The sequence below is a fragment of the Olea europaea genome, unplaced genomic scaffold (assembly GCF_002742605.1).
Source record: "Olea europaea var. sylvestris unplaced genomic scaffold, O_europaea_v1 scaffold456, whole genome shotgun sequence".
Taxonomy (NCBI): Eukaryota; Viridiplantae; Streptophyta; class Magnoliopsida; order Lamiales; family Oleaceae; genus Olea; species Olea europaea.
Window position 1 is genome coordinate 239928 of NW_019262870.1, and position 72089 is coordinate 312016.

Here is a 72089-nt window from a genome sequence, read left to right on the forward strand (position 1 = left end):
TAATAAAGAAAACTTTATCTTTATTAAAGGAAGTCAAAAGTTGGAAAAGTTGTCAAAAGATGACTTTCCTTTTCAAGATTCTTCATTATGCTGCCATCCACTTTGCTTTTCAAGATTCTTTCCCCCTTTTGAAAGAAATTTCAAGTCCGGACTTCAGTATAAGAAGACCTCAAGAGTTCAGTTCAAAGCAGAGCGAATTCAACAAGAAGAAGTTTTATTCTCTTTGTAATTTGTTCTCTCAAAGTTTTTCATTTTCAAGAATCTTTTGTAATTTTCATTCTTCTTCAATATAATTCTTCTATTTTCATAAATTTCTGTTCTTCTATCTCCATTCTTGTATCCCTAGGCTTAAATGGTGTGTGTGTGTGTGTGTATTAGGTAGGTTTCCTTTTAGCTTTCGTGTTTTTATAAACATAATTCTTTCAATTGAAACCTAGTTTTTTTGGCGGTTCGAGATTCATAAATTAGTTTATATTATGTACATGGTATCAGAGCTTATATTTGAGTGAAATCTGTGAAGAAAAATTGATAAAAACTGCAAAAAAACATAGCACAAATTTCTGTCCAGAAAATTGTTCGTAACTGAAGCTATTTTCTAGTTTTTCGGGCAAATTAAACATTTTTTTAGGAAACGAAGACAATATTAGTGCTCTATAGATCAAGGAGAACCTTCTGGTTCAGCTCGTGACGATGACTGATGGTATATGATAGAGACTCATGGGGTCACGCGCAGAGAGTGTTTTCAGTGCGAGAAGGCTTGTAGATAGGAATTTCAAGGTAACTCTAAAAGGTTGCTTCGTCCTTAGTGAGTTTCTGATCATTTGGTGGTATTAGTTTGATTGTACATATATTGTGCAATATATTCTAGTGGTAATTAGAGGCAGTACATTGGTTGTCATTGATTTTCTTAGAATTTGGTGATTTCTTTTATTCGTAGTTGATTAATTGTTGATTTTATGATGGTGACTAAAAGGATGATTCACTTCAATTCATTAGTGTCAGACTACATGATAAAAATTATTCTTATTGGAGTACTGTAACGTGGAATTCCCTAAAGGGAAAAAGATTGTGGGGTTTTGTTAGTGGAATCGCAATGAAATCTAAGAAAACTGTTGATAATTATATGATTTTAGATACATTGGAGTTAAATAATGAAAAAGTACTTACTTGGATTCATAATTTTACTGAGCAATCCATTGGTACACAGTTGGCGAAGTTTAAAACAGCAAAAGAAGTTTGGGATCACTTTCAGTAGCTATACACTAAGTAACTTTGCAAAGTGATATGAGTTGGAAATTGATACACGGGCCTTAAAGTAGAAGAATATGAGTATTCTTGAGTTATACACTGTTATGAATTCGATTTGAGACGAGATAGCTCTTATAGAATCAACAGGACTAAAAGCATGTGAGGAATATAATACTTTTAGTGAGAAGCATCGACTAATTCAATTTTTTATGGCACTTCGCAATGATTTTGAAGGGTTCAAAGGTTCTATCTTGAATCACACTTAATTTTCTTCAGTTGATTTAATGATTGGTGAACTTATGGCGGAAGAAACAAGTTTGACAACCCTTACAAGATAAGTATCTCTTCCTCTATCTAACAACTCGGTATTTACAGTACCCTATCAACCGTTTACACAAAATTAGAACAAAAGTTTTAGGAGAGTTGCTAGCGATTAGTGTAACTTTTGTAAACAAAAGGGATATTGGAAGTCTCAGTGTCCTAAACCATTAAAGAAGCAGCAATCACAACAACAATAATATTGTCCCAATGCTAGTATAGCTGCCACCATGCCACCTGGTAGCTCGTCTGTATTTGGATTAGCAGAACAGTTTTAGAAGTTCTTAGCCACATAATCACATGCTATGTCATCCTCTACTCACATAGGTTTGTCACCCCCGAGGCCCTCGAGTATTTCTTCCTCATGGATCTTTGACTCAGATGCTTCCAAACACGTGTCATATAATCAAATTTTTTTAATGACTTACACCCTTCTAATTCGTCTATGTCTGTTATGACTGTTTATAGCACTCCATTGCCCTTAACTGGTGTTGTCTCTAGTAACATACATAATTTATTGCTTTTAGACGTCTATTGTACTCTAACTCTTACTTTAAATCTTATTACTATTAGCCGATTATGTGATTCTGGATACTTAGTTCAATTTTCTTTTACTGCTTGTCATATGTAGGATCATCGATCTCATAAACTTATTGGGATAGTGATGAAGTGTATAAGGGATTAGAGTTCATGGCAAAATGGGACCATCACATGGTAAAAGGGGCAAATGATTTCATGATGACTTTGGGTTTGCTCGTTTTTGGAAAATCACTAGTCTAATTTGATTGGAGCCAAGCCAAGGAATAAAGCCAATTTCGGGCAAAATCCATCGTTTAGGCCCTCGTTTAATCGTTTTTGCTATTAATGGTAATTTTTATTTTTGCAATATCTCTTTCCATGAAATTCGGATTTAGATTCCATTTGTTGGAGGATAATCCCGAAGATAAGTATTTTCTATCTTAGTAATTATCTCATATTTTCCATTTTTGGGAAAAAATATCTTTTTTTTATTTTATTTTATTTTCCGAATTTTCCTAGGTTTTTCTACTATTTAATCAGTTGTAAGCCCTTAGAGGCAGTAGTTCTGGAATTCAATAAAATATCCCTTGAGAATTTTCTCAATTTGTGATTGTTCATCTTCCCTATAATATTTTCGCTACGTCAGTTGGTATCAGAGCTGAAATCGTTCCTTCACCATGCCGCCAAGGAGACGTCATGAAGCCCGTGATGCCCCGGTAGAGGAGGTACATAGACGTGATGAAGTCGCACAGCCATGTCAACAAGTGAAATTGTTGACACGGCAGATCGCTGCGCTTATGCCGCAGCAGCCTGTGCCTACAGGCCAACAGCTTGGGAATTCCGAAGATGAGAATCGATTTGCACCACTTGAACAACCATTGGATCTGTCAGTTCACCGGAGAAGGGGTGGTCAGGAGGACAACCGACGTTGGGAATCAGGATTTAAGGTGGATATTCCAGAATTTCATGGTGGGTTGAGTCCAGAGGAATTCTTGGATTGGGTTACTGCAGTGGAGGAGGTCTTGGAGTTTAAAGACGTTTCCGTCGATAAATATGTGCCTCTCGTTGCAACAAGGCTTCGTGGGCGAGCAGCGGCATGGTGGCAACAGACTAAGGTGACAAGATCCAGGCTGGGGAAACCTAAGCTTCCATCGTGGGACAAATTGAAGAAACAATTTCTGCCTTACAATTATGTGCGGACCATGTACCAACAGCTGCAGAATCTGCATCAAGGTGGGAAAATGGTTAGTGAATATACCACGGATTTTTATATGTTGATTACGAGGAACGAGATGATGGAGACGGAGGAGCAATTGGTGTCACGGTACGTGGGTGGTCTTCGTCCCCAAATACAGGATACTCTCAATATGTTTGATCCTGTGACAGTTTCTGAAGCACATCAGAGGGCAATACAGATAGAGAAGCAACAATCCAGAAAAACTACTAATCCTTTCATTGCAGGGAGTTCTTCTAGTAACCCACAACAGCAGGTGGCACGTCCTGGTAATCCTGTCCAATCTGGTCCTCCTAGAACAAATCCTGCCCAACAACCAACACGTCCTGAGGCTGGTATTCGTTGTTTTGGATGTGGAGTTACAGGCCACAGGCAGTCTGAGTGCCCAAAGAATCCGCGCAGGGGACTCTTTGTTGATGAGGGAAATGACGATTATGAAGGTCCGCCTGTATTTGACGGTGAGGGTGGAGAAGAAGCAATAGAAGAGGAAGAGTTTGTGGTTGGTGACGTAGGTCAGGCACTGGTGGTGAGGAGGAGTTTCCTGACTCCTTTGGAGAATAACAGTGATTGGTTGCGTAATAATATCTTTCAATCAACATGTACTGTTGGAGGGAAGGTATGCAAATTTGTTATTGATTCTGGTAGTTGTAAGAATGTGGTGGCTGAAGAGGTCGTTAAGAAGTTGGGTTTGTAGACTGAGAAACATCCCAAACCTTACAAATTAGCCTGGCTGAAAAGAGGCAATGACGTAGAAGTGTCTCAACGTGCTAGGATCAGCTTCTCCATCGGACCTACCTACAAGGATCAGGTCTTATGTGATGTAGTAGAGATGGATGCATGTCATTTACTACTACGGAGGCCGTGGCAGTTTGACTGGCACTCACTGCATGATGGATATACCAACACGTACAGCTTTCTGTTTGGGGGAAAGAAAATTGTGTTACTACCGGATAAGGGTTCAGTACAGACAGTTGGGAACAATGCCAATTTACTGACCAGAAAGAAGTTCGAGATAGAGATGGAGGAGTCTGGAGTAGTGTATGTACTGATTGGAAAGTCGGTTGACAGTGAGCATGAAGTCCCTCTCGCAGTTCAGCCATTGCTAAAGGAGTTTCATGAAGTTTTCCCAGAAGAGCTTCCTGATGGACTACCACCACTGCGGGATATTCAGCATCAGATTGACTTGGTGCCTGGAGCTGCCCTACCTAATCGAGCTCATTACAGAATGAGCCCCACTGAGCATGAAGAGTTGCGCAGGCAAGTTGAGGAGCTTCTGGCAAAAGGACACATCAGGGAGAGTCTTAGTCCTTGTGCTGTTCCTGCTCTTCTCACACCGAAGAAGGATGGCACGTGACGCATGTGCGTGGATAGTAGGGCAATCAATAAGATTACGATGCGTTACCACTTTCCTATTCCCCACCTAGATGACTTGTTGGATCAGCTTACCGGTGCTTGTGTGTTTAGCAAGCTTGATTTAAAGAGTGGGAACCATCAGATTCGGATCAGACAAGGGGATGAGTGGAAGACCGCATTTAAGACGAGGGAAGGATTGTACGAGTGGTTAGTCATGCCCTTCGGCCTCTCAAATGCGCCCAGTACATTTATGCGGGTTATGAATCAGGCTCTTCGCCCATTCATCGGTAAATTTGTTGTGGTCTACTTTGATGATATTTTAATTTATAGTGCTAATGATGATGAACATGTCCGGCACCTTCGGGAAGTTCTTTCAGTTCTTCGCAGGGATAAATTCTATGCTGCAGTGAAGAAGTGTTCCTTTCTCACTGATAGTGTGGTGTTCCTGGGTTATGTGGTGTCGAAGTTGGGGTAAGCAGTTGATACATCTAAAGTAGAGGCGATAAGTCAATGGCCACAGCCCAAAACTGTCACTGAGGTGCGGAATTTTCATGGCCTTGCTTCCTTCTATCGCAGGTTCATACCGCATTTCAGTAGCATCATGGCACCAATTACAGATTGCATAAAGGATGGTAGGTTTCAGTGGACTCACGAGGCAGAGTCATCTTTCTAATTGATTAAGCAAAAGTTGACTACTGCTCCAGTTTTGGTGCTGCCTGACTTTACCCAACCATTTGAGCTGCATTGTGATGCTTCGAAAGTGGGTATTGGCGGTGTGCTGAGTCAGAACAACCGCCCTGTTGCATATTTCAGTGAGAAGCTTTCTGGCTCGAAATCTCGGTATAGTACTTATGATGTGGAGTTCTATGCAATAGTCCAGGCCGTTCGACATTGGCGTCACTATTTGTTCCATAAGGAGTTCATTTTGTATGCGGATCATGATGCCCTTAAACACCTTGGTACTCAGGATAAGGTTTCTGCTCGACATGCCTCTTGGATTGCTTATCTACATCAATTTACTTTTGTGATCAAGCACAAGGTAAGTGCCCTTAACAAAATTACGGATGCGTTGAGTAGGCGCCAAACGCTCCTTACAGAAATGCGAGTGGAGGTTCCAGGTTTTGACAGGGTGTGTGACTTATATGCTACTGACCCATACTTTTCCCATGTTGTCCAGAAGTTGCAGGAGGGTGTGCAGTCGGAGTTTACATGGGTTGATGGTTTTCTTTTTCATGGCAATCAGTTGTGTGTTCCAGAGGGTAGCTTGAGGTTGAAGATCATTCAAGAGTTGCATAATGAGGGCCATGTGGGTCGTGACCGAACATTGCAGCTTGTTGCTGCTTCTTACTTTTGGCCATCATTGCGCAAGGATGTCAGCAAGTTTGTAGAGCGTTGTCGGGTTTGTCACTTGGCCAAGGGCAAGGCGACCAATGCGGGCTTGTATATGCCCCTAGCTATCCCAACCCAGCCTTGGACAGATGTGAGCATGGATTTCATTGTGGGACTTCCCAGGACCCAGCGTGATTTTGATTCAATCTTCGTAGTGGTTGATCGATTTTCAAAAATGGTACATTTCATCCCCTGCAAGAAGACTACAGATGCTGTCAATGTAGCCTTACTGTATTTTCGTGAAGTTTATCGCCTTCATGGACTGCCTACATCTATTGTGTCCGATTGGGATACTCGTTTCCTCAGCCACTTTTGGCGCAGCCTATGGCGCTCTGTGAATACATGGCTGGACTTCAGCAGTGCATATCACCCTCAAACAGATGGTCAAACAGAGGTTGTTAACCATTCCTTAGGTGGTTTACTACGTTGTTTGGTTGGTGATCACATTAAGTCTTGGGATCAAAAGTTGTGTCAAGTAGAATTTGCTCACAATCATGCTGTTAACCGAAGTACAGGTTTTAGTCCGTTCCAGGTGGTGTATGGCCTTGTTCCTCGTGGTCCTCTTGATCTAGTTCCAGTTTCTACTTCTGTTAAAATGCATGGTAAGGCCGAAGACTTTATTCAACAACTGTACCAGGTTCACTCACAGACTCATGATCAGCTGCAGGCTGCTGTCGCTGAGTATAAGCATGCTGCGGATCTCAAGCGCCGACATGTTGAGTTTGAGGTAGGTGACTTTGTTTGGGCTGTGTTAACAAAGGATCGTGTTCCTGCTCATGAATACAACAAGCTTACCGTGAAGAAGATTGGTCCATTGGAGGTCATTGAGAAAATCAATCCAAATGCTTACCGTTTAAAGCTGCCCAGCCATATTCGTACCTCCGACGTGTTCAATATCAAGCATTTGGTGCCATTTCATGGTGATAATTCTGGTGATGATGATGAAGCTCCTTTCCCGTCAAATTCGAGGGCGAATTTTTCCCACCCTGGAGAGAATGATAAAGTGCATAAGGGATTAGAGTTCATGGCAAAATGGGACCATCACATGGCAAAAAGGGCAAATGATTTCATGATGACTTTGGGTTTGCTCGTTTTTGGAAAATCACTAGTCTAATTTGACTGGAGCCGAGCCAAGGAATAAAACTCAGGGCCTTTGGCCCTGATGCAAGGCCAATTTCGGGCAAAATCCATCGTTTAGGCCCTCGTTTAATCATTTTTGCTATTCATGGTAATTTTTATTTTTGCAAAATCTCTTTCCATGAAATTCGGATTTAGATTCCGTTTGTTGGAGGATGATCCCGAAGATAAGTATTTTCCATCTTAGTAATTATCTCATATTTTCCATTTTTGGGAAAAAATATCTTTTTATTTTATTTTATTTTATTTTTCGGATTTTCCTAGGTTTTTCTACTATTTAATCAGTTGTAAGCCCTTAGAGGCAGTAGTTCTGGAATTCAATAAAATCTTCCTTGAGAATTTTCTCAATTTGTGATTGTTCATCTTCCCTATAATATTTTCGCTACGTCAGATAGGCCGTAGATAAGGAGAGTTATATATTCTGGACAATCTAAACCACCACATATTGCATCATCTAGTATTGACTTGTTATCTTTTTCTTTAAATTCCTTTTTTTTCTAGTTTTTATTTGTGGTATTCTCGCATTGGACATGTTTCTGTTAGTTGTTTGAAATTTTTAATTTTTAATGGTCAATTGAGAGATTTACAAACTCATGATATTTTTTATTGAAGTGGTTGTAAATTAGCAAAATTTTCTGCTTTATCTTTTCATCAAAGTATTTATCGTTCTATTATACTATTTGATCTTCATTTTCTGTATGGAGGCCTATTCCTATTGCTACGAAATGAGGGTCTAGATATAATGTGTCTTTCATTGATAATTATAGTCGTTATTGTTAATTTTATCTTATGAAATGACGTCCTGACTTTCTCTCTATTTATCGTTCTTTTAGAGCACAACATTATGTTGTAATTAAATACTTTCGATGTGATTTGAGTGGAGAACATACTTCTAAAGATTTATCTGAATTGCTTGCTCTTGATGGCACCATTCATCAAATCTCGTTCACTAGCACTCCACAATAAAATGGTTTTGTTGAATGGAAATATAGACACATTGTAAAAATTGCTCATTTTCCTTCTCTTGTTTGCCAAATTCCCTAGTGAATTTTGGGAGTAAGCAATTCCCATTGTTGTTTCTAATTAATAAGATTCCATCTTCTCATACTTCAGGTTTCTCACCCTTTGAAATGTTGTTTGGGTATCTTCCTGATTACTCCTCATTAAGAGTCTTTGGTTATACTTGCTTTGTTATTCGTCTTGACGTAGAACACAGTAAATTCACATCTCGCTCTGCTATATGTGTTTTCTTAGGTTATGAGCAGAGCCAAAAGGATTATCGTTGTTCTGATCCCATTAATAAAAAAAATTATATGTTTTTCGTCATGTTGTGTTTCTTAAGCATATCCTATTCGTTTCTATTTTTGATAATACTCATAACTTGACTAAAACTGACCTCATTTGTATAGATCCATGCTCCGATGATATTGATAGACCATCTTCCCGTACCCCATGTACTGTTGATTTTTCATGTCCTACATATACATGCACTGACTCATGATATCTCGCATTCTTCTATGACCTCTCAAGCACCGCTTGAGAATGTTGATCCAACTCCTGCTCCCCCTCCTTGATATCCTCAATGTACTCATAAATCCACTCAATCACCTAATTTTGCTTATTCTTGTTATTCGAAATCCTTTTGCTATTTTCTTACCTCTATTTATGAGCTATCTGAACTTCTTCCTATAAAGAAGCTATCTAGATCCTCTTTGGCAATAGACTATGACTGATAAACTCTCCATTCTACATAAAATAGACACTTAGGACTTGGTTGCTTTACCTTCAGGTAAACATGTTATTGGTTCTCGTTCGGTTTATAAGATTAAAACCAAATCTAACAATTTAGTTAAGCATTATAACACTAGATTGGTTGCTAAGGGTTTTAATCAGTAGCTTGGTCTAGATTACGAGGAGACTTTTGCTCATCTTGCCAAGATGACCACTGTTCGTACACTTAATACAGTTCCATCGTTCATCAATGGAGTTGCTTTCAATTGAATGCCAAAAATACCTCTTTGAAGGACATCTTTAAGAGAAGGTTTATATGGTTTACCCTCCTGGTCTTTCTCATACTCCAAAATATGTTTGTAAGCATGAAAAAGGCACTTTATAGCCTCAAACAAGCTTCGCGTGCCTGGTTTGAAAAAAATTTCACCGTTGTTAACTCTCTTGGCTTGACATCCAATCATCATGAGTCCGTACTATCCTTTAAGTACACTTCAGCTGGTCGCATTTTACTTCTTTTGTATGTTGATGATATAGTTATTACTGGTAATGATGTTAATGAAATTTTTGATTTGAAATTAGAATTGGCTCTTTGTTTTAAAATGAATGACTTAGGTGTATTATCTTATTTTCTATGGGATCTAAGTTGCTTTTTTCCTAAAGGTTATCTTCTCTATCAATCCATGTAAAGTATGGATGTTATTGAGTGTGCTCGTCTAACTGATACTAAAAGTACTAATACTCCTTTTAAATCCAATGCTCATTATTCACTCTTTGGCGATGTACCCTTGATTGATCCCACTTTGTATTACACCATTGTTGAATGTCTGGTTTATCCCACCATCACACGTCTTGATGTTGCTTATGCTATTCACATTGTTAGTCAGTTTGTTTAGGCTCCTACTACAATTCACTAGGTAGTTGTTGATCTCATTTTGTGCTATCTTTGTAGTACTTGCTTTTAGAGTCTTCTGCTTCCCTCAACCTTCCATTTGGTGCTCTATGCTTCTCTGAAACTAATTCGGCCAGTAACCCCACTAATCAAAAGTCCACTACTGGCTTTTGTATATTTTTGGATGATTTCCTTATCTCTTGGAAGAGTAAGAAACATATTGTTATTTCTCGTTTCTCTATTAAGATAAAGTATCATGCCATGGAATCCACCACCACTGGGATTGTATGGTTACACTAGTTACCTGTAGACATGGCTGTTCCTTCTTTATCTCTAATCTCTATGTATTGTAACAATAAAAGTGCTGTTTGGAGCTCTCTTCAACCCCACTGCTACCATAAAAATCATCAAATTGTCACGTACCAACTATCCAATTTGGAAGGCCATCGTGCTTCCCTATCTTTTGGGACAAAAAGTCTTTGGCTACATTGACGATACTATCAAATCAACCAACGCTTCATATGAAACCTAGGAAATACAGGATAACCTCAGACTTAATTGTCTCAATTCATTACTCTCAGATGAAGTTTTAGCACAGATGGCTCACTATACTTCCTACCATGATATTTGGACTACTTTTAACTCAGCATTTGCTTTCCAATCCCGTGCTAAGGCAGTAAAAGTACACTCGCAACTAGCCACAGATCAACAAGGCAACCAAACTGCAAATGACTATTTCATGCGTATTAAAAAGCTTACAGATGACTTGGCAATTGCTGGCCAAGCTATGAAGTATGATGCTATCATAACCTATTTACTTGCTAGTTTGGGTTCGGAGTATGACACACTTGTAGCCACAATCTCCCAAAAAATGACAACATCACTTTGGAAGAGGCGTATTCCATGTTACTCACTAGTGAAGCTCGTATCTAACACAACAATCAGTTAATTCTAAATGCCCTCGCTAATGTTGCTACTTGACAACAAAATTTTTATGGCAATCGAGGTTAAGGAAATCTTTCCAATCCTCGAGGCAGGGGACGTGTTCAACGCCCCACCATTCATGGATCATGTAGAGGTAATTTCAATCCTGTATACCATTCGAATAATAATTTTAACAACACTTAGTGTTGCCAACTTTGTGAAAACCCAAGCTACACTGCATCCCTCTGCTTCAAACGGTATGATCTCAATTTTCTTCCTCCACTACCTCGACAAAACCCTCAAGCTAATTTTGCTTCAAACCAACTACCCCAACAATCAATTGATCAAGAATGGCATGCTAACACTAAAGCTACTCATCACCTGACCAACAACTTTAACAACCTCAATGTCTATGGAAATGAGTATGTAGGGAATGATCAAATTCAAGTTGGTGATGGCACGGGTTTGAATATAAAACATACTCTCACTTCTTCCTTTTTCACCCCTTCAAAATCTTTTGTCTTAAACCAAATACTAGTTGTCCCTAGAATAAAAAAGAATTTATTATTTGTTCAAAATTTTGCTGAAGATAATAATGTTTATTTCGAATTTCACCCTTCTTTTTTCTGATCAAGGATTACTCGGGGAGCATCCTGCAAAGAAATCATCTCAAAGATGGTCTATATTGTCTTTCTCAGCCTTTTCAATCAATCATTCCTTAGTTTTTGTTGGTGTTCGAGTTTCCATTTCCGATTGGCATTGGCATTGTCATCTTGGACATGTATCCTACTACAAAACAGTCCATCATGTGATTGCTGCGAATAAACTTTATGTTGGATCAAATAAACAATAGTCTATTTGTCCTGACTCTGAGTTGGCTAAAAGCCACAAATTACCTACTTATGCTTCTAATCATCACATCTCTAAACCTCTTGAACTATTTTATTCTGATGTATGTGGACCTAGCTATGTTTTTTCATGTTCTGGTTCTCGTTATTATGTTTGTTTTCTAGATGATTTTACTAAATTTATTTGGGTGTTTCCACTAAAATAAAAATCTGATGCAGAACAAATCTTCTTACAATTTCAAAAATATGTTGAAAGCCACTTTGAAACCCAAATTAAAGCTATTCAAACTGATTGGGGTGGTGAATATTGATGCCTAAATAATTATTTTAAAAATTGCTGGAATCATCATCGACTAGCATGCCCATAAACACATGAACAAATGGGTTCTGTCGAACGGTGTCATCGTCAAATTGTGGAAATGGGCTTAGGTTTGTTATCTCATTCCAATCTTCCAAAACCATATTACGAAGATGTTTTCTTAATGGCAACATATATTATTAATCGCTTACCCACAAAAATTTTGAACAACCATTCTCCTCATGAAGTGGCATATAATGAAAAAAACCAAATTACAATTTCTTTCGCGTGTTTGGATGTGCATGTTGGCCAAATTTACGAGCATATAACAAACATAAAATTAATTTTAGATCCAAATTTTGTATTTTTATTGGTTATAGTCTCTCATATCAAGGATACAAATGTTATATTTATCCACAAGAAAAATATTTGTTTCGCGGAATGTCATATTTAATGAGTCCTCATTCCCCTATATGTCTACTACACATAAAAATCATGTATCAAAGCCCAATTCAATTTCCTTGCACTTATCTTTAACAACACACATCTCAAATGTGCCAACTAATCTTGTGGGTACTGATATGTGTTCTTCATAGCCATTGCAATTTGAAGGAAATTATGACCACACGGCTATCTCTTCAAACACTTCATCAGGTAATCACGCTGTTCCAGCATCTCATGACATTCAACCATCAGTTATTGTTGAAGAGCAACCTACCAACGATGCCTCTTTACCATCATCTCAATTACATTGCATAATAACATGGTCTCAAACTCACTCTCTCAAACCTAAGTAACCATTTATTGGCATCATTAAATATCCTCTACCCAGGTGCTTACTTGTTGAGACCACCTCTACAACTATAGAGCCTTTATGTTACATAGAGGCTTCCAGAGATGCTAGATGGTGAGAGCACAAGGGACTTGATTCCACTACCATCAAACTTTAACCTTGTGGAAAACAAATGCTTCTATAGAATTAAAAGGAAAGTAGATGGATAGATTCATTGATTTAAAGTGCGCCTCATTGCTAAAGGCTACCATCAACAACAATTTATTGATTTCAATGAAACCTTCTGTCCAGTTGTTATACTAGGTACAATCAAACTAATTTTATCAATTGCAGTCATCATGGTTGGAGCATTCGCCAAATAGACATCCAGAGTGCCTTTTTACATGGTTTGTTGCAGGAAAATGTTTACATGCACCAACCACAAGGTTACATTCATCCTAATTTTCCTACACGTGTGTCGGTTGAAGAAGAGTCTATGCAATCTTCGTCAGGCACCACGGGCTTGGTTCTCTCGCCTAGTGGAAAAATTGCAACAATATGGTTTCCTCGGTTCCAAGGCTAACAGTTCTCTCTACTTACTCCATTGGGATAACCTCCAACTGTTTATCTTGATCCACGTTGATGATATTATCGTTATAGGCTCCAACACGAAGGAAATAGATAATCTTATCTCAATGCTTGATCATGACTTTCTCGTCAATGATCTTGGAAATCCGTCCTATTTTCTTGGCGTAGGGGCACTCCGAGATGACAAATACTTGTTATTGACTCAGAGAAAATATATTGTAGATTTGTTAACAAAGGTAAAATTGCAGCACGTCAAATCTGTCCTAACCCCAATGTCAACATCTTCTCATCTATCCAAATTTGAATAAATTGACTTTGATAATCCTCAATTATATCGGAGCACATTAGGGGCGTTGCACTATTTGGGATTCACTCGTCTAGATATTGCATTTGCTGTGCATCATGTTAGTAAGTTTAGGCATCAACCAAAGGACACTCATTGGCAAGTAGGAAGGTGGATACTCTGCTATTTGAAGCATACAGTTAATTATGGATTTCACTTCAAAAACAATTCAACTCATTCTTTCCATGGTTTCAATGATGTGGATTGGGTTGGTGATAGCGATGGTAGAAGAAGTGTGGAGCATATTGTATTTTTCATGGGCAAAACTTGATCTCATGGAGCTGCAAACAACAACTCACAGTTGCTTGCAATAGTACTAAATTCAAGTATAAGGCTCTCTCAAACATAGCAGCAGAGCTTCAATGGTTAAATCAATCTTATGTGATATTCGAATGCCATTATCTACATGTCCTACACTTTGATTTAACAATATTGGAGCAAATTATCTGTCTTCAAATCTAGTATTTCACGCTCGTACCAAACACATCGAAATTGACTTTCATTTTGTTCGTGATCAAGTCTTACAAAACAAATTGAAAGTTTCATTCTTATCTACTAAAGATCAAATTGCAGATTTATTAACAAAACCACTAGCTTCAGTTCATTTTGTTATACTACGTGACAACCTTCATGCACAGGAGCTATCCCTTCGGTTGAGGGGGCGTATTGGAACAAGTACAAGTGAGATAGAATCAAGCAACATTCCTAACAAATTGTAGTTAAGGATTTGAAAAGATTCTGAGATATCAACTGTAATTTGTTAGAAAAAAAAAATATCACCTATTTGTTTGCTGATTTATCTACATTTTGAATTTTGAATTCTATAGATAGTCTGGTAATCAGTTATTTGCAATGTACTATAAATACCCGTACAATGTAATTAGTGAAAAGCAAGGGAAAAATTATTTTCTTCACTCATATGCTTTGAACTCTACACTATCAAAGTGTGAAATTGTGAATGAGCATTTCTATTGTATTTGTTCAAAATTAACTGAGAATTAATTTGGCTACTTAATGAGCTTATGAAAGGAATGAATTGTTAAAGGCAAAATTGAATAAATTTGTTGAAGGAAGTTTTCCCGTTGCGTATACATAAAGTCCATAATGATAAACAGAGGCTAAAATCTCTATGCCATGCATATGCTTTAGTAGAATTGTTGTCTTTAAGGGTTACAAAGTATGTTTACACCATGATAGTCATAAAATATCATCCTTGCATGGGGTTACAAAGTAGTCGTTGAGGGCTGTTTTCTGGTTTGATTCTTGGCAGCTTTTCATGAAAATACTCAATTTTTCATGTAAGGATGACATTATCTAATTGATGGTGAATTAAAATCCATAAATAGGTGATAGATTTATAAAAAAAAATAATAATAATAATAATAAATAATAATAATAATAAATCAACAATCAAAACCATATTATAGTGCCTTTAAATCCAATTCATTTATATATTCAAACATTCAAAAATGTTCTTCAAGTTTTGGAAGATAAATACAAGAGCTTGCAATTTTCTTCTTCAAAACTTGATCAATCTTATAAACTAGTTACCAAGAGTCTGTTTAAGCACCAATTAAATTCTAGAAAAGACAAATAACGTTTGAGGAAAACGAAGATGCAAGTATGACAGGAGATGAAATATTGATCGCACAAACAAGAACATGATTAACAATAAGAAAGATTGGTATAGGAATTGAGTAATTTTATTATTGACAACTAATTAAGAGAAAAATACAATATTAGTAATATATAAATTGGAAGAAAATTCAAATATATATGGGGACACTTTGGGTTCTTATTGAACAAAACGGGTGGTATTGTTCCTCCATCGATCAAGAATTTTGATATCCAAGCCCTAAAAGTAGAGTTGTAAATGAAATAGAATGACCAAAAGTTAACAAAAATTTCAATTCCCGACAGGGCTTCTAAATAGAATTTTAACTAGAATTCTCCAATAGACTTCGAATAGGATTCCAAAAGCATTCCAAATAGAATTCTTCTTAATGTACACTTTAATTAGAACTCTTAATTATCTTATCAAAGAATTTAGGTCGCACCTAAATTCTAACAATCTCCACATTGACACGAATTTCAGTGCAACGAACGGAACTTCAAAATTTCTCTACCTGGAAAAATAAGTTTGACTGCAACGAAATAGATTGAACTCTTCAACCAGAACCAAACTTTTCCATCTCAAGAAAAATTACTCTACCTCTTCCATGGTATCTACAAATGATACTCAAACCCAAACATAGAATTCCTAGAATTTCCACAAGGAATTCAAGATTTACCAAACATGGTCGAAGCACACTCTATAGCAAAATCAACTCTCAATGCTTTAATTGAAGGCCCATTGCTAGTCTCATTCAAAACCACAAAAAGCACACGCAACCAGATCAGCATCCTCGTATTTATTCTCAATGGGTCCTTCCCTAGCAGCTGAACAAGATGGCATCGCAAATAATGGTGGCAAAGCGAAATTATCCATATCCTCCAAACTTTTTCCTAATAATGTTATTCAATAAAGACCTAAAGCCAACTCCCAAAGGTACTATACCAAACTATATATCCACTACGATACTAAACCTACGCTGATGATTCTTCATCGATTTTGCCCAACCTTATAAAGATGTATAATCGGGACTTCATCCACTCATCAAATACAACACGGACACCCTTCTGGACCTTCAAGACTCCACCTCATCCAGAGAACTCATAACCCTTCGAATCAAGGGTGCTCAGTGAGATGAGACTCTTTTTCAAATCTGGAACATGTTGAACCTGACTGGGTGTTTAAATTGTTCCATCTATCAACTTCAATCTGACCCTACCAATTTCAACTATCCGACAAGATTTGTTGTTTCACATCTTGCGTCACTGCATTTATATCCTTCAATCAAATCCTGATTAGGAGACATATGGAACACACAAACTATTCCAAAACTCATTCCTTGTCAGGCTTAGGTTTCACGTCAGAAATAATCAACACATCTCTGCTATTAAAATAGTCCTCAACTACGTTGGTCTCGTCGGAAATATTTAATTGTCTCCCATGACTCACAGATGAATTTCTCTTATTCTACAACTTCTCCCAATCTCTCTTAATATGTCATTTCCTCTTGCAATATAAACAACTTGATTGCTGAAATTCACCGTCATCTTATTCCTTCGTCGATCACCATGAACCACAAGAGCTTCTTTACCTTTGGATTCAGCTCCAACCAGATGCTTCGTCTTCTCTTTTGAGAACAAGGCATCATACATATCTTCAATGGTGAGTGTGTTACAACTGTACAAATCGTGTCCCTGAACAACGAAAATGAAACAGTCAGTGAGCACAACAGGATTAAGGCCAAGTCCTCATCATATTTTACCTCTAACATTTTCAAATCAGCGACAATCTCCTTGACCATGGCCAAATGGTCTTCTAAAGATCTTCCTTCTGCCATGCGATAAGAATATAACCTCTGCTTTAGATAAAATTTGCTCGTCAAACTTTTGATCATGCACAATTGCTCCAAATTCAATCATAATGCAGCTGCTATCTTCTACTTCAAAATATCTTGAAGAATGTAGTTAGATAGATGAAGATAAATCTGTGAAAGTGCCTTTCGCTGCTTTTTTTTTCTATTGTCCAAGTTGTGGATATCTTGTCAAATTCCAACAATGTATCATCCAAATCCATCTGTGCCGAAATAGATCGCATCTTCACTTGCCACAACGAAAATATTGTATTGTGATCTAAAAGTGTAATTTCATACTTCATGGATGACATCGATAACAGAAACCTCAAACAAAATCTGCAACCAATGGCTCTGATACCACTTGTTGGAAAAAACAGAGAGGTAAGTGTGATCGGTCTGAAGTATTGATCATACGAGCAAGAACAAGATTAACAACAAGAAGAAAGATTGGTTGAGGAACCGAGTAATTTTATTATTGACAACCAATGGAAAGAAAAATACAATATCAGCAATACATAAATTGAACGAAGATTGAAATATATATATAGAGATAATCCAAACCCTAGAAGTAGAGTTGTAAATGAAATAGAACATCCTAAAGTTTCCTTATCTTGATCTATTTAAGTCCAACACAAATTTCAAATTCCAATAGGGCTTCCAAATAGAACTTCAACTAGAATTTGCTAATAGATTTCGAATAGGATTCCAAAAATATTCCAAATAGAATTCTTCTTAATGTACACTTTAATTAGAACTCTCAATTATCTTTATCAAATAATTCGAGTCATACCCAATTTCTAACAATATGAAATGTGAAATGAAAAAGTAAATAAAAATTTTGAATCCAATAAAATGTGTGGTAAAAAAAGTAAAGTTTGACTATCTTTTTAGCAAACAAAAGTTTTACCAAACAACCACTCAATCTGTATTATGATCTAAAAAACATGCTTTGACACAAAATAGCATAAAAAGTTGTCTTAATTTGAGTCCTGAACCAATAAAACCCGTTTTTAGTCCTTAAGATACGGAGTGATGATTTTGACACATTCCAAAGTCTATTGGAACATAATTAATTATGGATTTGGCAGGAGATATGGGTAGTGAAGAAATACACCCACATCATCTTTCTTTTCTGTTCTTTTTTCTATTTTTTTCCTTTTCCCTAATAAGGCTCTACGACTTTTTTTTTTTTTTTAGGCGCCTTAAAGATATGTCCATGAAAAAACTATTTTATTTTATTTATTTGGATCCTATATGGCCTTGAAAACTTTAGAAGCCATATTTTATTGCATTATTTCTTTTCGTTTATATTTATAATAAGAATTTGATAAATAATGTTGGATAGAGTACATACTACATATGAAAGTATAGCCTTCACACATCCAATACATAGTCGTATGACAAGTCAACTACATTATTTTGTTAGACGTTGAATTCAAAGTCTTGATCAAAAAAGAAAAATGAAAAAATTTTGGTCGTTACATCTTTTAACGAGTTTATTATTTCAACAACTAAACTCTTTTGTTATCTAAGTGCAATCTTATTAAATCACACTATCATATATTCGATCAAAATATGCTAGGCATGAATGGGAAAACAAATAAACAAAACCAGAAAAGGAGGAAAAAAAGGGGGGGAAACATGTTCCAAGGACTTAGTAATGGGAATATGGTGGAGGCATGCATTCTCTCTTTTACGGGAGCGTCTTCCGTTGTCCCATACTATAAAAACAATAAGGTAAAGTAATTCAATTTAAAATTGACGCACCTTATACATACTCACGACCTCAAAAAGGTGTCTCTAATTTCGAAAAGAGGGTACCCACACGGATGGATGAATCCAAAGTGCATAAACCCTACTTTCACATAAAGCTAAAATTAGATCACACAAAGAATAACATAAGCTCCATTTTCATTTCCCACATGTGACCTTTTTGTTTACTTTGTTTCTTTGACATGCAATTAGTTTTTTTCTCTTCTTTTTTTTTGTTGAAATTTCATTACATATTCAAGAAATAAGGGAAAGAAAAATGACATTTCAATGTGAGTTATAAAATGATTATTGTTGATTATATTATATATAATGTAGTAGTTACTTGCAATGTGTTCGCTTAAAATATTGTAGTCGAGCATAGTATACTTCACTTGACAAAAAAATGAGCTTAAACGTTATGGTTCTTCGGATGATTTAGTAATAGGGCTTTTTTCTTTCTTTTTTTATCTTAACAAAAAAGTAACTTGTATTGAATTATATAAAAATGCACATGTCTCTATTCTTTAATTTTGTAATTCAATCCTGCATACCATGCAAACCAAAAATGAATAGGTTCCAATTAAACTAAAGATACTAAGTTCAGTTAAAGCAAATCATTCATTTATTTGATGAATTAAATTGTAAGAAAGTGAGAGAAAAATAATAGTTTTTTTTTTATTTTTTTTTAAGAAAAACATAAAGTGGATCTGCACTCTTGTCAATTGTACATAGGGTCCGCAATAATCTTTATCTGTAGGGTAAAATACTCTTCACTTTCCCAACTCTTCATCAATGTCCAGTTCTTTCTTTATATAAGTTCAACTTAATTTAGTGTAGAGAGGCTTATCAATAAAGTTAAGGAGGTGCAGTCCTCTAACCAAAAAAAAGGGGGGAAAATCTGTAAAGAGAGAGGGGAGCGCTTTTAGATTTTTTAGGGGTCCCTTTCGAATGAAAAGTGAGATTTCCCTTTTATAATTGGGTATTTTGACACAAACAACAAAAATATGTATGAGAGAATTAGGCAAGATTGCACTTGCTTTTACAAATAATAATGCCAAAATAAATCATCTAATCAAGGCAAATTATCATTTATTATTACTATTATTTTTTTGTGGAATTACTAAGAACACAAGGGGACAATGACATGTAGGTTTCTTTTGCAAATATTGAAGGAAGTTATCAAAAAATCAAGTTGTTTCAAAATAATCTTAAACCCTTGTTTGAACCTCATTTTGGGGGGAAAAAATACATTTTTGAATAGTGTATTAATGGGAAATGTGTGGTTAAAAAATAAGGAAAAGTTTTGAATTTACATGTAATATTATTTTATTGAAAAATATGTGATTGAAGTTATATCAAAACACTATTTAAAAATACATTTTTTTCCAAAGAATGGGGCTTAAACAATGGCCAAAAGAAAATAAGTCCTAAAATATATGTATTTTAATCGGAACCTTTGGGTTTTATTGGTAAACCCTCTCTTGTGGTGGAGGAAAACCTTGGTTAAAATCAATTTCAAAAGGCAAAAAGAAAGCAAATTACATTTATCTAAACAAATGCAACCAACTGTAGAAACAAGGAAACAAGAGATTGATTCTAAGAAATCTGAATGACTTTAAGATCTAAGACGCGCTAAAAAATCAGCCGCTTGATTTGCTTTGCGATAAATATGTGATATATCAATAGATATAACCTGAACAAACTCTAAAATATCCTTCCAAATAAGTTGAACAGCCCAAGGTATCGTAACATCATGATGAAACCAATGAACCACCATACTAAAATATGTTTCTACGGTAATTCTTTCTATGCTAAGGACATAGCATATTTGAAGGCCTATTTTAAGAGCTGATACCTCCGCTAAAGTATTAGTACCAACCTTAAGAGAATGATAGAACTCAAAAATTACCTTCCAATCTCGAAGCAAACTGCCACAACTAGTCATGCTTGGATTTTTAGCGCTAGCACCATCAATATTTAGTTTATAAAAACCATACTATGGTGGGAACCATCTTACAAGAGATGGAGCTTTGACCCGTATTGACATCATAGGGATGTGTAGCACTTGTGAATGAGATAAAGAAACAATTTATTTGGTTTTAGCATACCATTCAATTCATGTAGCCAACGTTTTACATTAGCACAAACTCTGTTTAAGTTTGCAACCTAATCGTCAAATCGTGTAGAATTTCGGCCAACCAAAGCTCCCAGGAAATAAGAGGTAGGATTAGGAAAGCTACAAGATGTTCTTATGTTGACCCACCAAAATGAGCAACCTAAAATAACATGGTAACCTGCCAAGAGTTAAATGGGTCCACACAAAAACATATTGTAGCTTTCCGAATCCCACTTCTTATTTCTTGGGAGCTTTGGTTGGCCGGGAATTCTGCACGATTTAACGATGAGGTTGCAAACTTAAATAAAGTTTGTGCTAAAGTAAAATGTTGGCTACATGAATTGAATGGTATGCTAAAATCAAAGAAATTGTCTCTTTCTTAATCTTATTCATAGGTGCTACACATCCCTACGGTGCCAATACGAGTCAAAAATTCCTGCCACAATATAGTTTTTATAAACTAAATATTGATGGTGCTAACGCTGGAAATCCAAGCCCGGCTAGTTGTGGTGGTTTGCTTTGAGATTGGTTGGGGAATGTAATTTTTGGGTTCTATCATTCTTTTGGGGTTGGTACTAATACTTTGGCGGAGGTATCAGCTCTTAAGATAGGCCTTCAAATATGTTACGTCATTGGCATGGAGAGGATTGATATAGAAACAAATTCTAGTGTGGTGGTTCATTGGTTTCATCATCATGTTACCATACCTTAAGTTGTTCGGCTTATTTGGAATGATATTTTAGAGTTTGCTCAGGTTATATTTATGGATATATCACATATTTATCACGAAACAAATTAGGTGGCTGATTCTTTAGCGTGTCTTTGATCTCAAAGTCATTCAGATTTCTTAGAATCAATCTCTAGTTTCTCTGTTTCTACAATTGGTTGCATTTATTTAGATAAATGTAATTTGCCTTCTTTTTGCCTTTCGTAATTGATTGTTACCATGGTTATCCTCCACCACAAATGAGGGTTTACCAATAAAACTTGAAGGTTTCCATTAAAAAATAATATATTTAATTAACAATTTTCATATTCAATTGTTTAGGACTTATTTTCTTTTTGTCTTTGTTTTAAGCCCCATTCTTTGAAAAATGTATTATTAAATAGTGTTTTGACATCATTTTAATTGCACATTCTTCAATAAAATAATATTATACGTAAATTCAAAAAAATTTCTTATTTTTTTAAACACATATTTCTCATCAATACACTATTAAAAATATATTTCCTCCCAAAATGGGGCTCAATACAAGTTCTGTGCTTACAATCAAACACACTGTAAAAGGTTTAACGTGATAAAATGTTAACTTGTTTTTTTGGTATGATACCACATTGAATTACCACAATGATTATTTATTTATGTATTATTATTATTATTATTATTTGGTACCATAAACTGTTACTAATTCATAGAAATTATGACCAATGCTGACTTAGCAACCTTGAATTGGGAGCATTAGGCCTACTTTATACAAGGTTTTCTGTATGGATTTTATGACTCTCTCCTATCAAATTTACATTATGGAAGTCCTTGCCTTGCAGTGTCTTATGGAATTGTGTATATTAAAATTAAGTTTTATATATATATATATATATATTATTTTTATTTTTATTTTTTGGTCCTCTACTTTTATTTCATTTCTTTCGTTTTCTCCTCCTCTTTTCTCACCTCACTTTCTTCCTTTTGAAATTAAAGACTGAAAAGAATTACTAATTCATAGAAATTATGACCAATGCTGACTTAGCAACCTTGAATTGGGAGCATTAGGCCTACTTTATACAAGGTTTTCTGTATGGATTTTATGACTCTCTCCTATCAAATTTACATTATGGAAGTCCTTGCCTTGCAGTGTCTTATGGAATTGTGTATATTAAAATTAAGTTTTATATATATATATATATATATTATTTTTATTTTTATTTTTTGGTCCTCTACTTTTATTTCATTTCTTTCGTTTTCTCCTCCTCTTTTCTCACCTCACTTTCTTCCTTTTGAAATTAAAGACTGAAAAGAATAAAATGGAACCTTTAACAGGAAAAAATGTAAAATTATTATTTAAAAGAATTTATTATATTTTTTTCTATATAACATGAAATGATTTTTTTTCTTCTTCTTAAAAAAAAAAAAGAAAAGAAATAGCCGCAGAAATAATTATTACTTGACCTCTTCAAGTACTCAAAGACTAGATTAAATTAAAAGTAATGTTTATCATAATATCATTGAATAATTAGTACTGTTTATTGAATGATTATTAACAAATATAATTTATTAAGGAGAGCATGAACACTTGGAATATTTTTATCGGTGGAATGAACGCTCATCGAAATGATGGCTAGTTTACAAATAAAAAGAAATGACTGTGTGCACAGAGACCCAACCCTCACCATCAATCTCTTTGGGAACTTGGGCCTCTCCAAGCTCCACTGAGACTCTCCTTTCTTACACATAATGATGATGTATCTTATGCTAATCGAATTGAACTTCCATGTTTCAAAAAGATACTATAGTGTAGAGTTAATTGTTCAAATGGTTACTGAACTTATGTCCATGTCTTTGATTGGTCATTGAAGTTTAAAATGTTGAGTTTTGATCACCAAACTTAGATCCATGTGTTCGATTGCTTATTGAAATTTAATATGTTGAGTTTTGGCCACTGAACTTTGAAAAATATTATACATTACTTACTGAATTTTAAAAAATATTGTACGTTACTCACTGAATTTTGAAATATATTGTACATTACTCACTGTAAATTCGATATTTTTCAAAGTTCAACAGTTATGCTAGTGAGTAAAGTACAGCATATTTCAAAATTCAGTGACCAAAACTCGACATTTTAAATTTCAATAAGTAATCTAAAACATGGATCTAAGTTAAGTGGGCAATCGAAGATATTGACCTATGTGCAGTGACCAAAATTCGACATTTTAAACTTTAATGACCAATCAAAAACATGGACCAAAGTTTAGTAACCTTTGGAACAATTACACAATATAGTGTATTGTGTACTACATTACACATTTTAAACTCCTATAGTGTATTGCACTACATTACACAATATATTTAGTACGAATTATTGAATAATACCACGTAATATTGAAAGCAAGAGCGAATATTTTCTTACTGTATTGTGCATATGCACATTTAGTATGTGGAACAAGATAAGGGTCTTCAATAGTAAACAAATTTCAACTTCTTTTTTTCTTTCTTAATCATGTACAATTTTGTTGAGTGGGACATACTTAACATTTCATAAATTCAAATTCCTAAAACTGAAAGTTTTTCATTGACAATGCTCATATAGAAATTTTATTACAGGAAGACATTATATAACGATATAATATTAAGACGAAGTTCAATATATATATATACATATGTTGAAGAAATTGGATAATGATGAGACGGGAACCCAAAAATAAATAAATAAATTCGAAGGATAAATCAACAATTTTTTTTTCCCTTTGAGGTGGGGGAGTGACATTAATTAGAGCTATATCTAGGCCATTCCCATTGATTATTTTTTCAGTATGTGCTAGAAAAAAGTTAGCAATCTCTACTTTGCCCTACCATATTAAAAATTCATACGATGCATTTGGCCAATTTCAGAGGCTCCTGGGAAAAAAAGTGATTATTTTTCTTATATATCAAATCAATATACAGTTTTAAGATCTGTTTTCATGATGCATTTTTCACCCCACACTTTTCTCCCCATATCCCTCTCCACTATTTTCTTTAGTCCATAATTACTGAGAAATAGGGTCAATACTGTAACCAATACAGATATATCTATCCAAGAAAAAACATGAAAGTACTACATTTCATCATTTATGTTTCTTGTTTACCCCAAACTAGCTAAGCATAACGGCGTTCAACTCATGATTAAGACATTCGGCTAAGCTAATGATCAATGATTTGTATATAATCGAGGATCTTGGATCAAATATCAGACCTAAGAGTTAAACTCAATAGAAACATATAAACCACTCTTTTTGGGCACTGAATATACGGAATATGGTTGATCTAACCTTTTTTTTTCTTGTCTATGCTGTTCCAACAAACATGAATACTTAAAATTTGAGTCCCGGATGCTTGGAAATGAAGATCGCGAACTATTATTTCATGATCAATCAAGAAACAAAAATGACATAATTAAGAGGATCATGAAAACGCCTAAATGGAATGTTATAGATTTTCTTTTTTAGTGGGAAAAAAATGGCATTTAGTGTGACACAATGAAAGGAGCAGTGTCAGTTTTTCTTTCTTGTGCCCAACTTTAAAAAGTTGAGAGAATAAGGGAAGAATATAACAAGCTTTTTGCATAGGGTTCCCTGATAAATTGATCTTTTTGTGGGTTCTATTCTCATTCTTAATTTGAAGGCTGGTTTTTGTGGGACAAATCGCCACTGACCTTTCACTCTTCCTCCAACGCTCTCCACCATTCCCTTACACATCCCTTTTCTGTGTTATCTTAGATTCTCTCTTCATAAAGCACTTTAGTACGTCTTGTACATCCTGTCGAGTCCGTTTCGATTATGTTTAGTGAATCGTATTAGATAGTATAAAAAAAAATTAACATAAAATTAAAAATGATACTAATAGATGAATGGTTCTACGATTGATTAAAGAAAATAATATTCTTTGATCTTTTAGTAAACAAAAATGTCATTTATATTAATTATCTTATTCATTTAAAACCATCTCTATCATTCACTTTATTTTATATAGTTGATAGTGCAAATGAATTTTTTTACTAAGAAATTAAAAAATATATATGATTTACCTTAATCCACTATAACCATTCACCTATATTTATTATTCATTTTAATTTCACAATAAATTTTTTCCATGGACTAACACGGTGCACCAAATACAATATTTGCACATTAGATTGGATAAAATTCAAAAAGAAAGACAATATACGTAGTTATTTGAACATTATTTTTTTCAATCATATCTAGTTAAAATGATAAAAAGTCTATCAATCACAAATAATCTTGATATTTTTTTTACCAATGTCAAAGTATGGTAACTACCAAAAACTGAGTCATGATGTTTTCTTCACTTAAAGAGTCTTCGACCCCAAACTACAAAATACAACTCTAGTTGTTTGATACATTGTATAATCTCAAACAAAATGTGGAATGCATAATCAATAACCGACTTGAGCAAAAAAGGAATATAAGAACACGTACCTAAACAATTCCTAGAAGGTTTTTTGTCTAGAAATGTTGGATGTCATAAGTATATTCTTTCGTGAGATACCATATAGGATAAGACGAACAACATAGATTTTGGATCAGATAACAGTCACTTTTGGCGGGAGATTTCGCTATCACGATAGAGACTTACGAGACTGCCATTGCAAATTTTTCTTTTGCACATTAGGGCTCCCATCACTCCAATTCATTCAAAAAAGATGGACAAGACAACATATAAATCCACGTGACTTCCACGTGTCTACTCTGAGTGGTGTCACGTACCATGAAGCAATAAGATGAAATATTACAGTTCATCAAAGTCTAGCAGAATCTAATGAAATATTACTTATCAATCATAGTATTTATTTTAATTAGGTGACGCGGGATTAACCCTCATTTGGTAGCAATTTTTTACCAAAAAAATGGATTTTTAACCGTTATTTCACTATTTCAACCGTCATTTTTTACTTCTTTACTCACATATGGAACCCACTTTTCACTTTAACGGTTAAAATATCAATTTTCATAATCACTATCGAACAAGTCCTAAAATACTATTCTTAAAAATTCAAATGCTATTTCAAACTAAATCAAAAAATTTACAGGTCAATGACATTTTTAGAATCTTGATATTTCTAAATAGGATAATATATCACAACCTCGAAGAAACTGACATGGGCTATTGTCATTTTGTTTTATCAAAGATGTCAATTATAATTTTTATGATAATTCAAAAAAGAGAATACTATTTTCATTTAGTGGAGGGCCTTCTCTAGGAATTGTCTAATATGTGTATAGGAACCCTAGCTTTCATCATTTGACTCATTGAATTTTATACCTTGTTGGCCGGCTATGGCTTCCCCACAAAATTGTTATTTTCTAGTTTCAAATCAATTAAGAATGTATGCATTTAGCTAAGATGGGGACACTATATTAAGTTAGGTTCACTTTATTGAAAAAATTACATTGGATAAATTAGTCCTAGTGATATCTTCTTCATGTGATAAGATTAAAATTTTATTTCTTGGAGAGCATGAATTAGTATATTATAAATTAACGAAAAAGTGCTTTTGTTTTAAAAAAAATAAAAATAAATAAATTCTCACTAATTCTTGTAGTTTATACTTGAAAAAGATATTAGAATAATTTGCTAGAAAATCGATTAGTTCAATTAGAAAACACCGAATGAACTTAATCGGGAAAATACAGACAATAGTCTAATCTATCTCTTTTCTTGGGTTTATTTCGATTTAGGGGGTTGGTCCAATTTCAAGGCGGTAGTATCCCTTTGACAAACAAACAAAAAAACGAAGCAAGTTGGTTACATTTGTCAAACGAACAAATGTATTGTCTTTTATTTTTTATTAACTAATAGTGAATAAACATAATTACTGAATTTAGGAAGATAATCAATCCTTCAGTCCCGGATAATCTTCTTTTTGAAAAATGCGGTAGACAGAAATTTTGACTTTAACAAAAAGACATTTTTAAGAAAATTACACTACAGGTTGATTTTTTTACTAATAAAGCTTAACTTTTTCTTACAATTGTTTGGTTTTTTGTAATTAAATTTAAGTTAAGCCGTATAAGAACGAGTTATAAAAAGTACACGATCTCGAGTTTCTAATATAGCAAAATTATCAAACTTACTAGCCAAAAGTTGAGCTTAAGATTTACATAATTGAACAATAATCTTGTTCATTCTTGATCAATGTAGTCGTTGAAATTGAAATTGAAATTGAGAGGGCTTGAAACTCATGAAACCTTATGAAATAATATAGTATGAGAACTTTTCAAATTTGAAAAATATACTATGATACTTAAACTAGTTATTTTATATCTGGTCCAATCATCATAGCTTTAGAAAATGAGGGAATAGTTGATTATTTGGAGTAGAAGATACCTAACTTTTAGAAGAGAGGGATTATAGTCATTTATTTTTTTATTTATTATTATTATTTTTTTTTTTTAAAGTTGTGGCCTTGAGGATATGATGAGAGAATGGTAAGGTGAATTGTCATGTCTTCATATATATAAATAACCCGTATTTTCCTCAAGTGTAATGAGCGCTTCGTGTGGACATTGTTGAATGTTATTCCGATTATTCTAACTTTTGTATTTGACATCATGTCTTCCCCTACATTCTTAACATAAAAATTCAATTTGTTGTTCGTGACCTTCAAGCTTACACAATTTATGGTGACCAACCATCCATGTTTGAACACAAAACTCAACAATTTGGCCTTAATTTTGACTTTTTTTTTAGGGGAAGGTATTTGTTGGACTTTGAATCGATTATAACCTATCATGCACAAATCACAAAGTCATTATTATTACATTACATCATTTGATCTTTGTCTACAACATAAATCAAAGGTGATTGTCAAGCTATTATAAACTGGTGCAAAAGTTTGAATTCATGACTTCTGGATTTTTCTCAAATTACTATCTTCATATTTTTTAAACCTTAATCATGTTAATAAATAACCAAATCCTTAAATTTTAAATGCACAATTACATTAGGAAATCAATAAATACACATTTATCTCCATAATTTCCTTTTTCTCCATTGTCTAGAACAATCCATTTCACGCATATCAACCTCTATTTGGCTTAATTGATTCACCTAAGACACCACAGTTAGTGGTAAAAAGGAATAAAATAATAAAATGAATAAGAAATTTTTCAATTTTATTACAAGAATTCACATATTTATATCCCGCAAGAGAGTAGTGAATGGTCAGAAGACTCAGAACCAGGTTGGCAAATTCCAACCTCCTTTTTGTATTCATTTGTGTATACATTCAACTAGGGGTGGAATTTATTCGTGGCCACTTAACTTTGTACTTAGTGTAAAACTTGTCATTAAACTTTGATTTATTTCAAATTGGACTTACAAATGTATCATTCAGACCCCTCGTTCAGTTTAATATCCATTTCCTAACTGAAAGGTCTATGTATTTTGGTATGTTAAGTCATCAAGTCAACAGAGTTTTTAGTTAAATCATACCACTTGTCACATAGATACGTAGAATGTTCACTTAAAAATGGATGTCAAAGTTAGTCAATGGTCAAAACAAAATATTTTGTAAATTTCGATAATGAGTCTGAAATAAATTAATATTCAGTGACCAAAATAATGCTAGGTACAAAGTTCATGGGAAATGAAATTACTTCAGCCCTCTTTGATATCATTTAAAATCTAGATTTTAATTTAAATCAAAGTCAATAATTAATTTCTACGGAAGTGACGATGTGGTTGACGAAGTTTCTAGATGGTGCCATGTCACCATTCCCTGTAAAAAAAGTCTTCCATCACTCAAAACACTTTTAGAAAAATCTTCAATTGCACACTATTCTTTGAAAAACATCTTCGATTGTTTATTGTGCTTTCATTTTCATAAATTTAGTAGCCAAAATTCAATTATTTTGAAAATTTAGTAAATAATCAAAGACATTTTTTAAAGTATAATGAACAATTGAAGATATTTTTTAAACTATAGTGAGTAATTAAAGACTATTTTTACATTGTAACAATGATGCGGTGCTACTGTCAGGGGCGGAGTCAGGAAATTTGTTCAGTGCGAACATAATTTAACACACGTCAAACATTGAATTTTGGTCATTAACTTAAAAAAAAAATTAAAAATGACATAGTTTAGAATTAAATGTGTTCCTTGCAAGTTTTCATATTTTGACAAGTGAAGTCCAAATCAACCTATACTTAAAATCAAGCAAAATCATAGGATATTGCTTTTAAAAAAATTGTTTTGGGCCTAAAAATTCAATACAGACATATTCCCGCACTCGTCCTAATATGGCTCCGCCCATGGCTACTGCTACCTAAACGTTCGTCAGCAACGTCACCACTTTTCTTTGGGGTTACAAATGAAATTTAAGTTAGTGAGTAACATTTAATGTTTGAATAAGTTCAGTGGTCAAATCTCGACATTTAATAGAAGATATGAATATAAGTTCAGTGATTAATGAAACAATTAACTCACTTGTTTCCCCTTTGTAACAGTTGAGTCACACAATTTATAAAGAATACACGGAGAATACACATAGTGAGGGTGCGGGTGAGCGTGGGTTGTGGGGTTCTTATCATTAATATCATCTCGTGGATTTCAGCGTTTTTTATTATCAGTTTCAAAAAACTGAGGTACACCCGCGCTTAAAAGTAACAATCCGTTGATTATTTTTAAAAATCCACATTTTCCACTTGCCTAGAGAGAGAAAGTTTCAAACTTTTAGACAGCAAGAAAGCAACCCTCATCATCTTTTGAACCAATCGATTCGATTTTATTTTGTTTTTTTGTTTTTTTAAATTTATGTAAATATACTTGGATTGCAAGTTCTATACTCTTCTTTTTCAAATCTCGAGGCAGGTATTAAGGTATAGATTTATCAAGATTTTGTGTATAAAAATCTTGAAATAGAATGTAATTTCTTTTTCTTCAGAAAGTGAAGGACAAAGGGAGGAGGAAAAGGGTCGAATCCTAGGCAAAATTTTGTTTCAAGGCGTGGGTAAAAGCCCAACAGTATAGTTTTTATCGATGCTGTTCCGTTTTCAAGTTTCTGTAAAGAGAAAAGGGGCAAAATAGGTGATCTTTTGAGGGTCTTGTTTTTTTTATATAACGCTCGCTCAAAAAAGATTCACATGCAAGAGAGGAGAGAAATAAATAAATAAATCATGCAGAATATGAAGAAGAAGATAAATAGTAACAATACTGATGGTAACGGTGATGAGAATAATGGTGAAGTTCCAAAGCAGAAGGAGAGACATATTGTTTCTTGGTCTCAAGAGGTTTATTATTATTTTATTTTTTTATTTTTTTTATTTAGAGACGACTTTCATCTATTTTTCTTTTTAAATTATTATGTTCTTGGTTAATTTGACTGGCAGGAGGATGATATTTTGAGAGAGCAGATTAGGGTTCATGGCACTGAAAAGTAAAATCTTGATTGCTCTGTTTTTGTCTGGTGTAATATTATACTTGTTTATAAATATTTTATTTTATTTTATTTTTGGATTGATGATTTTGATTTTGATTTATTTATTTATTTTGCTATATGTGTGCAGTTGGGCAGTCATAGCTTCCAAATTCAACAATAAAACAACCAGGCAATGTAGAAGAAGGTCAGTTATGTAAATATGATGGATTTTAGGCATTGACCTCTGTTATTTTCTACTAACTCTTTTCATCACTGCATTTAGTTGCTTTTTTTCCCCCTTATTTGTGTGTAATTGCACTGTTATGTAGATGGTTCACTTATTTGAATTCTGATTTCAAGAAAGGAGGTTGGTCACCTGAGGAAGACTTGCTCCTATGTGAGGTATATCATTGAAATCCCATCGATGTTTATATTGTCTCAATGCTTAGCAACCTTTGTACAGCCATTGATAGCATGTTTGATAGGGAGTTTTGGATGGTATTATGAAAGATAATAAGCGAATGTTTTGTTCATTTTATTGTTTAGTCCAATCCAATACTGTTTACCGGAATGCATTGAAGTAGTTTTGAAGATATTGTTTGATTATTGCTCACCTTTTCATTTATCTTTTTGATTTGATTATCTTTATTCGTAGCTTCATAGTTAAAACATTCTTTATAAATATGGCGTTGTCGTATAGGAAAAGAAAATTCACCCTAGTTTTGCTAAGCTGTAAAAGTCTATGAGAATTTAGTGGCCACGTTAATCCGGGGCATGATCTTACCCCTAAAGTATTTGCAGGCTCAGAAGATATTCGGCAACAGATGGACTGAGATTGCAAAGGTGGTTTCAGGCAGGTAATTACACAATCGAGAATTTCCTTACATGCTTTGTTGGATGTTGTGAAGAAATAGTTTTCGTAATGTACATGTACTATATATTTTTTCGTCTTGTACAGAACTGATAATGCTGTGAAGAATCGGTTCACGACTTTGTGTAAAAAGAGAGCAAAGCATGAAGCCTTAGTAAAAGAAAACAAAGCTTCATACATCAACCTAAACAACAAAAGGGTTATTTTTCTAAACAACAAAAGGGTTATTTTTCCAAATGGGCTCAATGCAGAGGAAGCATCTGAAAGTGCGGCACCTCTTAAAAAGATGAGGTATATTAATCTAACATGCCTAAACCTTTTGAAAAATGTTACTGAAATCGGAGTTATAACATTCATTTTTTTATGTACTAGGTCCTACATCTTAAATCCTACTGATAGTTGCCACCAGGGAGAAAAACTAGTTACAAACTATCTATTTAGACATCCTTTTGCAGTACTGGCACAAAACTTCCACGGTAATGAGGGTGAATTGCCGACTCACTTGAATGTCAACCATGTAAATGGGGCATCAATTAATGGACGTGAGTTTGATATTTTTTTCTTCGGAGTATAAACTTTTTATATTGTTGTCAGTTCAGCACTTAAAAGCCATTTAGAGTGAAGTGGATGAGTAAACAGGACATTATTTGTTATGCGATCGGCACAGATTTTCAGTGCACTTGAAGTTTAAATTTTAAAATAATGTATATATCATGCTGGATATCCTTATGCAGCTGGAATTGACAAAATTCAAAGAACCTTTCTTAAGGACGATCCAAAGGTACTTGCATTGATGCAGCAAGCAGAATTGCTCAGCTCACTTGCAATCAAAGTTAATTCGGAGAACGCAGATCACAGTCTCGAAAATGCCTGGAACGTAAGAAGAAATATTTTGCTCTTGTTTTGCAACATGTCAAATCATTTCAATATCAGCCATTTTATCAAATTGATCATGGGAAAACCAGAATAGTGAGTAAAATTTCTTTATTGTACATTTTGAGATTAAAGGATCGGATAGCCAAGATAGTCCAAATTTCATTACCATCTCCAAATAGAAATATTTTGCAAAATAGTCAAAATGCAAAGCTTTACAAGATTTAGAGTGTTAGGACAACTCCTGTTTCCATTTTCAGCCCACCTTTGACACTACTGAAGGAATAAAATTGACAGCATATTTATTTTTAAAATAATATTCCCATCCCCAATGGCAACACAACATTTTCGTAACTCAACATACATTGAAAATTGTTGTATCAGGACGAAGCATTAACTACTTAAACATTATCCAGGTTCTGCAACATTTTCTGAAGCAAAACAAAGATAGTGATCTGCTGGCATATAGAGTTTCTGATACTGATTTGCAGCTAGAGAGTTTCAAAGGGTTGATGGAGGATTTGATTAAAAATGAAGTAAGCAAGCCATCTTGGAGGTAATTAAATTAACTAGGCAGACTGAAGTTAGTGTGAGTTGCTCATTTGGATCTGGAATATCTAATTGACAATTGTACAGGCAACCTGATTTGTATGATGAGTCCCCTGCCAGCTCAGAATATAGTACTGGATCAAGTATGCTATGTCATCCTCCAGGTGAAAATCCCGAAGAATGCCAAGCCGAACAATGTACATTTCATCAGGAAACTGGGCGCGAGTTACAGTCAAACCAGTTGGGTGACCAACCGAGTCTTGCTGACGAAAACAGAATGTGTATTGCAGGCACAAATGAAGGTATAAGATTTACCAGTATTCAGTAGTAAGGCTCATTAGGTGAGAAAGTCTTGATTTGTTATTTTAAGCTAATGCCTTACAAAATTTTCTTTTTTCTAATTTTATTTGCAGAGAAAAGCTTGTTATCAACTGATGAAATGAAAGTTAACAATGGAGTTGTAGGTGAATATTCAAATATAGAATTCAGTTCCCCTCTTCAAGTGACTCCACTATTCAGGTCATTGGCAGCGGCAATTCCCAGCCCGAAATTTTCAGAAAGTGTAAGAAACCTAAGCTTTATGATTATTGCAAAATAATTCACATTACATTAGTTTTAGTATTTGCAACATAATTTTAGAATGCTTCAGTAATAATATAAAGTGAACTGGTAGGAGGTTCCACCTGATTACAGATCAATCAAAAACATCAGAATGTCAAGCCACTAGTTGTCGTGGTGGTGGCAGTGGCATTTCTTAACATCTTTGTGCCTTGATTATATATGATTTTTGAATTTTGATATTGCTTTGGTCCATATCTAATATGAAGTTACATCTGTGTTACTGATAATTTATTCAGAATTGTTCCTAGCTTGTCTTACTCTCTTGTTTTATACTTTGGACTATCAGATCCACCACCACAACACTTGAAACGTTTTACCTGGAAGGCCTAACAACTATGTGGTAGATTTGCATTAACCCACTTGTCTCCCTGTATGTTGTAGAAAAAGGCAAAAGAGTTATTGTTTCTTTCCTTCTCGCCACTCTGAGTAGCACTCTTATGTGTTGTCACTGATCAGTCAAAACCTGAAAAAGTTGCTGGGGAATTCAATAAAAAAAAGTTTTATCAGACTAGCTAACTGAGGAGGCAATGAGAAGGAAACAATGTTGAATACTAAATTTAAATAAATAAACCTGTCCCCTCTATCAGCATTGGCTTTTGTAACTTGAGCTATAACTTACGACCTTGCTCTTGAAAACGATTTGAAATGTCCATATGGGCTATGTTTCACTGGAGAGAAGAGAAGTCCTTACACCATTTATCCATTCTTTTTATTTTTCAGTTTCTTGACTTGATCCCTACTCAGCATTCCCCAGTTACTCAAATTTGTATTGAAACTTTTTTATTTCATTTTTCAGAAAATTCTCAATTAGAAAAACATCAAAGATGCAACTTCGCATGTGTAGTTTTCTTTTTTCCCGAGATAGGTTCTTTGTTTTTGCTAGTAAGTTCCCTTAAGGCTGTTTTTCCAGGATAGAAAAAGAAATCATGAACATCTACAAATCACCATATCAGTGAATTAATTTTGTTAAGTTCTGATTTTTCCTGTATTATGCAAACTTTAATTAATCATTTAGATGTTAAAAGATCCTTAAACTGGCCACTGATGGAAGTTACTTATGCTCGAATGTGTTTTTCAACATCATATCTTTCCTTCAAATATTTATTGCATCTTTGGTATGTAGTATCAAATTGTACTGGACATTATAATAGACAAGATTTTCACTTCTTATTTCTTATTTGATACTATCAAATTCTATTCAAGTCACCTTACTAAACATGTCATTAGATAGAATATTTTATGGATGACTGACACATCTATTTTTTATGCATTGTTCAGGAGAAGCACTTCTTAATGAAAACATTTGGGATGGAGTTACCACTCCCAAGTCCAAGCACCAATCCTTCTCAAGCTCCACCTTGCAAAAGGTCCCTCCTCCATTGTCTTTGACCAGTCTTACTTTTTAATCTTACCTACAATATTCTGCAGAATTCAGAATCACCACTACTTATCAGGAGTTTTCAACATATGTAGAGCTTTTTGATTAATATTTTGGAGTTCTTTGTCCTCGGATTGCAGCCATCTCGACCTGAGTTTTTTTAAAAATAGGCTTACGAAGATCTGCTTTGCAATCTAGGGTGGTGCTAAAGTCCATTCCGGTATTTTTTTTCCTTTTGTGAAGATTGATTACTGCCCTTTTGAGAGTTTTCGACCTAATACTCACATTGGTTCCCGTTTGCATTGTTTGTGTGTCATTTTTTTGTTTGTCTTGTCATGGAACTCGGATATGGCTTTCCATTGTTCCCAAAAGTTTTTTTTGGCTAGATAAGCCGATTGTACAGACACTATACTAAAATCCCTTAGTTATTTGGGGTGTAATTATACAATGGCACCTCGCCAACTATACCCTCTGGAGAGATCGGGGAAAAAAAATGGAGACGGTAAAGGGGGACTAACTAGTTGCATTGGACTCCTATTTACCGCACTTTAGGTGTGCAAAGTACTATGTAATAAGTTTTCATGGTGTTTTAGATCTTGATTTATGTATTTCATAGTTAATGGAATGAAGAATTTATACTTATTGTTGTGCAGATATATATATTTCTTGCTCGGTTTATTGTCTGAGAAAGACACATTTCTGACAATTTCAAGAAATCTGAAAGCAAGAAAAAACCATAAACAGAATTCAAAAGCACCAAAAGTAATGAAGCGTGCAGCCTGAATATAAGAGTTCAACAGAAATTTCTACTTACAGATTACTCGACCTATTTTTGTATCGCCCTTTATATATATATTGTAACTTGAACATTCTTCTCTTCACTTCTCTGTATGTCTCTCTTCTGAGATATGTAAATGGTGGGGAGGGAGGGAGGGAGATGATGGAGGATTTTGTGGGGGGTGAAAGGGTATTTAACATGGTCAGCGGTGGATGTTGGAAGACGAGAGTGATGATGATCAAAGCAAAAAGCTAATGGTAAAAGACGGAGGGAACATTGTGCAAAATAAAGTGCGCTGTCACCCTTCAAGATTTGGTTTTTAAATCTACTGAAATGCCTAGTTTGACCTTCAATCTTGAGGAGAAAGTAGTAATTATATCTCGTCATCTGATAATGCCAATAATGCCATGGCCTACCATTTAGGGACCTCATTATCTTGGACAACTTTAAACTAAGGGTGACGATTATGGCTGTCCCTCCCACTTGTACAATTACAATTAATAAAATTTGCAGATTTCTTCTGTAGATAGAGAAAAGATTCGAACTTTGATTTACTAATATCACAAAACATCCGAGTATAACTAGATTTCAAATTTGATAACAAAAAAATAGACATGAAACGATTATGAGTTGAAAGAGAAATTGTGAGACAGATTCTTTAGAGCTTGATTGGGACTGATTTTGAGAATTGATTTTTTGACCGTTAGGAGAGAAGTGGGGTTCACCTGTGAGAGAAGAAGTCAAATATGACGACTGGAATAGTAAAATAACGATCAAAAAGTCAATTTTTTGAAGGAAAAAATTACTCCCAAACAGGCTGTAAATATAATAAATAGCTAAGAACTTGAGCAAAATCATATAAAACATAAAATTCCACTTGCCAATAACAACTAGAAATTAGATGAATGAAAGGACAAAATTTGTTCAATCGTCCCCTCGTTTCAATCGTCCCCCTGGAGAAATATATGCGCACCTAAAAGATCTGTGTGGAAAAATGTGGACTAATGTCCAAGGTTGATTAACAGCAGTGACCTAGGATGGTGTACACCAGACGAACAATTGCAAACACAAAAGCTAAAATTACGGCAATGACAACGAGATTTATACACAGATCTAGAAGGATGTGATTAGTCTAGCTTCTGAAGAACCAAGAAGGGCAACTGATTTTCAAGCATTAACATGTCACATTTTAATGTAGGTCATCTCCATATACATTCCATGGCTATCGAAGATGGGATCATTTGGAGCATAATCTAGAGTTTGATTGACAGTACGTAGTATTTCCAACATAAAACAACCATCCATAAATGTCATTTTCAAGAATTCTTCATCATCATTTTGCCATACAGAATCCGATTGATTGTATGCCAAGCACAAAGTAAAAGCCAGCCTAAAACATAAAGACGTAAATAGACTAAAATTATATGACTAAGATTATAGTCCTCGAAATCTTTAGTCCCGAAACTGTAAAATAAACAAAATGGTTGAAGAGAACAAAATCTCAATAAGCAAATAATGGTCTCTCATCCATCTTTATATGGAAATCTATCTAGTGTCTATATATCTAACCTGTTACATTCTCAAATTCTGATAATACAACCACAAAGCCATATGATCAATATATTATCAGAGGGAAAATAAAAATACTAGTGCATTGTAATTTCATAAATGCTGGTTTTCCTTACATGGGCTTCTTTTTCCGCGGCATCCTCTGCAATTTTCTCCATTTTAAATATATCTGGTAGGATAATCCCGAGAAAACCATGACAACACTTCCCCATTGCTTATACGACAGAGGGTTGCCACTCAGCAGCGAAGAGACCACTATGCTTACAAATTTCCGTGTTGTGGTTATTGTCGTATTAGTCAGTGAACCAAATCGACTAATGGTTAAAAATATGAAGTTTTGGCCAACTGCACCACACAAACAGTAGAGGAGAATGTCCCATGCTGCCTCTGGGTGCTGCTTGCAGAACTGAATTGCCTCAAATCCACTGGCATTTGGCCAACCGAACATGAATATCATATTGTAAATGGAACCCCATAAATTCATTCCTAGCATTATATTCCAAGCGCTCGTCTTTGGGTACCTGAATAATGAAGACAAATTTTATTGGTAACTTTTCAGAATTGTCGCACAAGCACTTTTCATATTCCAGAAAAGATGGCTTTGATGATGGTTAATAGCAAGAATATAGAATATTTTATACCTGTTATGTTTTTGTGCATGCACCAACCATATATTCAAAGCACATATGACAGTTCATAATATATTGACCCCAGAAAACTGTTAGAAGTTAGAAATAGAAGTCTAAATTTTCTGTAGAAGTTTCTTCCTAAGGAATCTATTGAAGTATCATTTTTTGAGTACGTGTACTGGACCAAATTTAAAGTTGCATTTGAAGGGACCAAAGAGTTAACTACATTACCTGGCTGTAATTGAATCCTGAGTTGCATTGGTGAATCCATCAAAAGCAAGGTTCAGAAAACAAAGCCCATATCCAAGTGGAGCATTTGGGTGTGCTAGTTTGCTTATTGTCTTCGCACTAGTCTTGAAAAAAAAAAAAAAGAAAAAGAAAAAGAAAAACACGATTAAGGTTTAAGTTTGAAATCAGAAAGTTCATTTAGCACTCAAAATGCAGGTGATTCTTTATGTTCAGAGAAAAGAAAAAGAAACAATAAAAAAAGAAGGTTGACATTTCCTTTTTTAGTGCTTCCAAAAGATATAATTCCATTAGATCTTTTAACAGGTGTAGCTATGGATACTGGATTGTTAAGTAAGGATTCATGTAGTTGGTCCCAATTAACAGGTATAAGACTCAGGGCTCTGCTTGGAACTTGGAGATAAAAATGAAAAGATAGTACATTATAGATAGACATTGAGAAATAATTGCTCATCGTGTTCATCTTTTAGGCTGCACTTGGCTCAGCAAGTGAGACAAACAGGATCATATTTGCTATTCTACTTTCCTTTTTTCTTTTTAATTTAATTGGAAATTTAGGTTCAAAAGAACAACATTTATCTTCTGTTCATTACTTCATCTCTACAGCTCATAAACATTTTACGGTTCCTGACCAAAAGATTTGGTTCTTTATGAATCACAAGGACTGAGATTCTTAGAAGGTGGAGAGATCGTAATTTAGATAGTCACCTTTGAAAGTGCAAACAAGGATACCCCTCCAGCAACAAGTAATGTACAAAGATACTCCGGAAAAGTATATCTAATTCCATAAACTAGTGTACCCATCAGCATAACTGCAGAAATAAAAAGCTAATTAATAAAAACAGTTACGAGGTTTTCAACTGATCCTAAACTAAATTTCATCATGAACCAAAATCCAGCACTTTAAGAAACATGATTACATCGGACTTTCCCCTTCAAAATTATATAGTTATTACCAAAAGTGGTGTGCCTATTTAATCTAGTATGCTATGTAAATTCTCACTCCGCTCTTTTCAATATTTTAATTTGATGAAAAGCAAAGCTATTTTTGTCTGTGGACATAGGTAACAAAGATTATTTATAATTTCATCAACAAAAGTAAACATGAGAGCTTCTAATTGCAATCAGATTTTAAGAGAGAGTAGTAAAATTTTAAATTAGTTCTCTTATAACTGAGGTGCACTGTATATGAGCATATATCATTTAGGAGCTCTTGAGCATACAATTTAGCAACAAGTAGTCAAAATTCACCTGGAATCATTTTTGAGGATTTTGCCAGCACCTGCACATAATAATGATGAGGTTAGTCTATAAAACCCCTTAGAATATAGAAGTTTCTTCGTGTATTATAGTTTTACATTCAAACTACCTTTTGAATGAACTCAAAAAGTTGAGCGAAATACTACTGGCAAATAGGGCTGTAAATGGATCGGATATGGAGCGAATCTGCCCAAATTCGATCCGATCCATTAAGAAAAATTATCCTATCTGATCCAATCCGATAATCCAATGGATATTTAATTGATAAATCCATATCCGATTTGCTATGTTATCAGATATTCGATCCGATAATCAGATCCGAATTTGAAAAAAATATTTTTCCACCATTTTTTTGGGTAATATGATTTTTTTCCAAAAAATGTTTTAACTATCTTGATGGGCTCACCTATTATATTAGAAGGCCCAAATCAATTTTTTTATCCAAGTAATGCTCCTTTAGTTTCTTTTTAAAGGAGACTCCTCTTGAAATATTTTAATAATCTTTCAATGTAGAATACTAACTTTTTAAATGATACTCCTCTTCCAATATTTTAGTGATCTTTCAATGTGAGATATTAGTCAATTGTCAATTCTAAGTATTACTAGTTTATCTTATTATTTTTATTAAAAATCATAGCCTCAACAATATTATAATCACAAATAATACCAATTTAAACAATGTAAATTATTTTTGGACATATTAATTATTAGTTTTTGATGTTATAAAACAAATTACTATAGTTATTTTTATCTTATTTTAATTAATAAAAAAATTAAATCTGTACGAATATTTCAATTAACAATATTATACTATTATCTCATATTATTTATTATTTGAAAATTATTTGTAAAGCATAATATAAGTTTCAAAATGAAAAAAATATGTTTACTAGATTATGATATAATATATAAAATATATTATATCATTATAATAAATCGGATCGGATTGTTATCGGATCGGATTGACCTATATCCATATTCGCTTCATTTAGTTAATGAATTATCGGATTCGGATCTTAATCGAATTATCGGACTGGGACCCTAAATCCATCTCCCATTAATTTCATCGGATTCAGATCAAAATCCAATCCATTGACAGTCCTACTGGCAAATGAGGGATTATCTCTTGGGCATATCTCCCATCAAACCGTATTGAATTACTCTTCACACGGCTTAAGTCTAAATCCTATTAAACTCTAGTTCCTTTTGTACAAAGACCATGTGTCCTACTCATATGACAGCTTCGCAAGCTTCAAAAGCGTGTTTAAAACTCACAAGGAACAATAGAACATATCACAAGAAGCATTTTTTTTTTTTTTTTAACCAAGAAAAACATAGAAGTGAAAATATTATCAATTATAGGTAAAATAGACGGCAAGAGAATCTCAAACATGCCTGAGCAGGGTAACTAATGTACTTCAATGCTTCAATCCCCATAGCCGGGCCAATGGTGTTTGTGATACCGGCACTCCAATAACTCCACCAAGGAGCACCATCACCACCATTAGACCAAATCTTTATCACTGCAGAAGGATAGCATTGTAATCATAAGCATGCATTTTGATACAAAAATGAGTAAAAAATAAGTATTGTGAAATTATATCGGTAGTCGATTTGAGCACCCCATCAAGGACCTGTCCAACGGATTCAAGCGAACCTTGAGCAGCCGACGCACCAGACTCGAGCGAAGCCGGGAGTTCCTTCACAGTGCGCTGGCGACTTCTCGAATGACGTTTGACTCCTTCCTAAGACCCGATTCGAATTCCCTAAGATCCCGCCTGTATGTCTCCAGCACCGACTCGGATTAGGTCACAAAAATCTTGATCAGACCCCCAAAACTCCACCCACCGCCACCATCACCGGATGAATCAAACAAGCTTTTGGGTGGCGGGTCTATGTGAACTGGATCCTGACCGACATCATCCGATCCTTATTCCTCTGCGGTGGGGATTTGGATTTCGGGTCATGGGGGTTTTCGCGTTTTGGTTTTGGAGAATCTGAATCCTTTGACAGAATGGATTTGAAGAAATTCATAGTGCTGATTAAAAATGAATTGAAGGATCGAGCACTAGAGTTTTGGCCACTGTTAGAAAATCAGGTAAGACCCGAGGGTGGTGGTACCGGCGGGCGATAACTAGGTGGCGGGTGGTTTTGATTTTGGGATGAAGGGATTGGGGAAAATGAAGGAGGAGATGGGTTTTTTTTCCCCCTTTTTAATTGTTTTTTTAATATTAAAATTATAGAGTTACAATTTTACCCTTACCTTATGTGGTCAAAATTATTATATTTTTAATTTTTGAAGTCAACTGACAGTTTTTCGGGTGAAACTGACGGAAACCATTAATACGGACTTGAGCTGCATATTTTTGAAAAATTTGGTACTTACAGCGGCACAAACTAAAGGTTTGGGCAAAACCTGCTAATAAACGAAATGTTTGGTACCTCGACTGCAATTTTCCCTTATTAATTAAGGCCCCATTTGGTACCCATTTTCGTAAAAATGAAAATGAAAAATATAACGGTTATAGGCCCCACACAAAAGATAGAAATTCAAATTTGGTGAGTTGATGTGATAAATAACTGTCATATTTTCCATTTTAATGGGGAAAGAATGGGAAACAAATGAGGCTAAATATATTAAGGTTACAGATCTATACAATCTGATTACAAATTAATGATTTAGTTAGTTACATATTATTTTTCGATCACAAATTAGAATTTTTATATGTTACAAATTATTTTTCGATCACAATTCAAAAATTTTATAGCCCACAATTTGTTCATCGGCCACAAATAAAAAATAAACAAGTCATAATTTATTCATTAGTCACAAATTACAAATATTACAAGTTACAAATTATTAAATTATCGATCACAAAATAACAATTTTTTAAATCATGCATTTTTTCTTGATCACAATTTATCTTTTTTATTGGTCATATATTATTTATTGTAACAGATTAACCAATATAATGGTTATTGTCAACTAAATAATTTGTGACCGCCACCAACATTTACGACCATCATTTCACCACTACCTCCAGCAGCAGCAGCACCACGACCTTCCTACAACAATACCACCACCTCAAACAAATCAACCCATCGCAGAAAACACCACCACATTGTCACCCACGACCACCATACGACACAGGCACCACCACCACTGATATCGACACTACCACCGTAACAATCATCACCACACCCACTACCAATGACAAACACAACCAACAAAAACCGTCCACAAAAATAGTCAGCATCGCCACAACCTCACGAAAATCACCATCACCTCAAGATGTTACTGTGGTGCTAATGGTCACAGTCAATTTAATAATGTGTAACCACCACCACCATTTGTGACCATCGCCGCACAACAATGGGCAAGACCACCACCATGTCCACCATCTCAAACAAACTAACACCCACCACCAAAAACCATCTTAACCACCACCATAATCAATAAAATTGAAAAACCACCATGGCACCACCATGAGAATTACCTCATCGCCAGTTAAACCACAACTAACAACGCCACGACCACCCAAATTCACTGCTCAACCACACTATCGCAAAATAGCATCACACCACAAACACCACCAATTGTAGGGGCCTAGATGACTTTGGCTGTCATCACATACACCACCAATGGTATTGGAATGTGTAAACCGCTCGTTGCTCCACCCTCACAGCATTGGGATCTCTCGGTGCCACTCCACCTCTCAGAATCTTGCAGACAACTCCATGGTCGCCACGCAACAGCATTGAGGGATGCCGCTCTCAGATTTAACACCTCCATCGAAATCTATATACCTTGCACATGCTGAAATCTCACGTCGTCCCACCTTGCACTGCTATTAGATTAACGCCGCTCGTCGCTCCACTTGGCACAAATCTAAATCTCATGATGTGTTACCTCCAACAGTTACTCCGGTGTGTGGTGTTTGGTAAAGGGACATAGATAACAAAGAGATACGAATAGATAATGGAAAGTAGGGCTGGGCAAATCTCCCGAACCGAACCGACCGAACCCGAACCCGAACCGAATCGATTCGAACCCGACGGTTCTTGTCAAATTAAATACCCGAACGGGTATCTGAATTGAGAACCGACGGGTACGGTTCGGTTCTCGGTTCTAGACCAAGAACCGAATAAGAACCGAATCTTTCTAATTTTTTTTTTTATATTGAGTAAATCAAATTATTTTAATTTTAATTTTTTCTAAACAAATTAACAAATTAATGATTTCTAAATCCAAATTTTTGGCCCAATAATTTGTTTCATTTCTAATTTTTTAATTTTTGGCCCAATTACCCATTTTATTGTTTCATTTCTTAGCCAAACAAATCAAATCCACTAAATAACCCTAAGCACCTACAATAAAGTGCATAACGTTGTCTCGATTCTCGCACTCACTCTCGCAGCCTATCTAATATTTTAAAACCTATACAATCGTCGGCCGACACTCTGACCTCCGATCGAAGTCGTGACTTTCCCCGACTGAAGTTTTGATCGTAGCGATCATTTGAACAAGATAGTTTACTAATCTCTGACATTCCAAAACTATTGAATGTATCATTAGTCGTATTTATATAACGTTGTTATAAATGTTAAAAAATTTAATTATAGTACAGAACCGAACCGATCCGAACCGAACCGAATGGAACCGAACCCGAACGGTTCCATAATTATATTTGGACCCGACGGTTCCATTTACTAGATACCCGAAAAGTTTGGTTCGGTTCGGTTCTAAAGAGAACCGAACCGAACCGACCCGCGCCCACCCCTAATGGAAAGGGAAAAATGAATAGGGTCAGGGGTGAGAGATTTAGGGTTTGGCCATTTGGAAGTTCAAATCGGGGTATGGTTGGATAGATTAATTTAATTAATATAAAATGTTTAAATTATTGTCTGATTTTATAAAGAAAAATTTTCATATCTGATTTTTGAATTAGGCATTTTAAAACTATGAGTAGATGTAATTTCCACTTATTTTATGTTAAATCTGGTCGCCAAAATTTATCATTTCAATTTGAAAATTCTGCTAAAATTTGTCATAACAATTTGAAGTGGTATCAACGTAAAAGTCTTTTTGCATAGGACCTTCTAGTAAAATATTGTTCGGTAATGAAAGTTAAATATCCCAGTTACCTTCGAACTTTCCCAAATATTTTTAGTTATCACTGAACTTTAAAAGTTTATTTTGAGTTATGATTAAAATTAACATAATTATATTTAACATGTGACTCATTATTTTGAAAGCTAACGAACATAGTGTGATGGATGAAAAATCACATGTGGCAGTGGCATACTTTTCGAAGTTAATTTATGCACATCAAAAAGTCACAGGTAATATGATATTGCATTTTTTCTAATTTAAAAATGCATGTGAAAAATGAAATATCATCCAATCACTCGAGATATGGTGACATGGCATACATTGACGTCGAAAGCATGTTACGTGTAAAAATCTGTTTGTCATTGTTGAAGATTTGAAAAGATTGTAAAGAATAATCTCCACGATATATTTTTTTTTTTTTTGTAATTGCGTGAGCTTTTACTTAAAAGTTGATTCCTTTCAGAATTATTTATAATCTTATAAATAAGGTTTTCTACTTTGTAATAGAAACAGAAGTTTATTCTGTAAAATTTATAATATTTTAACATGATATTAGAGCGAATTTAATTTCCCATTGAGTTAAACTTGCAAGATTCTGCTCTTTGGCACACAATCTTGTTCGGCTGATCCGGTCAAGTTTCTTATTTTGATTATATCTTTATCTAATCAATATCTTTTCCTTTTTTCTTTAAATATATTTTGTTCATATTCCATCCATCCAAGTTTTTTTTGTTCTTGATTTAATTTGAATCTAAATTTTAGATTAATTCAAATTTTGTTAGATATACGCTATTCTTGTTGCTTCCTTTTTTATGAGAGAGTTGGTTTTCGAGGAAATCGAGAATTAGTTTTGAAACTTTATTAGATGTATTGGTGCTAGAATTATTTTGAAGAAAATTATGATATTTCTCCATCGAATTTATTTCTATCATATATGTTATTTTCAATGTTTTAAAAATCGACCCGGAAAAGAAAAAGGGTCAAGGGTCAAATAGTCGAACCAGGGTCCACCTGGGGTCAAACCGGATATCAAAATTAAATAAATAAATACTCCAACAAATTCTAAAATATTATAACAATAACAAAATTTTAAATTGTAGTATTACGTATTAATTCAAAGTAAATGTAAATCAATATTTGTCAATTAGATTTAATGATTTATTGTCCTATAATTTATTTTAAAACATCAAAAACTAACAATTGTTGCGTCTAAAATAATTTTCTTTGTTAAAATTGAAATTATTGGTGCTTTTGGTGCCAAAATTTGTTTAATGGAAAGAAAAAGTGAATAATTATTAAATATATAAATTGCAAAGGATTTTACAACTTATCCTAAGTTGAAGAAAATATTACATGTCTCTTCTCTTTTAAAAACAACACTTGTACTTATCTTACATTGGAAGTTGGGGAAAACATTGCATATCTCTTCTCTTTTAAAAACAACACTTGTATTGGAAGGAAAGTAAAATTGTGCTTGCCAATTCTTGAGCCCATTTATCAAAGTAATTATAATTTTATTATTATTATTATTATTATTATTATTATTATTATTATTATTATTATTATTATTATTATTATTTGTTTGAAAAAAAACCGGTAAAAATCGTGATCGGTTTTCCGATTTCCGGCTAAAATGGCCGATTCGACCAGTTATTTACCGGTTTTTCCATTTTCGGTTCTCAATTTTTTCAGTTAAACCGGCTGGTCCAGTCCGATTTTCCAAACACTGGTTATTTTAGCCTCCTTGTGTACATGCCAGGATTCTTGTTTCATCAGTCTTTCCTTCATCTTTAGTATAGTACTGATACCATCCATTCTAAATATTACTATTAAACATGGTAGATCGTTGGCATGTCTAGTTATTAAAATTGTTTGGCGTTCTTATTTTGGACTTGTTCGTTATACTTCTAGGTGTCTCCTTGAAGTCTTAGTAATGGTTTGATTAGATTAGTGGATGATGATTTTTTCTTACCAACTTTAAAGTTCTATGTTTGGATTCGTTGGCATTCAATCAATTTTGAAGTGTCATTTGATCACTTGAAAGGGAAGATTTGATTGGATCAATTTAATTCACAAATTCAATTTTATTGTTAATGAGCCATATTGGGTTTGAGGAAGGATGTTGAAGATGTGGAAATATTACAAAGAATAAACTTCATGTTATTCTTTTCGATTGTGTGAGAAAATTTTTCTTAATATTTTATTTTGTAATATAACATTATAATTTTTTTTTATTTGATTGGCATGAAAAATATTTTTATGTTCTCTAAAAAAATACTTTTCTTATTTTTAAGAAAACAAAAACCTACATTCCCCAATGAAAATGCACTTTTCTAAAACAAGGAAAATTAGGCATACTTTCAAATACTATAAAAATTCTTTCCTTGAGAAAAATGGCAACCAAATGCTTCAAATGTTGAAATTCAGGTGGAAAATGACCATTTTCATGAAAAGTATTTTTCTTGTTTTAAGGAAAGCAAAAATACATCCCCTCCAAAGAAAATATTTTTCTAAGAAAATTAGGCATAGATTGAAAAGTTGAAAAATATTTTTCATGAAAAAATGGCAATCAAACACTATATTATGTTTGGAATTTGATCTATTCCCACTCTCTCATTTACCCGCCAATAAAAAATGGACAACTAAATTTTTTTTAAGTTGAAAACTAAATCAATCAAACACATCTAGTTAACAATTTTCATATAAATAAGTGTCGTGGAAGCTTGCTCCAAGGATCATTAAATCTACGTTTTTCGGTCTCAATTTTACATTAACTTTCTCTACCAAACAATAAATTCAAACAGCTCCAACCCACAACCAATATATTCACCTCTGTCGCTTCTCAATTCACCCACAAATGACAAGATAATGGTAATGATTTACAAGCCATAAACGCACAAGAAAAATAGTGGAAGAAACACAATTAGATGCAGACCAACACGAAAGAGAAAGTCATTGAAATTATATATATATAGGGTTAGGTTATGATTTAAATGGACAAATAATAAGGTAAAAAGGGCTAAGATTCAAAACCATCCAAAAAGTAATATGTATGGGCCGGGTAGAACCTTTGGACTTAGTTGTTGATAATTATTTCACTCATCGATCGAGACCTATAAAATATATTTCGACATTTAACATTATAGATCTGGATTTATTGGGTATCAAAATCCAACAAATCTCCACCTTGATGCCCAATAAAACTACAAGCAATTAAAACACACAGTTAGTACTTAAATAATCAAAGTAACTAATAAAATTGAGATCATAGACATTACTTCGCGTTTTAGACCCAAAACACATACTTGCTCCATATGCTTACCAGGGCTAAGGTCGAGAACTCCCAAATAGAAGCAAATATTCACAAGAATCAATCAAGAATAAATAAACATGCGATGAGGATATAATATAAGATAACATACAATTCTTTTTCAAACATGTTCACACAGAACAAGAGACTAACACCAAGTTAATCAATCAAACGGCTAACACATATGCAACAAATGCATAAATGACCCTCGAAAAAGATCCACCGCACTTATCCTATCCTATTCAGTGTTGCTCACATCTTAAGAACATATATCTCTTCTCATAACTAATCATGCTCGCTAGATTGATCACTTAACTCATGCCTAACTGGTAAATTACAAAAAATCCTAAGTATTCATAATAATCCTCTATCACCACATTACTTTCCAACCTAAGTGGATAATGAGTTTTCACCTAACAAAAGTGATAGAAGTGCCTCCCTCACACTCCACTTGATCAAAGTCTCTTTACAGATAAATGATTTCAACATTTAATCACATCTCCACTTGTTATTCAAAGGTCACTCTCTATATCCCTGGTACAAAACCACCAACGTTTCCCTAGGCATCCATACTTCACCTTACCAAAAGACACTCAACACACTGCTAATGCATCCCAACCCATTATGCATGAAAACAATTACACTGAATAATAAGATCACTTCAATTCATGCAGTAATGTACAAACAAATTGAAAATGTAACGTATCAACGTAACAAAATTCAACAGTTACACAAATATAGAAAGGATTACACACGATTGCACATGTAGTAACTAGGTTTACTCTCAATAAACATCACTAGGGTCATCACTCGACCACCTATGGCCACATTTACAACACCTCTCATCTTACCCTTCTATTTATCCTTCTTCTTAGGACAGTCCATAATAAAGTGTTCAAACTTACCATAGCTATAACACCGTCTACTATTAGATTTATCCTCGTCCACTTCCCTTCTTTTTACCACCCTCATCATTCGAGTTACTACTCGAATTACTACTGTTTTGAGCTCTATCCAAATTCATTTGCATAAACTTCATTCTACTTGTTCGCTAAAAGTGCAAACCGCAAGTGCACGGGTCGTGTTCAAGTAATAGAGTGGACATTTTGAGTCCGAGACGATCCCTCAAAGAGTGTTTATTCCAATTACATGACAATTGATTCAAATTAATGATAAAGATGCACACAATTAAAATCTTTGAAATTAGAAATGAAGAGAAGATAATTTTAGACCTTCAATTAAAATACACAATTACAACAATGATGAGAATTTGGGTTTTAATCGGGTTGGAATTCATCATTTCACTTGACCGTCACAAAATTAATGTCTCAACAAACAAATTAATAGAAAAAATGTTCACTTACCTTATTAAACTCGATTTTCCTATTTTAGTTAATTACCAATCTCAAGTAAATTAATCCTAATCAATTAGTTTAAACTACTATATTTCTATGTCGATTAAACCAATATTTTGAAAATCAGACCAAACCGATCAATTTAATCAAGAAAATCGTAAGCCAGCCTCAATTTCAGTCCGGTCACCATCAATTAACCGAAAGAGAAAAAACTATTAAATAAATTGATGAACTGGGCTGTTAAACCACAAATCGTAAAAATCAGCAACTATTTTTTGCCAATTATTTAATATGTTTTTTTATTAAAAATTACTCCACTGCTTTTCTTTTGAGCCCAATAATAGTAAACCAAGTTCCCTTACAGTTCCCCCTCAATGTTGCTTTTTATAAAAGAGAATTCTCATGGACTTGATTGTTGATCAACCGATGTGGGATAAGTAACTAAAGCTACAGGACAGCTTTTAAAGGATAATCATGATGCATATTTATTTTGGACATATTAATGATTATTTTTGAAGTTATAAGACTTATTATAAGATAATAAATCTAATTGACAAAAATGAATTTATAAGATAATAGCTCAAAGGGTTACCTAGGGTTAGGAGTATATCTTTATCTTCCACAAGAATGTAAGATTTCTACCATCTTGGTCTAAAATGTGCAAGAATTTATCAATAATCACACAAATTACTTGACATAATCATATAGTGGCCACAATAATGATAATGCACTCAAAACAATGGTAAAAATACAAAAACATAAGCATTAACTCATTAACAAGTAAATATAGAAATTAATATAGTTTGGCCAAACTTCCTCGGTAATCCCAACACCAAAATATTTAGCTCATTGTATTTAAAAGGCACAAAGTGAAAAGATTAAAGAAATACATCAAAAAAGTTGAGAAAATATATTGTGAAATACAAGACAAAGAAATAAATATGTTCCTTGGTCAGATTCTTGAAGTTTGCTTAGTTTTGGTCTTGATTTCTCTAAAATTTCCCTCCTTTTTGTGTAATATTTCGTCTCCTTTTGCTTGGCCCATTTTCTCTCAATGCTAAGTTTTTAAAATATGGAAGAATGAATGGTAAAAAGGGGTGAAAAGGGTGTTTAAAAGGAATAAAAACCGTCCCAACCGAATTACAAGAAGAGTCCCTGAAAAAATTAAAATGTGTGCACGGGTCCTGATTTTCAACTTGAGGCGTGCACACTCCCTTAGCCATTGGTTCCTCCTAGTCGCCTAAAATTGGGTCTTTTCAATCAAGTCAATGCAACTTGAGTCCTTGAACTTTCTGCCTTGTACATTTTAGTTCCCCAAATCATATTTTTGTCCTTTTTCCTTTAGCCTTCTTCTCTTTCCATTTGGAATTTTAGTCTACAAAAGCCACAATTGGAAAATTGTAAATAGAAATTCGCTCAATTTCATCAATAATTAGTCCGTTAAAGTACATAATAAGTGTGTAAACACACACTTATCATTACTCCTTATCATATGTAGCTCACCACTCCCCTTATCTTCTTTTTTAACCTTAATCTCAATTTCCTTACTCTTCAAAGAATCTGTGGCAATCTCGAGGAGTTAAGGTGTCCCTACCATACTTAATTACATTTTTAACACCTCTATATGATCAAGCATAGAATTAAGTAAAATAATGGCTACATTTTAGAGACATTTTCATCACAATTAACAATATTCTGAACAAATTTGTTGAAAATATTCAGATTGTCATCAAGATCCTTTGAATGATCCATTTTAATATTAAAAAATCGTTCAAGTAAGTCAAGTAAGTATAACTTATTAGGAGTAAACTTAAACAAATATAAATCCTCCAACTTCTACTAAAGTTCTTTTCTAGAATTAAGTTTTCCAACTTTTCTTAAAATAGTGTCAAATAAGTGTAAAATATTGAAGTATAAGCAAGTTCATTATATTCTTCTTTTTATGCTTTTGTCAAATTTGCAGGAAATTTGTCATCTACAAAGCTTTTGAAATTTTTTGTTGAACCAAAATCTCCTTCATCTTTTTTGTCAAATTGAAAAATTTCCTTCTCCATTGAAAATCTCAACTTCGAAATGTGAAAATATTTTGAGAAAAAAGAACAACCAAAGTGTACAAAATAGATCACACGAAGCAATCACAAGGCCGCAATATACACTATTCTAAATTATCATGGTTTCGTAAGATTCTTGATTTTAGATCAAGAGAATATTCAAACGAGCCAAATCCAGGTGTTATAACAAAATAATCAATGGGACACGAAGGTATGTAAACAAAGATTCAAATTCTTACGTAATTCAATCTCACACGATGACTAGACGACAATTATAGCACAAAATTAGTTACCAACTTGCAATCAAATTCAACACTTCGAACAAAGCAATCAATTCCTAAATTTCTAGCACAATCGATGTTATCACACACGGTAATCTCAATCCTAATGTCACCCCATACGATTACACGCGAATAAATCAATTGTCAGATCGGACCAATCTGAATTTGTAAATATCAAGAGATGCGAATCTATGACTTTAGGATCGCTACTATTCGTCCTAAAATCTGTAGCAATCGCAGGAATTAAATCAATTACGATTGAATCTCAAACGCGTAAAGAACAAAATCATCCAGACTTCGCTGTATAACTTGAAAAAGAAAACTAGCAAGATCACATTGTCAGCAAAATGTCAACAACAAACTGCTTGAAGAAACCTCCTCGAAATTCTCGTCGATGCACCCTCATACTTCGCTTGGACCTTTTGCGTGTGGGCTTCAAGCGCTGTTGTCATCAATCACATGCCTGACCTTTGGGATCACCTTACTTGCACGTCACGCCGGTTGTCTTCGTTTTACCACCAGGTCATTGGATTGGCTGAAAATTGAGAAAACGACCTCGATTTTTTCACAGTTATCAGACAGTTTTTCAATCTGTCTTTCTTCTTCGTTTCTGTCGCCTTTCTGATTTTTGGTCAGTTTCACACAAGGTCTTTGTTTTTTTCATCAACATTTTCATCTCTATATAAAAATTCCTGAGTAAAATCACAATACATACAAGGTTTTTGTTCTCTTCATCAACATTGGTTTCATACATAGATGTACGACATATATTTGCTATCATATATATTTTATTAATTAATAAAGATTATTATTTTAGATTGGGAGGCAACGTAGTTATAAAATATTATTTCTTAAAAGTCTCTATAAGAAGCAAAAGGTTTCACACAACTCAATTGCATTGCCTCGAGAATGGCTAAAATCACAATGCAAAAACGTCTAACACTTTTCATGGCAATTGTACTTTTGTGCTACATTGTCCACCCAGTGTCCTCTATTTCAAATAATAATGAGTCAAATGATTTGCTTTTGGGTGCAAGAAGTAGGTGGCATGGGGCAGAGCTTGAGAAACAGCCACCAGCCGTGGCTATGAATCGTGAAGAACCACCATTCAAAAAATTCATTAGCACATTTGTAGGTCGTTCGTATGAGATGACGTATAGAAGAATATTGCAGACTAAGAAAATGGATTGCGATCCACTTTGTTGTGCGCCGATATAGTGTAAAGACCTTTCTAGTTGCGCTTGAAAAGTAATTTTCATATGTTGTGGTACGTCAAATTGGATAGAAAATAAATCATGTGTGGTAATATTTAGTTTAGTTTAGCGTAAGTACTTTTACTCCAAGCACTTTCCTTTGTGCTAGAGATAAATTAAATTCGATTGTAATATATATGTGGAAAATGATTTATTTGTAACTTTTTTTCTTTTTGACAAAAGCTTAATAACGCATATTAGATGCTAACTATTCAAGAATGAAAATTGTAATTTCTAAAGTCATAGCGTGTGAATAGTAATTATACCTATACGACACATCTCATAAATTCTTTTTATGTATTATAGTAAAATCGATAGCATTGTGCACTCTGAGAGTTCTGTTTTACTCTATGTCTCATTGTGCATTTAATAAAATATGTCACTCCTCGACAAGTAAGTAGAATTGATGTTTCTTTCAATTTCATTAATTAAGTGAAGGATTAAAGTTAATGATGCTACCGTTTTTATTATTTAAGTGAAGAAATAATGCTATATTTAATTTTAGTACGGTTATGTGAAGGTGATGCACTGATGCTTGCCCGATTTGCAAACTTCATTAGGAAAAATTCATTTCTTTACCCTAAAATTTAAAGATAAATGAAATTCACTTTTATTCTTTATAGTATTTAACATTAACCATCAACAATTAAATAGTATTGTAGTGATAATAGCACCTTCAATTTAATACAAACAATACAAGTTAGCCAAAATCAAGTGAATAGCTAAAGATCAAACTACTGTAACCTTCAAGAACAATACTTACCTTCGCAAAATCACTCTAGATTAAGCCAAGAATCTCACGTAAAAGCCACAAAGGAATAGCCCAAATCGATAGCATAAAGAAGTAGCCGCACGAAGAGGAGACTGTTGTTTTCTCTCAAAAAGGGCAAAAGGACAAACCGTGGGTATGTAATGTATCGTACTAAGAATGGGGCCACAATATACGGGGACAAAAGATAGGTATAGGTCAAGAGCAGTGGGTCGAGTCCATTAACACATCTAATTGCGCATTAGCCATATTCTTGGCTCTTCTTTGATTCTTGTGCTACCAATTACGATTTTGGGCCAATGATAATTAATGTATTCAATCTTGGGCTTATAACAAATCATATGAATATTTCTCGACCCAATTAATCATCATTCCTTGAGATTGTGTTGCGGAAGCTCTCTCTAAAGGATCTTCAAATGGTGGTTTTCCAGGCTCAGTCCAACGTACCTTTCTCTACCAACAACCAATCCAAACGGCTCCAAACCCCAACCAATTGATTCACCTTGGTTGCTATACAATCTTACCCACGTAGGACAAGAAGGGATGATGATTATGGCCACAAAGGCTAGGAGAAGACACCACAAAGGTATACTATGAAAGAACCACCAATTGCACACGTTATACCAGCGTTCTGGACACTTCTGGACACCCTTTTTCTCACACAAAAGGGGGCAGCCGGGATTCTCTTGTTTCTTCTCTCAAAATCACTCAATCATCATCACAAAGAGGCTAGGGTTATATTCATATATATACTCTAGGGTTAGGCTTTAAGTTGTGCCATTAAAGGGGTAAACGGGCCAAGATTCAAGCCATCCATAAGGAATACAATTGGGCCGGGTGTAGCTCATGGACTTGATTGTTGGACTTATTTCATTCATCGGCCTATGCCTATGAAATAATATTAACCCACGTTAACATCATAGCCCGGGATTTATTGGGTATCAAAAATCCAACAAATCTCCACCTTGATGCCCAATAAATCTGCAAGCAATCAAAACACACAGTTAATACTTGCATAATCAAGGTAGCCAATAAAATTGGATCACAGAAATTACCTCGTGTTTCCAACTTGAAACACATACCATACCTGCTCCATGTACTCACTGGGGCTAAGGTCAAAAACACCCAAGTAGAAGCAAATATTTAACAGTAAACAATCAAGAGCAAATACACATGCGATGACGATATACTATAGGATAACACACACAGATCTTTTCAGAAACACGTTCACATAGAACCATAGATTAACACCAAGTCAATCAAACCACGGTCAACCACATATGCAACACATGCATAAATGACCCTAAGAAAAGATCTCACCACACTTATCCTATCCCATTCCGTGTTGCTTACACCTCGAGAACACATATCTCCTCTCATCGCCCACCACGCTCACTAGACAGATCACTCAACTCATGTCTAACTGGTAAGTCACAATAGATCCTAAGTCCACGGGATAATCCTCTATTTCCACATCACTTCTCCCAACCTACGTGGATAATGGGTCTCCACCTAACAGAAGTGATAGAAGTGTCTCTCTTACACTCCACCTGATCAGGGTCTCTTTCCAGATAAAGGATCCTAGACATTTGATCACATCTCCACTCGTGATCCAAATGTCACACTCTATATCCCTCAGTACAAACCACCATGTACCCTTAGGCATCTATACTCCACCTCACCAAAAGATATCCAACTCACTGCTAATGTATCTCAAACTCACTATGGCAAAACAACACCTTTCGGTGACCACAAAGGTTAATCCACTCACCAATGCTCCCAAAAAATTCACAAAGAAAATAGTGAAGGTGGCACTCTCAAAGAGAATCGAAGAAAGAGTCGGTTACTTCACAACACTCACAAAGGAGGCTCACAAAGAGGAAGAATATAACCCTAACATGGCTGCCTCACATAATCTCACAAACCACACAGGCTCACAAAGATAAAGGAGAGAAACGGCTGCCCAACTTTCTTCTCACTACCACACTCTTACACCACTCACAGAGCAAATAGAGTATGCCACAAAACTTAACCCACTATGCATGTAAACATATTACACAAAGTAATAAGTCACTCTAATTCATGCAATTACACATATCAAACATATTGAAAGTGTAAAATCAACATCGCAATAGAATTAAGTGACCACATACATCCAGAAAGGATTACACATAGATACAATGCAAAAACCAGGTTTATTCTCTCAATAAACCTCACTAGGATCACTACTCGACCCTAAAATCATATTCGCCTTGTCTCTATCCTCATCTTTCCTTTTATTATCATTCTTTCACCACAGTTAAAATATATATTATTTTTCGCATTTGTCTTAAACCTATACATGCCAACAATACCAAATAATGACCACAAGCAAAGTACTGACACATAATTCACACAGAACAGTCAAGTAAATTTTCCTAAGGTCACATGCAATTCTATCGGTGTAGAAAAAATTGGTGACAAATTCACATAGAATTTTAAGATAATTAACATGTAATTTCTAGGTCTAACAACAAGCAATGGTTACCCCAAACCTAACGTCATCCCACACGATGACTTTTAATGTGAAAAATAAATAATTAACCTACACATTAATTTTAACTGCAATAATAAAAAGTAAAGAACACGATACCGAGCGGACCACGTCTGAAGGTCCGTAAATATCGAGAGACGCGAATTCATCACTTTAGGACCACCACTATTCGTCCTAAAGTCTCTGGAAACTGTAGCAACCAAAAAATCACGATCGAGTCCCGAACGCCCGAAGAACAACGCTGTCCAGATTCTTCTGCGTACCCTGAAATAGAAAACTTCCAACACGAAAAATGTCAGAAATAATATGAGGAACAAACTGCCTGAAGAGACCGTCTCCAAATTCAGCCTCACGCGCCCTCACGCGCGGCCTCTCTTCTCTACGCGTGGGCTTCACGCGCCTCCACACGCGCCGCCGTCTCCGGACACGCCCGGCCTGCAGGGTTCACCTCCTCCTGCACGTCACGCCAGTGGTCTCCGTTTCCCCAAACTCGTTCTGGATTGGTCAAAAAACACCAAAAACAGAGACTGATTTTTAACAGTTTTCTGTACAGTTTTTCGATCTGATTTCTGCCTCGTTTCTGCCGATTTTTTGGACGATTTCTGGTAGATTTCTCGAGCCAAAACCTTCACCTTGAAGCTCTGATACCAATTGTTGCGGAAGCTCTCTCTAAAGGATCTTCAAATGGTGGTTTTCCAGGCTCAGTCCAACGTACCTTTCTCTACCAACAACCAATCCAAACGGCTCCAAACCCCAACCAATTGATTCACCTTGGTTGCTATACAATCTTACCCACGTAGGACAAGAAGGGATGATGATTTATGGCCACAAAGGCTAGGAGAAGACACCACAAAGGTATACTATGAAAGAACCACCAATTGCACACGTTATACCAGCGTTCTGGACACTTCTGGACACCCTTTTTCTCACACAAAAGGGGGCAGCCGGGATTCTCTTGTTTCTTCTCTCAAAATCACTCAATCATCATCACAAAGAGGCTAGGGTTATATTCATATATATTCTCTAGGGTTAGGCTTTAAGTTGGGCCATTAAAGGGGTAAACGGGCCAAGATTCAAGCCATCCATAAGGAATACAATTGGGCCGGGTGTAGCTCATGGACTTGGTTGTTGGACTTATTTCATTCATCGGCCTATGCCTATGAAATAATATTAACCCACGTTAACATCATAGCCCGGGATTTATTGGGTATCAAAAACCCAACAGTTTGTATTTGGTATCAATATACCTGACAAATCTTCACCTTGATGCCAAATATACCCGTAATAGAAAAAAAATTAGTTTAGTAGTCGCACATTATGATTTCAAAACAATGTGAAACATTACATTCTTTTTTCGATGTTTAGAAGTATAAGATAGCTTCTAAATTTTACCAAGGGGAGCACTTTAGTGCCCATATTCACATAGTTATAATATGAATATACTTTCTCAAATTTTATCAAGAGCCAGTTTGGTACCCATTTTTTTTGAAAATGCATTTTTCTCTCTCTTCTTTTCAATCACACTTTCTTTATTAAAATAATATTACACGTAAATCAAAAACTGTTACTTATTTTTCAACCACACATTTTCCATCAATTTACTATTCAAAAATATATTTTTACATAAAAATATCTACCAAACACCCACTTAATATAATATATCTCTAATAAAATACAGTATAACATCTGTATGTTTAGTACATTCGTGAAACATGTGAGTTTAACACAAATGAATAATAGATTGATTATCAGAATATACAATCACATTATCCCTTAAGACACCCATTTCATTAAGTAAACTCTTAAACTACAGAACTTCTTTAATAGTTTTAGTGGCAACCATATGCTCAGACTCTGTAGTGGATAGAGCAACAATATGTTAGATTTGTGATTTCCAACTTACACAAGAGACACAAAGTAAAGACATAAATGGATGTCAACTCTCTGTCATCTCTATCTCTACTATAATTAGCATCAGTAAAAGATCTAAGTTTCACTCTTAGGAACAAACTTATAAACTAACCCCTAATTAAAAGTATCCTTAAAGTGCTTAAGAAACCACTTTAATGCTTCCAAATGTTTGGGACTAGGATTAAATTTGTACTTATTAACACACTAATAGTAAAAGCTAAATCTGGTCTAATACAGACCATAAGGTACATAACGAAGCCATTGACATTTGAGTAAGGAACTTTACTCGTAAAATCTTTTTCCTCATCATTGCTAGGTGATTGTTTCTTCGACAAAAAATTATGGTTTCCAAGAGGCATGGAAGCTGTGCAATTAATCATGCCAAATTTCTTAAAAATTTTAACTACATAAAAAGTTTGATGCGCAAATAAATAAGAATTGGACATGTCCCTTTAATCTCAATACCAAGGATTCTCCTATCATGTCCTTGGTCTTTCATATCAAATTCTTTACTTAACTCCTTAATCTTGTTTAATTACCACTTTCATGTTAGGTCCAATTAATAATATGTCATCCACATAAAGTCAAACCCACTCCTCTTGAACTAATAGAAAGTGCATGAGAATCAAACTTTTTATACCACTACCGTGAAGAATGCTTTAACACATAAAATGATTTTATAAAAAATTTCTTAAAAATTTTAACTACATAAAAAGTTTGATGCGCAAATAAATAAGAATTGGACATGTCCCTTTAATCTCAATACCAACAATTCTCCTATCATGTCCTTGGTCTTTCATATCAAATTCTTTACTTAACTCCTTCTTAATCTTGTTTAATTACCACTTTCATGTTAGGTCCAATTAATAATATGTCATCCACATAAAGGCAAACCCACTTCTCTTGAACTAATAGAAAGTGCATGAGAATCAAACTTTTTATACCACTATCGTGAAGAATGCTTTAACATGTAAAATGATTTTATAAAAAAATTCTTCAAAATTTTAACACATAAAATTTCTTCAAAATTTTAACTACATAAAAAGTTTGATGCGCAAATAAATAAGAATTAGACATGTCACTTTAATCTCAATACCAAGGATTCTCCTATCATGTCCTTGGTCTTTCATATCAAATTCTTTACTTAACTCCTTCTTAATCTTGTTTAATTACCACTTTCATGTTAGGTCCAATTAATAATATGTCATCCACATAAAGGCAAACCCACTCCTCTTGAGCTAATAGAAAGTACATGATAATCAAACTTTTTATACCACTATCGTGAAGAATGCTTTAACACATAAAATGATTTTATAAAAAACACACACATGAACAGGTTTGTCTTTACTTTTAAAGCCTTAAGACTGATTCATAAAAATCTTTTTATCAATATCACCATGCAAAAAAAAAAAAAAAAGTTTTGACATCAAATTGTTCAAATTTCTAGTCATAGCAACAAAAGTAAGCATGACTTTAATAGTAATATACTTAACAAAAGATAAAAATATCTCATTATAATCTACATCTTCTTTTTGTGTGTATTCATTGACTACTAACCTAACCTTATATCTCTTGGGCTCTCTCTTATTTGTTCTCTCTTTTATCTTATAAGCTCATTTGCATCCTTGTATGAATTTATCCTTAGGTCTGGAAACTAAATACCAAGTTTTGTTCTTAGCGAGAGAACTCATTTTTTTCTCTTATGACACTCTGTCATTCCTCACATTTTTCACTCCTCATAACCTCCTCATAAGTGTTTGGCTCCTTATCAATTAGTTCTTGATAACCAATGTAGGTTGTAAGATTATCAAAAAACTTTTGGGGTTCCCTACGTGGTCTCAACTCTCTATCTCTAGCTAATTGGTAATCAACTAGAGATCTTGGTCGATAGGATTGTCTTCTACAATATTGTTATCTCCTTCTAGTTCTATGTTCTGTTGAATTTGTTGTGTATCACTCTCCACCCCGCTTAAGGTAGTAAGGATGCGGACGCTAACTTCTCCACCTCAACTAGGTGCTCTTCCCTAACAGTTTTTTGTTATTCTTCACTCTCCATACATGATATTTCAAACTCATCAAAAATAAGATCACGACTTATTATTTTCATACCTTTATAACTTCTATCCCACAACCACATCATACATCTAACTTTATCAAGAAAGTTATAATTCATCCTTTCAACAACTCCATTTTGCTGTAGAGTGTAAGACATGGTTCTATGTCTAGTTATGCTAGCTAGATTCATTACACAAACTGGCCCTTTTATTTTTCGCAAGTGAACGGGATTGATCATGAACAAGTAATAAAGTAGTTAATAGAGTGTTGAACTCATGAGAACTATGTATTTGACCGAGTTAAAATTAATTGCAACTTTAATCGAATAGCAAAAAAATTATTGTAATTTTTCTATACTAATCCCTAAATTATCAATAAAACTAGTGAAAAGAAGTAAATATATTTTTCAAATATGTGAGATACATTGCTAGGATGTCAAATCCCCCTGTTATTCCATTTTTAGTATAACAATTAAAGTGACAATTTGAAATCATTCATGTTGGTCAATGTTCGTAATTTAATTGAAAGTCTCTCTTGGTAGTAATCAAATCTATTCCCCTCATGTGAACTTATATTTCTCATTGAAAGATACAAACATGATAAATGTATTAAAAAGTGCTAGAACACATATTGAAACCATATAAAGCATATAGATGTATCTCTATTCTTTATCGAATCTTACAATGTTTATTATATTGTGTTGAAACCCTATTATCTCTCCCGATAACATTAAAATTTACTAACAATTCAATTGATGATCAAGCAATTGAAAAGAATGATAAGAAAACTATAATAAACATCCACAAATCAAACCAAATTAAAGTCAAAATGATTAATTAAAAACTAAAAAATCATAATAAGGGTTCATCTCATCTCAGCAATATATAAAACTAGCATAACATATCGAAATTACTAGAAATCATGAAATCTTGGTTCTCTTCAATGGTTTTTTTTTTTTATGAATCTCCACTTGTACCTTCTCTTCTTTACCCAAAAATCAAGTTTGAATTTTCACTTGATTGGATTCTTGTAAGCCCCCTACAATTCTCTCATGGAGAACTCTGAATCTTCCTCATTTGATGATAATAATTGATTAATATTGGAGTATAATATGTATTCTGCTATTAGGTTTTAGGAATTGAAAATCACGTCCAAATTGGTTTACAAAAAAGGTCCAATCGAATAAGAAAAGTTACCTTCACGCATGCATTTTTTCTTTGTACAGCAATCAGTATTTTAGTCATAATTTTCTCTCCCGGAATCTGATTGACGCGATTCAAAATATGTTGGAAAGTTAACTCAAAGGACTACAACTTTTTTAGAAATATAATTTTTCCAATTTGGACATTTACTATATCAAAAATGGGTCACAATCTTTGACTAAAAATCTGTAATATAACTTGTGCGATCGAAAATCGATTCGTGATAATATTTCGATCATATTCCATTCATTTTTTTTGTTTCTAATTGCATCTAATTGATTCCTAACAATCTTAAAGTATCGTCTTTTGGGTCAAATCAACCATTGGACATTTGCAATTCAATTCTCAAACTTTGTAGTTCGTCCTTTTTGTTTCTTTATTTCAATTTTACTTTCAATCATCTAGTTTTACCTAATAAACAAAATATACAAAAAAATTAGATTATAATTGCTCTAAAAAACTATTAAATGTTTATATTTTTAGGTCCAGATAAGTGTATAAAATATACTTATCACAACCCATCAAAGTTAGCGTTACAAAATTCAAAACCATTATTAGTTCTCAAATATTTTACCTTCTTACATGTCTAGTTTTCCATCTTAATTTTTTAATTCTTAAAATTTGACAAAGTTTCAGATTTATCTTTCAACAATTAAACTCACACACGCATGGAGAAGTTATTAATTATGGATAGAAAATATTTGTTATCACCAAAATTGAGATTGCTTCCGAGATCCCACAAATTAGTATGATGTGTTCTAACATTCTAGATAACTTGTGTGCTAGATGCAAATTACATTATATGATTTTTACCTAGCACACAATGATCGAAAAATAGCATGTCAAACATCTTGTCCTTACCAAACACACCATTAGCGTTAAGAATCTTAAGTCTCTTAACAGTAATGTAAGCTAACCTATTGTACCACTTCTGTGCGTGATCATTGTCAGTGATATTGGAATTTAAACTTCCAGTCACTTCAGCATGGGTGATGTATATGCCATTTCTCCTAGTATTTTTAAAAGTTCTAAGTGCTCCTTCAAATATTTTTATCACTTCATCACCAAGAGCACCAGTAAAATCTATACGTTCTAACTCTTCACAGAAATTAGATTCCTACCCATATGTGAAATGTACCTAACTTGTTTTAATGTATGCACAAAGCCACTATCACATTTGACAGTCACACTATCCACACCAATGATCTTATGTGCGACTCCACCACATACAACTAAATGTACATGATCAGATTCATGCAAATTATTAAACTACAATTTATTTGATGTAACATGAAAAGAAGCACTATAGTCAAGTTTTCACTCATGTATATAAGAGTTTATAGACAGACTAATTCGGCTGATTCATAATTTAACATCATATAAACCTCACTAAGTTCATCTCTAGGGATCAGTATATTCGCCACATTCGGTTCATTACCTCTCCGATCTCTCAACTTGTTTTTCTCTTTGTGGCACTCACTTGTGAAATGTCCTAATTTTTCACAACCCTAACATTTCCTATCCTTTGCATTTCCCTATGATTTAGATCTACATTTACCCTTCTTCTTGCCACTATTATTTTTCCCTCACCACTCCTAAAATGAGACATGTCCTTCATTTGGTGAATCTCTCTCTCTCTCCCTCCCCCCCCCTCTCTTTTTCAACTTTCATTTTACTCGTTTCTCTTTAACGAATCAATGACTAGTTCAGGTGTAAGGGTCTCACTTCCATATTTGATTGCATTCTTGACTTTCTTATACAGATCGGGAATCACATTCAAAATGACAATAGTTTTGTATTCATCAAAAATCTTATCACCACAATTTGTAATATCTTGTACAAGTTGATTGAATACATTAGGATTGTCATCCAATTCTTTTGATAGATCAATTTTGAATTGAAGAAACTTTCAAGTAAGAGAAGTTTATTAGGCAGAATTTTGTCAAGTAATCCTTCCAACTTTTTTCAAAGTTTTTTAGTTGAATCATGTTTACCAACTTTTTGCAAAACGGAATTAGATAAATGCAAGATAATAGAGGTATATGCAAATTTATCGTATTCCTTTTTTTGATCTTTAGTTACAATAACAGAAAAATAATTTATCAATAGCTTTTGACACTATTTATTGTACTAAAATTTCGTTCATCTATTGTTGCCAGATAGAAAAGTGACCCTTACCGTCAAAGAAACAAAAGTCAAATGATCCATAGACATTTTAACAGATAAGACACGTAGCACATAACAACCTTCAAAGGAATAACCATATAGAATATATCCTAAAGGTCGCAAATATATGTCAGTCTAGATTCTCAGGATTTCGTGAAAAACGTTCAAGTGAATAAGGTCCAGTTAGTAATTCTAACTGTGAGAAAGGGAGAAGCAGGGAGGGCGCCTAGGCCCCATGAGTGGGTGCCTAGGCGTCCAGTTTCTGCTTCAGCAGAACCCGAGGGGCGCCTAGGCGCCCAACCGATGCAAAACCTTGGCGCCTGGCCGCCCGATTCAGCTATATATATATATAGCTGATTTTTCTTTCATACATCTGGTTTTTTAGAGAGAAAAATGATAGAAAGCTTGGAGAGAATTTAACAAGAAAGAAGTTGTTCTTCTTGGGTATAAATTCAAAGCTATTTTTTCTTTCTTGGGGATTAACTTGAGGCTTGTTCAAGTAATCCAATCAATTGTTTCTCATATATATTGAAAATCATTTCTTCCCCAATTTTCTTATCTTTCTTTTCATCTTCAAATGGTCTGGGATTTTCACATTGCAAGTTTATTTGTTCTTGGGCAATCTTGGGAACTGTTTTACCCAACAATTTGGTATCAGAGCTTCTTCTTCAATCAGGGTGGTTAAGCTCCAATTTTTGGTGGGGTGACTTGAATTTTGTTGTGCACACAAGGTGTTTATGAAAATTCCCAAGTGAACATTGTTGTTTTATTTTCGGTAAACAAGTAGATAAATCATGTCTACTAGAGGAACGGTGAAGATTGGGAAGTATGAAATAGAGAAATTCAATGGAAAGAATGACTTCTCATATTGGAGAATGCAAATGAGAAATTTGTTAATTTCTCAAAAGTTGCACAAGGCATTGGCGGGAAAGGAGAAGAAGCACATAGATATGTCTGACGCGGATTGGGAAGATCTGGATCTTGAGGCACGAGCGTCTATCATTCTATACCTTGAAAGAGATGTTGCTTTCTTAGTTGATGGTGAGGAAACGGTGGCGGAGGTATGGACAAAGTTGGAGGCGAACTTCATGACGAAGGCTCTAACAAATCGGATCTATTTGAAGTCTAAATTGTATACTTGCAAGATGGATAAAGGTACACCAATCCGGGAGTACGTCAACAAGTTTGATAGGTGCATATCGGACTTGAATGACATTGATGTGAAAGTAGATGATGAGGATCAAGCACTTCTACTACTTCTTTTATTGCCAAAGTCTTATGAGAACCTAGTACAAACATTGATACTTGTGGGTGATAAACTTGTGATGGAGGATACTAGAACGTCACTTCTAGCGGATGATCTTCTAAAGATTGCAACTAGCGGCATGTCTACCATTGGTAACAAGGAGCAAGCTCAAGGATTGTTTGCAAGAGGTAGAAGCAATGTACGACCAAAGGGCAAGGGAGAACAAGCTAGATCGAGTTCTAGACCTCTTGCAGAAAGGCCTTGTTTCAAATGCGACGAGCTTGGGCATTTCAAGGTGAATTGTACTAACAAAAGGGGTCGGAAGAAGAACAATAAGAACAACAACAACAACAAGCTGCAAGTCAAGCAAGAGGTTAGCTATGCCTCGGAAGGAGGGGAAAGTAATGAGTGCTACACCATCTCTTGTGATGAAGAAATCTCCGGTAAGTGGATTCTTGACTCTGGATGCTCTTACCATATGTGTCCAAATAGGAAGTGGTGTACTACCTATAGAAGCATTGATGGTGGAACTGTGTTGATGGGTAATAACCATTCCTGTAAAACGGTGGGGCTCGGTTCAATTAGAATCAAGATGTATGATGGAGTGGTTAGAACATTGATGGATGTTAGACATGTTCCTGATTTGCGGAAGAATCTTATCTCTGTTGGTGCTTTAGACTCCGATGGTTGCAATATTGTAATATGGAATGGAGTAAAGAAGGTTGTTCATGGTTCTTTGATTGTGATAAAGGGTATTCGTGAAGGCAATCTCTATGCTCTTCAGGGTACTACAGTTACAGAAGATGTAGCGGTTGAAACAAGTGGAAGTGGTGGAGACCCATGTGAGTGCACTCTGCTATGGCATAGGAGGCTTGGGCATATGTCTGAAAAGGGGCTAGATCTGCTAGTCAAGAAAGGTTTGCTAAAGAACTTGAAGAAGCCTTGCATGGATTTTTGCGAGCATTGCGTGTACAGTAAAGCACACCGAGTTCAATTCCAACCAAGCAAACATAGAAGCAGAGGTATTCTAGACTATGTGCACACGGATGTATGGGGTCCGGCTTCTGTCACTTCCAAAGGTGGTTCCAGGTATTTTGTTACATTTGTTGATGATTATTCTAGATATACTTGGATTTATTTTTTGAAGCATAAGAATGAGGTATTCGACACTTTCAAGAAGTGGAAAGCAATGGTTGAAAACAGAACAGGAAAGAAATTGAAGACACTACGATCTGCTAACGGTACTGAGTATACAGATGGTGCTTTCAAGGAGTTCTGTGGTAAGGAAGGCATTGCGAGACACTGGACAGTTAGGAATACACCACAACAGAATGGGGTCACAGAAAGACTGAATCGCACATTTCGAGAGAAATCGATGTGTATGCGATCCTATGCTGGTTTGGGCAGAGAATGGTAGGTAGAGTCGGTTGTAAATGCTTGCTACATAGTGAACCGATCTCCACATTCAAAGTTAGATAGAGATGTACCTTACAGGGTATTGACAGGAGAACATGCAGATTATGAGAAACTCAGAATATTCGGATGCACAGCCTACTATCACGTCAACGAGGGAAATCTTGATGCCAGGTCCAAAAAAGCTATATTCTTGGGGTATGCGGCAGGTGTAAAAGGCTATCGCCTATGGTGTGTACAGGATTCTAAGTTCATAATCAGCAGAGATGTTACTTTTGATGAGAACTCCATGATAACTTCGTTGAAAGCTACAGTGCCCGGTGGCGATGATGTTGAGACTACAAAGTCTCAAGTTGTTGACATAGAACATAGAGATCAACCTGGTTCTAGTCATGTTCAAGAGGAGCATCATGCAGACGCTCAAGATCAAAGTGATGATGAGCTTGAACAAGAGGCGATTCAGCGAGAGAATGTACAGGCATAGCAACAACAGCAGCTTGCAGATAACTTGGCTTCCTCTAGGACACGTTGTACTTACAAGCAAGTTCTAAAATTGGGGTCAAACGAGCCTTTGAGGCACTATGGGCAGACAAATTTGGTTGAGTATGCACTCTCGATGGAGGATAATGAGCCTGCCACTTTCAAGGAAGCTATTTTAGACAACAATAGTGAGAGTTGGTTGGCAGCGATGGAAGAAGAGATGGAATCACTTCACAAGAACCAAACATGGGAGGTTGTCCCATTGCCCATAGGTAAGAAAGCTATTGGTTGCAAGTGGTTGTACAAAAAGAAAGAGGATCCTACCAAGCTCGGTAGTACAAGATTCAAAGCAAGGTTAGTGGCTAAGGGGTTTGCACAAAGAGAGGGAGTTGACTACAATGAGATCTTTTCTCCGATGGTCAAGCATACTTCCATTCGGGTGCTATTGAGTATTGTTGCTCATCATGATCTTGAGCTAGAACAACTCGATGTCAAAACTGCCTTTTTGCACGGGGACTTGGATGAGGAAATCCATATGAATCAACCTGAGGGCTACAAGGTTGAGGATAAGGAACGTCAGGTATGTCGCTTGAAAAAATCACTTTATGAATTGAAACAATCTCCTTGACAGTGGTACAAGCGATTTGACTCCTTCATGCTAAAGCATGATTTCTCCAGAAGTGAGTATGACTGTTGTGTTTATATTCGAAAATTTCGGTGAGGTAACTATATCTATCTTCTTTTGTATGTGGATGACATGCTTATCACTTCGAAAAGTAAGGTGGAGATAGATAGGTTAAAATCTCAACTTGGTAAAGAGTTTGAGATGAAGGATATGGGGGCTGCTAGGAAAATACTGTGTATGGAGATTAGAAGAGAGAGGACGAACTGGCGAATGTTCTTGAGTCAGAAAGGCTACATTGAGCGGGTTATTGCTAGGTTCGGGTTGCAAGGTGCAAAGTCGGTGGTGACTCCATTGGCTCTACATTTCAGGCTCTCTGGTAAACAATCTCCTACTACAGCGGAAAAAAAGGTACGCATGGATCATGTACCTTATACTAGTGCAGTTGGCAGTTTGATGTATGCCATGGTGTGTACACGCCCAGATATTGCACATGTGGTTAGTGTGGTCAGTAGATTCATGGCGAATCTGGGGAAGGCACACTGGAAAGCTGTGAAGTGGATCCTGAGGTACTTAATAGGTACCGCGGATACGGGTTTATGTTTTGGTAGAGATACATGTCATATAGTGGGTTTGTGGACTCGGATTATGCAGGTGATCTAGATAGACGACAATCTACTATTAGATATGTGTTTTGCATACATGGTGCCCCAGTTAGTTGACGATCGATGTTACAGGCTACAATGGCTCTTTCTATTACAGAGGCCGAGTATATGGCCATGGCAGAGGGAGTGAAGGAAGCATTGTGGTTGTGGGGTCTTCTAGATGATTTGGGGATTGAGCAGGATTGTGTGAACTTGTGCTGTGATAGCCAGAGTGTGATTTACTTGGCTAAGAATCAGGTTCATCATGCTCGAACCAAGCATGTCGACGTCAGGTATCATTTTGTGCGTGATGTCATAGAGGAAGGTGATATTTCTCTTTTGAAGGTACACACAAATGAGAACCCAGCAGACATGTTAACCAAAGTGGTAACGGGTAGCAAGTTTCAGCATTACTTGGACTTGCTTCACATTAGTCCGTGCTGATATGCCCGAGTGGGCATGGCCCTTCAGGGCGGGGTTGAAATGAGGTGAAGAGGATATGAAGGTGAACTATGGAGGCTTGATCCCGAGTTTTGGGTACGTAGGCAACCATGGTTTGAATGGTGCAGTTGAGTTTGACGCTTGCTGCTTCTTCTTGTGTTCGTCCAAAATTTGAGGTCTATCAAATGATGTACAAGGTGGAGAATTGTGAGAAAGGGAGAAGCAGGGAGGGCGCCTAGGCGCCCAGTTTCTGCTTCAGCAGAACCCGGGGGTGCTTTGGCGCCCAACCGGTGCATAAACTTGGCGCCTAGGCACCACTCATGGGCGCCTAAGCGCCCGATTCAGCTATATATATATATAGCTGATTTTTCTTTCATACATCTAGTTTTTTAGAGAGAAAAAGGGATAGAAAGCTTGGAGAGAATTTAATAAGAAAGAGGTTGTTCTTCTTGGGTATAAATTCAAAGCTATTTTTTCTTTCTTGGGGATTAACTTGAGGCTTGTTCAAGTAATCCAATCCATTGTTCCTCATATATATTGAAAATCATTTCTTCCCCAATTTTCTTATCTTTCTTTTCATCTTCAAGTGGTTTGGGATTTTCACATTGCAAGTTTATTTGTTCTTGAGCAATCTTGGGAACTGTTTTACCCAACACTAACCAATAATAACACAGCAACAATTATGGAATTATGTAACACTCAAAATAGTAAAATTATAATAATATCACAGATAATCGGCAAATAATCCTAGTTTTTAGTAATAGGTAGTGGTTACCCCACATAGTAACCCTAAAATTAATGGTCACCCCCACATAATGACCTACTATTGCAGAAATTTAAAAGGGGGTCAGCCAATTTATCAAAGTGAACCAATATATGGTCTGTATAAATGAGAGATGCGAATTTAATTGAAGGATTCAATTACTTATTGCAAAATCAGCAAAGGCAGATTATAGTAACAACTTCCAAGTCACAGCAATTTTACAAATTTAATTTCAAAACACGCAAGAGCCATCCGAGGCTTTGTTTCGAGTCACAAGAGCAGTCCAAGGCTCTAATACTAGTTTGTAATAATAATAGCATTTTCAATTGAACACAAATACTGTCATTTGAAAAATCACGTTTGCACCAATGTATGGATATCACAAGGCTTATATCAACCCAAAATCACAATTCAACACGACTCTAGATTAAGCTAAAAATCTCATGCAAAATCCACAAAGGAATAGCCCATGCCGAAAAGACAAAGAAGCATCGCACGAAGGGGTCGAGAGGAGGTGAGACAGAGTAGCAACAAGTGTGCCGGCCAAAGGGGTGCAGGACCGATGATTCACGTTGATAGAGGGCAAAGGAGAGAAAATAATTGCACAAAGAAAATGGAAGGATGACTACAATCAAAGACCACAAGAGGAGGCAACCCTTTTCTTCCAAAAAGAGGAAAAGGACAAACCTTATGCATGTAATATCTCATACAAAGAATTGGGCACAATGTGTAGGGACAAAAGATAGGTCAAGCAAATGGGTCAAGAGCAACGGGGCCAGCTCATTGACACCTCTAATTGTCCATTAGCAAGATTCTTGGCTCGTCTCTGATTCTTGGACTACTAATTATAGTTTTGGGTCGATAATAATTAATAGGGAAAATTGCAGCTAAGGTACCAAACCTTTTGTTTATTAGCAGATTTTGTCCAAACTTTTAGTTTGTGTCACCGTGAGTACCAAACCTTTAAAAAATGTGTAGCTCAAGTCTAAATTGACAGTTTCCGTTAGTTTGACTCCAAAAACCGTCAGTTGACCCCAAAAATTGAAAATTTAATAATTTGACCACATAAGACAGGGGCATTTTGGATAAAACACATTTTTCCTATTACATCAAAAATTTAAAAAAATAAAAATAAATAAAATCAAAACCCATCTCTTTCTTCCCCAAATCAAAACCACTCCTCCCAAGTTTTGGGTCGATAATAATTATAGTTTTGGGTCGATAATAATTAATATATTCAATTCTAGGTTTCTAACGAAGCCAATGAATATTTCTCGACGTCATTAATCATAATCGCCCCAAGTTTGTATTTGGTGTAAAATCACCCAACAAGTATAATTTAAAAAATTAAGTTTTCTTCTCCATCAATATTCGAAACTTAATTTCGAAGAGATTTTCTAAAACTCTTTTTTTTTTAAACTTATTTTCAATCATACATTTTTTAGTAAATTATTTTTGTACGTGTTCCCATAACTTTCTCCTATATTTTAACCCCACATTTCTCGTAAAATTACTTTACACAAATCTACGTCAAATCGGCTCTAAATATGTTATAAACATCAATACTTCAATTATAATATTTAACCAAATTCTTCTAAAGTTGTAAGCTATTAGCGATGGCTTACATGTATTTATTTTGAATCTTAATTTTGACGGTAATCTTTCATCGATCAATATCAAATTTTTAAGTCAAAAGTCCGAGTACTGCATACTCATAAATAAATGAAAACGAGATTTAAAATACGAAGACTTAAAATAATATGGAATTAAAAAACGAAGAGTCCTCGTGAAAGGACTCAGTCCCGTCCCTTCCGACTTGAAGAACCTAAGTCAAGACCCGTGACTTGGTGCCGGGCCGCCTGCTTGGCCCCCCATGTTGGCTATGAGTCATAGAAATAAATTGATGCGTGGTAGATATTTACCCCCCGTTTGGCTCCTATTATTTTAATTTATTATGTGGGAATAGTGTTTTTTTTAAGATTGTGTGGTTGAAAAGTTTTCGATTTGAGTGTAATATTATTTTATTGAAAATTGTGTGATTGAAAGTAAGAGAGAGAAAAAATTAAATTAAATTGAAGAGTTTTAAAGGGGGCTAAAACATATAATGTCCCAGTTTGTCAACAATTTTCTAGTTTATTTTTTAAATTTATTTTTAATCACACATTTTCACAATAAAATATTTTTCATGTAAATTCAAAATTTTGCCTCACTTTTTACCATTTGTTCTTTAAAAAATTATTATTCTGGAACTGATATTATTTTATTGAAAATTGTGTGATTGAAAGTAAGAGAGAGAAAAAATTAAATTAAATTGAAGAGTTTTAAAGGGGGCTAAAACATATAATGTCCCAGTTTGTCAACAATTTTCTAGTTTATTTTTTAAATTTATTTTTAATCACACATTTTCACAATAAAATATTTTTCATGTAAATTCAAAATTTTGCCTCACTTTTTACCATTTGTTCTTTAAAAAATTATTATTCTGGAACTGAGTTTTTAAAATTTTTTTTTTTTTAATGGACATCAAACAAGGGCAAGATTTACAAAACATTTGTTCGTAAAAACTTATATTCTTAGAATTAATTTATCTAGCATGTAGTTGGACACAGTTTTATTTATCATAAGACTCGATGAGGATAATTTTGTT

At 34.6% G+C, this 72089-nt stretch overlaps 3 protein-coding genes across 4 annotated transcripts; 2 read left to right on the forward strand and 1 right to left on the reverse strand.

Annotated features, from left to right (window-relative positions):
• Positions 1–9618: 9618 nt before the first annotated feature.
• Positions 9619–10118, forward strand: LOC111388136 (uncharacterized mitochondrial protein AtMg00810-like). The gene is made up of 2 exons (XM_023012812.1): positions 9619–9804; positions 9879–10118. The coding sequence occupies exons 1-2, from the start codon at positions 9619–9621 to the stop codon at positions 10116–10118; spliced, it is 426 nt and encodes a 141-aa protein (XP_022868580.1).
• Positions 10119–30282: 20164 nt separating this feature from the next.
• On the forward strand, positions 30283–36010 carry LOC111388121 (transcription factor MYB124-like). 2 transcript variants are annotated; one of them, XM_023012794.1, is made up of 12 exons: positions 30283–30932; positions 31032–31078; positions 31209–31265; positions 31390–31462; positions 31862–31917; positions 32019–32222; positions 32304–32407; positions 32666–32808; positions 33221–33360; positions 33441–33655; positions 33767–33915; positions 35253–36010. In XM_023012794.1, the coding sequence occupies exons 1-12, from the start codon at positions 30819–30821 to the stop codon at positions 35361–35363; spliced, it is 1413 nt and encodes a 470-aa protein (XP_022868562.1). In that variant the 5' UTR covers positions 30283–30818; the 3' UTR covers positions 35364–36010. The 2 variants fall into 2 exon arrangements, with proteins under 2 accessions (XP_022868562.1, XP_022868561.1); XM_023012793.1 differs by having other exon boundaries at positions 30284–30932; positions 32304–32473.
• A 1511-nt stretch (positions 36011–37521) lies between these two features.
• LOC111388123 (UDP-galactose/UDP-glucose transporter 3-like) lies at positions 37522–55892 on the reverse strand. The gene is made up of 7 exons (XM_023012798.1): positions 55888–55892; positions 55259–55269; positions 41230–41358; positions 39826–39856; positions 39283–39386; positions 38560–38681; positions 37522–38220 (listed from the first exon to the last, which is right to left on the reverse strand). The coding sequence occupies exons 2-7, from the start codon at positions 55259–55261 to the stop codon at positions 37812–37814; spliced, it is 798 nt and encodes a 265-aa protein (XP_022868566.1). The 5' UTR covers positions 55262–55269; positions 55888–55892; the 3' UTR covers positions 37522–37811.
• Between the last annotated feature and the right edge of the window lie 16197 nt (positions 55893–72089).

Coding starts and splice junctions, on each gene's coding strand:
- LOC111388136 (XM_023012812.1), top strand. CDS start 9,619: ATGGATGTTATTGAGTGTGCTCGTCTAACTGATACTAAAAGTACTAAT. Junction 9,805..9,878: donor TTGCTTATGCTATTCACATT/GTTAGTCAGTTT, acceptor CTATCTTTGTAG/TACTTGCTTTTAGAGTCTTC.
- LOC111388121 (XM_023012793.1), top strand. CDS start 30,819: ATGCAGAATATGAAGAAGAAGATAAATAGTAACAATACTGATGGTAAC. Junction 31,463..31,861: donor AAGACTTGCTCCTATGTGAG/GTATATCATTGA, acceptor AAGTATTTGCAG/GCTCAGAAGATATTCGGCAA. Junction 32,223..32,303: donor GCACCTCTTAAAAAGATGAG/GTATATTAATCT, acceptor TTTATGTACTAG/GTCCTACATCTTAAATCCTA.
- LOC111388123 (XM_023012798.1), bottom strand. Junction 39,857..41,229: donor ACATTAGTTACCCTGCTCAG/GCATGTTTGAGA, acceptor TATTATGTGCAG/GTGCTGGCAAAATCCTCAAA. Junction 38,682..39,282: donor CCTTGTTTGCACTTTCAAAG/GTGACTATCTAA, acceptor TTTTTTTTCAAG/ACTAGTGCGAAGACAATAAG.